Source organism: Cryptomeria japonica, chromosome 7 (genome assembly GCF_030272615.1).
Source record: "Cryptomeria japonica chromosome 7, Sugi_1.0, whole genome shotgun sequence".
NCBI lineage: Eukaryota > Viridiplantae > Streptophyta > Pinopsida > Cupressales > Cupressaceae > Cryptomeria > Cryptomeria japonica.
The window spans coordinates 162,421,017-162,493,105 of NC_081411.1; positions in this window are offsets into that span (position 1 = coordinate 162,421,017).

The following is a 72,089-nucleotide window of genomic DNA, read 5'->3' on the forward strand; positions in this document are numbered from 1 at the left end:
ATCCCTCTCTTCTTCTCTCCCTCCCTCCCTCCATCCCCCCTCTCTCTCTCTCTCCCCTCTCATCCTCTCCCTCTCTCTCTCTCTCTCTCTCTCTCTCTCTCCCTCTTTCCTCTTCTCCCTTCCTCCATACCCCTTCTCTCTCTCTCTCTAAACTTCTCTCCCTACCCCTCTCCTTATACTATTATATTCCTCTCTTCCTACCCCCCTACTCTCTCTCTCTCTATATATATATATATATCCTAAACTTCCCATCTCCACCCTGTCTCTCTCTTCCTCTCCTCCTCCCTCTCTCCTAATCTTATCTCTCTCTTCTTGTCCCCTATTCTCTCTCTTACCCCCTCTTCCCCTATATTTATCCTATTCTCTCCCTCTCTTCCTATCCCTTTCTCTCTCCCTCTCTCCCTCCACCACTATCCTTTTCCCAATCTCCCTCTCCCCCTCTCCTTTTCCCAATCTCCCTCTCTCTCCCTCTACCTCTATCCCCCTCTCCTTATCCTACTCTCTCTCTCTCTCTCTCTCTCTCTCTCTCTCTCTCTCTCTATATCCCTCTCTCTCTCTCTCTCTCTCTCTCGCTCCCTATCTCCCCTTCTCCCTTCCTCCATACCCCATCTCTCTCTCTCTCTCTCTCTCTCTCTCTCTCTCTCTCTCTCTCTCTCTCTCAGTATCTAACTCTCCCTCCCTCCCCCTCTCTTCCTACCCCCTAATCTCTCTCTCTCTCTCTCAATCCTATCCTCACCCTCTCTCCCCTCTCTCTCTCTCTCTCCCCACTTACTCTTTGGTTCCTAATTCTGCATAACTTGTATAGATTATGCAGATATAAGGCCAAAACTTCTAGTTTTCCATAACCAGTACGGGTTATGGGAATAGGTTGGTGTTACCAAGCCTAGCACGGGTTATGAAAAATTTCATTTCTTTTGCCAACTGCCTAAAGCACACTACTTAATTACAAAAAGGGAAGTCTCACTGACTTAGAAAATGGATTATGCAAATCCAAAATCATGTACTGCTTCGGTTCAACATCTTCTATGCGAGGTTTAGTACTGATTTAAGCTCATACAACTTCCATAAACCTTATTCCAAAATCTGCCCTAATATTCGCATGTTCACATATGTGTATTACATTCAATACATAAATGATTCTACAAGATCTTATACTTATATGAGTCCTATTATAATTTGCCTTGTCAGCTTACAAAATGATTTTAGAATTAAATACAAAATATAATAAGCAAAATCCTATTGGCTGGGGTGCTAGTAATCATCTTTGTCATTGTTGATGCCATAGGATTGTAAGGTTACCATCGATGACAATACCTTCAATCACCTACAATTTCTTATTGGAGTGTGCTTTTGCCAACAATATCCCCCTTTGGAATTGATGGCAACACTCATGAGAAAAAGTCAAAATTGTATCCAAAATGTGCTGTCAAAAAATTTGTCAAAACTATGTACTCCAAAACTGTGTGCTCAAAAACTGTGTACTCCAAAACTGTATGCTCCCCCTAAGCAAATGATCTCTTTTGCCAATCGTTTTCCTTTTTCTCGTTCTACTACTCCCCCTTTGGCATCAATGAAAAAGGTTGTCAATTAATGTCAATTGAGTGTAGTTCTTGTCAGGATCCCTATAACCGGTGGGTTACAATTTTATATATATCCGCTAATGCAAAATTCAAGTTGTTAGTGAACCTTTCACTATCCTTCAATGTTGCTTCTATCCTTTGGATGGTACTAGTGAGTATGTGCATTTTCTCTTCCAATGTCTTAAGTCCTGGAACAAGAGGCTCTAAAATCTCTTTTCTCGAGGAGATGAGGATGTCTAGTTTTGGACCTAGTCTACACTTGAGTTCCAAAATCAGAAGCATAGAGGTGGTAAGAAGTTCAAGGGTAGAGGAACCTTTGGCAGATGGCACAATGGTTCGAGAAGTGAAGAGAATCAAAACCAAGAAGGAAGTGGGGAATCTCAAAGAGGGACATACAAATGATCCTTTAAAGGGAGAAGCAATTTTAGAGGTAGGTTTGGAAACTCAGTGACATGAAATACAACCTTCACCGGTAGGTGTTACCAATGCAATGAAGTTGTATATACCATGAGTAGGTTCCCAAGAAAGGACTCAAGTTCATCAAGTTCATATATGGGTGAGAGAAGGACTCAGTTAGTGCAAGAGGAGCATACTCAAAGTTTGACCTCTCCAATCAGTAAGGCAGGGCCAGTGACAGATAGAGAAAATTTGATGATGTGAAGAACAATGTTAAAGATACCCCAAGCTCAAGAGCCACCACAGAGGAAAAGTATATTTAGGACCACTTGTAAGTCACATGGAAAAATTTGTAAGGTTATTGTGGATTTAGGTTCCACTAAGAATATTGTCTCAGTTGAAATGGTGGATAAGCTCAAACTAAAAAGATTGCCTCATCTCACTCCCTATAAGGTATCATGGCTCAACCAGGGTCAATATGTCTTAGTTGATAAACAAGCATGGGAGGAATTTGAAATTAGTGAATACAAAGACAAAATTCTATGTGACATATTTCTTATGGATACCTATCGTCTACTCTTGGGCCGTCCATGGCAATATGATGTGAAAGCCTGTCATGATGGAGAAAAGAATAGTTATCTCATCACCAAGAATGGTAGGAAGTATCAAATGGATCCATTATCTGATCCAAAGGAGGATAAAAAATTAGTGTCAACTGTTATGTTGATGAGTGGCAAACAGTTCATAAAAATGTTAAAAAATGAAGGTAATGAGGGCCATGCTATAGTGCTAGAGCCTAAAGAAGAAGCTAAGGCAAATCCAACAAGTGAAGTGCCTCATGAAGTGCACGATTTGTTAAAGCAAATATGGGAGGTTATAGGAGATGATATACCTAATTATTTGCCTCTAATGAGGGATGTAAATCACCAAATAAACTTGATACCAGGGGCAAGTATGCCTAACAAAGCTTCTTATAAAATGATACCATGACAAAGGGTTTATTAAAAAGAGTTTGACTCCTTGTGTTATTCCCACTATTCTAGTGCCTTAAAAAGGAGGAAAATGAAGGACGTGCATGGACTCAAGAGTAATTAATAAGATCACCATAAGATACTCATTTTCCATGCCAAGGATAGAGGATCTATTGGACAATCTAGGTGGAGCATGCTACTTCAGAAAGGTGGAATTGAAATCTGGTTATTATTAGATAAGAATCAAACCTAGTGATGAATGGAAGGCAACATTTAGAACTAATGTAGGCCTATATGAGTGGTTCGTGATTCCTTATTGCCTCACAAATGCACCTAGTACCTTTCAAAGGCTCATGAATGAAGTCTTAGTTGATTTTATTGGCAAGTTAATTATTTTGTATCTTAATGACATTTTGGTCTTCAATAGGTACAAGGAGGAACACCTTAAGCATGTGGAGATGATCTTGAAGAATTTGAAGAAGGATCAACTCAAAATAAACTTTGAAAAAAGTGAGTTCTTGAAAACAGAGTTAGTTTACCTTGGTTTTGTCATTTCACAAGGTTGTTTAAAGATGAATCCAAGTAAAGTAGAGGCAATACTTAATTGCCCTACACCAAGGGTCATAAGTGATGTTAAAAGCATTCATGGAATGGAATATTTTTATAGGAAGTGGTATGTTAGAAGATACTCCACATATGATTTGGATTTGTATGCCATGGTGCAAGAATTGAAGAAGTGGCATCATTACTTGCTACCCAAAGAGTTTGTAGTTTATATTGACAACCATGCCATTAGTTTCCTTAATGGGCAAGAGAAATGGAATCAAAGAAACCTAAAGTGGGTTCAATACTTACAATCCTATACCTTCACTATCAAAAACAAAAAGGGTACTACAAACAATGTAGTTGATGCATTAAGTAGAAGAGTCATGCCTATGCAGGAGAAACAAATGCAAAGTGTTGGATTGAATGTGTTAAAAGACCTCTACAAGGATTATAAAGACTTTTCTAAGATATATGCTATTTTCTCTAATTTTTCTAGCACCTCACATGTTTCTTATTCAGAGTATATGATACAAGAGGGTTTGTTGTTCAAAGGAAACCTTCTTTGCATTCCCCAATGTTCTATGAGACAAAACATTATTCAAGAAAAGCATCAAGGAGGTCTAGGAGGTCATTTTGCAATAGATAAAACTATAGAGAAGGTTAGTAGGTTTTACCATTGGCCCAAGTTGCAATCAAAAGTGAGAAGGTTTGTAGAACAATATGAAATTTTCCAAAGAGAAAAAGGTTCATCAAGTAATGTAGGTCTATACCAACCTATGGTCATACCTCAGAAGCCTTCACAATGTTTAAGCATGGATTTTTTGTTAGGCCTACCAAGAACTCCAAAGGGATTTCATAGTGTGTATGTAGTGGTTGATAGGTTTAGAAAGATGGAACATTTAATACCTTGCAAAAGCACCAATGATGCCACCTACATTGGAGGACTCTTCTTTCAAGATAAAGTTATAATTCATGGCCTTCCAATTAGCATAGTTAGTGATAGAGATGTAAAATTCTTAAGCCACATTTGGAAAACACTTTAGAGAAATTTGGGAACAAAATTATCTTGTTCATCTACCTACCATCCTCAATTAGATGGTCAGATAGAGGTAGTAAACAGATCCTTGGGTAATCTATTAAGACACACCTGAGTCAATTAACTAGGTATCATTACATGTCTGAGTCACCAAAGCCACAATGAATGCATCACCATTTTCCTTCTCAGACTAAGAATCAGAATCAATATTATTCTTTTCTTCTTTGCATTCCTTACCGATGTGACCTAGTTTACCACAATTCCACCAAATGACTTTGGAATTTCCAAGAGATTTCGATCTCCCTTTCGATTTGAAATTATCACACTTCTCATTCTTCTTCCCTTTCTCTTTAGGTCTTCCACAAATAGTTAGGGCTTCCTTCAAACTGTGGGATACCTTCCTTCACATCTCTTCACCAAGTAGTGCACCAACCACATCTTCAAATTTCAAAATAACACAAGTACTAATGATAGCCATAACAAGAGAATATTGGCATATGTGTAGAGTTTGATGACATGATAATAATGTATGTTGTCATTGATGTCAATATACTAAAGTGTGAACCGGTATGTTGAAGTATGTAAACTAGCAAGTGAACCGGTATGGTGAAGTGTGAACTAGTATGTTGAAGTAAGTAAACCGGCAAGTGAACCATTATATGCAAATTTTGTATTAGGGTTATACTTAATATGACTACCATTTCATAATCTTAGTTTCAGGGTTTCCGATTGATGCATTCCAAGTTTGTGTGATTCGACCGATGACATCTTGTGATGAGTTAGCATTGAAATGAAGATTAGACCACATTTCCATGTCAGCCTTGTGCGTATGAAGAATTTACTTGAGGATCTTGCATAAGAAGATTGATTCTATCTACCTCAAGAATGTGCAAAGTCTTAGTAAATGGTGGAGAGCGCGTGATGGGTTATCAGCTTCTAGAAGCAATGAAGAACAGACAATGTAGAATGTCTTGAGATTTGTTCAAGATTGTTTTACCCTATGTAATGTGTTTAAACTATCAGGATTGGAATGACTATATTGTTAACCTAGATTCTTAGGGTTTTAAATTTTTGCCACCGACCTAATTGTTGTCTATAAGGTCAATGATAACTTTCATTAGAAATTGTTGGAAAATGAATGCATGTGAGGTGATTCTTGCTAGACTAGAGAAGTGAGTAGAGATCTGTAGAGTGTGATTGTAGATGTAAAGGAACTGAAGTGGATCTGCCTTGGCATTGAGTGCTATTATTAGATCAATGTATTACCTATTGACTTCTAACCATTTCAGTAGTTGGAAAATCCATTTACCAAGTAGCTTTAACAGGCTCTTTGTAAATCCTTTAACAAGGTTACTCAAAATCATTGAGTTCTTCAAATCCTCTTGCGAGGTAACCTTTAATAGGGTTTCAACCTCTAACTAGGTATTTAGCCATCGCTTAACTGGGTGATCCCTAGGAGGATCGGTTCCTACTAGAACCTGTTGTAAAGTCTTTAACCAGACTAGGCTTCTAATAGAGCAGACTTCAGAAGAGTTCAAGAAAAACTTGTGGGTATTCATCCCCACCGTAGTTTTTCCCAGTAGGGTTTCCACGTGAAAAATCAGTATGTTATGTGATGCTTTTTCATGTGATGATTTAGTGTTTTTTGTTAAGCGGTAAAGCATGCTAATCTAATGGTCATTATATTTATGTTGTATTACTTGCTTAAGCATATAGTTGAAGTTGAGATGACATATTAGGTTTTGAGAAGTTCTAATTGTTACCGGTTTATGTCTTTTATAGTCTGATTGTGTGTTACGGGTATTGTCTATACTGATTCACCCCCCCTCTCAGTACCTATTAGGTATTTACTATTCATCATTATTCATCAATTGGTATTAGAGAATACTTGAGGTCCTCGATGCTATAAGCTTAAGGAAAAGATCCTAACTTGATGATGAACAGGGAAGGTCCTAAGTTCAATAGAGATAACTTTGAGATATGGAAGGATAGAATGAAGATCTACATTAAAAGCATGGCTGCTCAACACTGGAACTATGTTGAGAATACTTATGTTGTCCCTACTGGTACTCTCATAGATGATCAAAGAAGAGAAATTTAGGAGAATGGGAAAGTCATGGAAGGTCTTATCAATAGTCTATCTAATATTGAGTTTATAGATGTTTAGCATAAAAAAATTCCTAAAGATGTATGGGATACTCTGGAAGCTATCTATGGTGGTGATGAGCATGTGAAGCAAGCTAATGAGAGCCTTAGAGGAAAATTTGAAGACATGTGGATGGTTGAAGGAGGGAGCATTCAACAATATAGGATAAGAATTAAAACTATTGTTGGAGACATCAAGAGTGCAGGAGGTACAATGGATGATCCCATTGTTGTTAGCAAAGTTTTGAGACCCTTGATACCAGTCTATGCAATAAGGGTTGCCACTATTTAGAAGTTGAGATCTATTGACAAGACAAAGGTATCCCTAGACTCCATCATCACTAAGTTGACCACATATGAGCTAAATAGTTACGATGGCGGTATTCAAAAGATTGAAACAACCTTTAGAGCATCTTCTACACCATCTAGAACTAGGAAAGAAGTCGGTACCAGCTATGAACCTAGACAAAGAAGAGATATCGATGATGAGGAGATCCTAATGGAGTTTGAAGCTCTTCTTGCCAAGAGACTTCCTAAGGGAACTAGAAAATACAAAGGTAAGCTCCCTTTGAAATGTTTTTCTTCTAATAGGATAGGACACATTGCTGTCAACTATCCTAATAATAATAATAAGGACAAACCGGAGAATTTTAAAAAGTTCAAAGGAGGAAATAGGAGAAAATGTGTTGTTGTAGTCATTGAAGGTGTTACTGATGATGAATCAAAATATGAAGAAAGCAAAGACACAATGTTTGTAGCCGTTAAGGAAGATGTGTCAAACAAGAAGGCTCGTGTCTCTCGCTTTGGTAATTCTAATGAGTGGATTATTGATAGTGGATGTTCTCACAACATGATTGGTGACTGGAAAAAAATTTTGTCACTATAAGAGTGTGTTGGAGGTGTAGTCCAATTTGGTAAAGATGCACCATGTGTGGTAAAAGGCAAAGGGTCCATCTCTCTAAATGGAAAAAGTGGTGCTGATAATGTGTATTGGGTAGAAGGTCTCAAACATAACCTTTTGAGTGTTTCCCAGCTGAATGATAAAGGACTCACTCTGGAATTCAAAGGTGGAGTGTGCAAAATAAAAGGAAAGAGTGGTGAAGTGATGGCCATCGGTATGCAAACCAAAGGTAACTTATTTCAGTTAAATGAAAATATCAGTCAATGTCTAATGGCTAAGTTTGATGATAGTTGGATATGGCATAGAAGACTCTACCATGTAAATTTTGATAATATTGTGAAGGCTACTAAGATCAAGACAGTTAGAGGATTGCCTATGCTGAACAAACCCGAGAATCCTTTGTGCAGAGAATGTCAACTGGGGAAAATGTCTACCTCAACCTTCAAAGATAAATGTTTCACAACATATCATTTACTTGATATTGTGAATACCAATTTGTGTGGTCCTATGAAAACTAGGAGTGTTCAAGGAGATAGGTACTTTATGATTCTCAGTGATGATTGCTCAAGAATGATTTGGGTCACATTATTGAAAGACAAGTCTGAAGCTTTTGGAAAGTTTAAATCCTTTAGAGCACTAGATGAAAAGGAAAGCAATAAGAGTATCAAAAACCTTAGAACAAGCTAGAGCAAGCTATGGGAACCCTTCAGAAGAGTTGACCTAATTATTATCTCTACTAGTATCTGGCTAGCTAGAACCACCACTAGCAGAAAAGTCAACACCCCTCATACCCCACTCGAAGGAAAATCCACCATGTCTCAGAAAGGCTGAGTCATGTTGATTGAAGTTTCTACCACCATTAGACTAGTGACAAGGAAAATGGGCCCATCGTGGTTGTCAACGATGAGAAGAGGAGTTGTGGCTACACCACTGGCCTCGGGTAGAGAATTGTCACATGGAGAACATTGGTCATGGGAGGTAGAAGGGTTTGAAGGCACTCATGTCACCATACAAGGGGAATTTCCCCAATGATCAAGGAACACTTGCAAGTGAGCCACCTTGAGTATAATCTTGTTGGCTTGCACTTGAATATGAAACATCACACTATTATAAATACATGCTTTAGTAAAAAGTGACATGAATATCAATAGAGTTGTGAGAAAATAAATTAACATTTCTATACTTTAATAATGTGAAGAGGATTTCCACCTTGAAAGCATGCCAAATCTGTGTTAATTTGAAGAGAATTCAAGGGGATTCCTCCAAAAGAGTCATATGCCAAGTGAAAGGTTCAAGCCGAAAAGGCTTTAAAAAATCATGAATTTGATTCCATAAATGTTGAGCTTGGCAACAAAACTAAAAAAGGTGAGTGAAAGATTGTGGTTGATCATAAAATGGGTAGTGAAGGTTAGGAACTCCCAAGTGCTACACTCAAGATCTAAATGGAAAGCCTTGGAAAAGAATACACCAAGAAAAGTGAATTAGCTTAGGCTCAACAATGACAGACCAAATATTTTTAAATATGTGATGCTATATGTGCTACAGTGACTGCAAAAATGAAAGGTTCAAGAAGAAAAGGCTTTAAAAAATCATGAATCCAATTCCACAAATGTTGAGCTCGGCAACAAAAATAAAATATGTGAGTGAAAGATTGTGGCTAATCATAAAATGGGCAGTGAAGGTCAGGAACTCCCAAGTGCTGCAATCAAGCTCCCAATGGAAAGCCTTGGAAAAGAATACACCAAGAAAAGTGAATTAGCTTAGGCTCAACAATTATAAACCAAATATTTTCAAATATTTCATGCTATATGTGCTACGGTGACTACAAATGCTAGTAGAGATTCAAATCCAAAACCATAGGGAAATGAGACATGAGCTAGTGGTAACCCAAGCTAGGCTTATAATTGCAAAAGTGCATGTTGTAAAACCAATGCCAATCTTTCCACTAGGGTTTGATAGATTGAATGCCCAACTTGTGTAGCATTTATAGAGGCAAAGATGATAAGATAAGGTCAAATATTTGTTGATCTAGTGGAGAAAGTCAAACCAAAACTTGCATATCCTCCCAAGAATGAAGTTGCATGGTAGATCTAGATAAAAAGTCCCTAGGGTGTGAATGCCATGTTTGTGAAAACATAGAACACTAAACCTAGGAATGCGGGCTAAATGAAGCCCTTGAATTTGAAAGAGAAACAAACACCAAATATTATGATGATTGAAGGAAAGATCATCCTCAAATCCAACTCCATCCCAGTGAAGCTAGGGTTTGAGAACTTCCCAGGCACACCAAATTTTTTTGAGTCAAACTTTCCAGGCTTGATCTCTAGTGATGCTCCAAATAACCTATTTTGCACATACCACAAGACCCTGCTTCTGGGTAGAAATAAGGCTAACCCCCCAAACTCCCTGGGGAGACAACAATACTCCCAAGTGACTCTATGAAATCCAAGATGGTCCACTATTGAAGCCCACAACAAATATTGAAGAAGACTCTTAAACTTATTGTAAGAAGCTTTCAAGGGGGCCCAAAATGAAGAATAGTACACATAGGTAGCAACAAGAACTTTAGAAAAAATTTGGAATTTACGAGCCAACAAAAGTGTCTTAGTAATCCCGAAAGACATTTTTTTCTTGATTTTAGCAAGAACCACATTCCACAAGTCCACTAGAGAACCCTAGAACTGAAAGATTTCCCCATGCTGAATCTATTTCCGCCCATATTGGAGAATCTAATTAGAGGTTGGGAGAAAGGATTGCCTATAAAACTAGGATTTTTGCCATTGAATCATTGAACTAGAAGCCAAAAAAAAAGTATCAAGGCATTGCAAAGCTTCATGAACACTATCTTCATCATCAATAAAGGTGAGGAAGGAATCATCTGTAAAATGACCATTGATAAATTGAGAAGGTGACTCAAGTAGGGAAGTCCCCCTGGCATGCCTAGCAAAAATAATATCTACAAGAAGGTAACCTAAACCTTTAGTAGCCAACACATATAATGATAGAGCCAATGGATATAATTGGCTTTGAGTGGAGAAAAATAAACCAAAAGCCTAATATTGTCGGTCATTAATAGTGATACAAGATGAGGAGTCTCTAAAGAGCATTTTCACTATTTGAGTGAACCCAAGTCCAAATGGTTCTATCCTTTGGAGCTGAGTTGTATAGTTTTGGTATAGTAGTAGCATGCAAAGTTGTAGGTGTTTATTTGTGATGGATAGGAAGGTGTTGACATGGTTTGATACTTCACACATTTTATTTTTCCTATTGCTTTGCTTCGGAGATTGTTTTTGAGCCAACTATTTATATTGTATATGTTACATCTAATTAGGTTGGCCTATTTGATGTTTCTTTGGTTGTGAATGGTATATAAATATGAAATATATTTTGAGGATCAGATATGTTGTATGAGTAAGGTACATAGTTATGCATGGTGTATCTTGTAAGTGTAAAGGTTCTCAAATGCAACCAAGTAGTGATGAAGTAAGTTTCAGATGTGTAACAACTATGTACTATAATCAGTATTTCAAAGGATATGTTCCTCTATAGTTCAACAATATCGATTCATTGTATTTATATATATTGTATCTTTCTCTAGAGAAGTGATTTTTAGTGTTTGTAAGTCCATTTTATCTTTCCCTAAGTTTGTGCACCTTTGTCTTGCAAGTCAAAATCAAGAGCAATGAATTTACTTAGCCTTGAGCCTAAAACTTTTAAACTTGTTTCCATATAGTGGGATAGTTCACATTGTGGTTTTTACCTCATTGCCTCTCCATTTAAAATCTTAGTATTTATGTGTGTTTTATTTGTTTTTTTTCAATTCTTTACTTGTGCACATATGGTCACCAGAACTATTGATAATTTTATGGATAAATTGGTTAAGTTTTAATATATGTTGGTTCATGCCCACCCCAGCACCCCCGAACATCTAGAAGTGTTTGATTTTTGTAATAAGTTTGAGTTCTATATGTATTTATTAATCCCAACCAAAAAAATACTATTATTCCTTTTTAAAATGAGACTACCTCATCTAAAGCTCTTGATATCCCTAAATTGGTTACCCATAGCTCCACACCTAGTTTTTGTTCTTTATTATTTGTTAATACTTTTATCCTATCTTCTTGTCATATTGATCATACACATGTTTCCCTTAGAGATACATTGGAGAAGAGGAGACACTCCCCTTCATCTTGATTTATAGGTGGAAATAAAAGAGACATTTGGTAATGTTTAATCTAACATGAATAATATTATTAGCAACCAATAGAGTACTTTTAGTTCACTCTCATCTATTGTATCCTTCATAAATATGTTATGAGAAGCTTTCCCAACAACCTAATTAATTTTCCACTCAAATGTTGAAAGGTTCAAGAATTTTTTTTTAATCGTCCACACCTATGGAAACTATGAAAGAAAAACTATTAAAGATTAGTCAAAAATATAAATAGAAACAAATAGAACTCTCCCTATCTTAAAGAAGAGAAAACTAATGATGAATGAGATGATGACAATCACAAGTCTCAAAAATGTCAAAGTTATGTAGGGTGACTAATGTTTTATTTTTCTTCTCAACTTATTTATATTAACTCTAAAATTATGAAGCTTCTATTTCCTTGTATTAGGTGGGCCCTCATACAATATTACCTTATTACATCAATACAGTAGATATAAATGATTAAGATTTTTCATCTATAGTGTTTCATGACTACTACCTTATCAATAATACAAATAATTTCCCTTCAATTGTTTCAAGGGATTTGATACAACATTGGAAAACACAAACCAAGCAAATGTTTATCGTGAAATCACAACTAAGGATTATATCATTGAGAAAAAATTAAGTGTATTATATTATGGCTTTGATAAAGACTTTCAAACACAACTTCTTGAACTATCAAACTATAGGAATGTAACTAATTATTTGAACAATAATGAGTATTGCAATATGCAAACCTAAATATTTAATTATAATTTATTTTTAATTATGATATATACATGTGAATGATAATGAGGAATAACATCATTTGAGAAATTAGAGGCTCTAACATGTATGCTATAATAATAATAAGTAATACTTAATGTGACTTATTCTCAAATTAATGAAGATATTGGGAATGACAATGGTATTACAAGAATTCATAATTTATGCTATTGAATATTAAAGTAATAGGAATTAAGAAAAAGGGTGAGAATAACTAGATGACAATGAATAACAAGAAAATATGATAAAATATTAGACATGCTAAAAATTATTCTTCTTGTGAGGAACAATCATGTAATAAAATATTCTAGTAAAAATGATTAACATGTCTAATAAAAATCTGACAACTTGAAGATAAATTTGAAAACATAAAAAAATGGAATACATGATCTAATATTCTAACAAAATCAAGAGAAAAATACTATCACAAGAATGATTTATAGTATTTATAATAATCTCTTAGAGTGTTCGCAAAAGAGTATTCATTCAAGATACAAGAAGAAGTACAAAAAATTGATCTGATATTGATAATTTGGTGCTTGCCACATGTGGCAATGCCCAAATGGTTTGAATTGAGAAAGACTAAAGTTTTATCACTCCAAGCCAATTTGGTGAGTACCAATTTCTTTGATAGAAACCAAAAAAAAGTCATATTCTGGTGGATTTACCCTCTAATAATACTTAATTACATTCTCTGTATTTTATGAAAGTGAAATTAGAAAAGTCTTTTCATTGCTATGGTGCTTATTAAATTCATCTTGAAGCCTTAACACCAAAAAAATATTGTTATTCCTATATAAAATTGGGCTGCATAATGTAAAATTGTGGGTATCCCCAAATTAATTACTCATCACTTGATTTTTCTATTTATTGATATTAATTCTAAAAATATAGAGCTTCCATTTTCTTGTATTAAGTTTCCCCTAATATAATGCCTTATTACATTAATACAGTGGATACAAATGATTAGATTTGTACTCTATACTCTTTCATGACTACTACCTTAGCAATAATGCAAATAATTTCCCTCTTCAAAGTTCCTCGGGATATGATACAAGATTGGAAAGCACAAAGCATACACATTTATGGTGAAAAAATCACTAGGGATTATGTTATTGAGCACAAATTAAATGTACTATAATATACCTTTGGTAAAGGCTTTTAAATCAATAGTTTTCTATTATCATATCTTACCATAAAAATGAAAGGAATAACTTTCACATTCATTGTTGTCATGGAAATCTAGGGTGTGGATCAAGAGATAACATTCCTTTTTTTTTAAAACTTTATTTTCTCTTACACCTGGCCTCCGGATGAAGCATAGGTGGTCAGTATGTTGCATACCTAGGTGCTGCTGACCTTTTTAAAGGATATCAGAATATATATTTAACATCTGTTGTGATAGTTTTTTGAATCAACGTTGTCCATCTACATATAGTATTATGTGACATTCAATTTGAGGTTATCTATAGAGTTATCACATAATTTTAATATTACATCATCTGATGAGGTGTATGAGTTTGAGTGTAATGGACACAAATGAATCCTCCTTGTCATCATCCTAAGTCCTCTTTTTGTTAAGTCTTATCCCTTCATCTTTTGGAAAATCCACCTATGCTTATGTGAATCTAATTTCTCTTAGGTGAATTTATTTCACATAAATCATTTATCTTATCCATCTTTCTTACGCAAATGGTGAATTTTTCCTATCCTTAGATGACTACACTCACAGACAAGAATAAGCTATATTTTATCAATGAATGCAAATAAAAATGAGATTACAAAGGAAACCCCTTGGTTATATAGGCCAAGATGAGGAGTAAGATATCATAAGATTATGACAAGTGTACTAATCTTATTATATGAGAAATAAAGTGATAAGATAAGATCGCATGTAAAGTGATAAGGCATAAATAGGACCTAATCATCAAACTAGTTAGGTAATGCCCCCTTTTAACTTGAATAGGAAGCCTAAATTTAGTATGATCACATTTGATAATTCTATAAAGTTGTTATAATTTCAAAAGACTATCTAGATTTTGTAATATGAGGAAGCTTGCAATATTAATCATTCATGATTGGCCTAGGATCAACCTTGAGAAGCTATGAAGGTTTAATTAAAAAATTAACTTCAATATATATTATTTAGAGAAAACAACATGTTGTCTACACCTTTTAGTTTTACTGTTTGGCCATATTAGTCAGCCTTGTCTCCATTCATTCTATTGTATTTTCTTCTTTCTTTGTACAAGTGAAGTCTATTATAGCATCAAAAGAATGCAAGGGTAGATATCGTACTAAAAATTTTAAAATTTAATTTATAATATTTTTACCATTATAAGGGCCATTTGAATTATATCCATGTGGAGGCATGAAATTTGTAGTTGAAGTAATTATATATGTGAAATAGATAATATTAATCAAAGAGATCATTGATGAATATAAAAAGTTGTAGCATTGACTGTAAAGAATGTTGCTAAATCCAAAAAAATTGTACCTTGATCGCATAGATTGGTGGTAAATCTAAAAAAATATTGTGTTGGATGTAGGGATCATTGTTAAATCTAAAAACTTGTAGCATTGATCATAAAGATTACTGTTAAATCTATGATTTTTTATTACACTAATCATTCCAAATGGTGAATAGTATATTGATTGTTATCACTACAAAGTTGATTGGTGGTGAAAACTTTGAAGAAAGCCATCATTGGATGAAAAGAACTTTTCTCTTGTCAAATATCATGTCCTTTATTGATGAAACTATGAAAGGCATATTTTTATGAATAATTGACGAGCAAAGAAAAAGAAAGGCTTTATAGTATTATAATTATTTTGGTCATTTTGAAAGACAATGTTCTGAAAGGAAAGATATGAAAACACATAATCAAGGGTGTTAAAACAAGATTACGTTTGTATACTTTGGAGAAGGTTTTTTTTCTTAAATGTTCTCCATTTATACATGGGAATCTAATAAAACTATTTTTCATAGATGGCATCCATCATCTAGTTAAGTTGTGTAATAAAATAGAGTTTATGGGAGAGCGTTAACAAATGTAAACTACTTTTAATCACACACCCTAAATAATTTGTCATATACAATCATGTCTCATATAAGAGACATGTTTGTCCATGCATACATTATTCATTTAAATATCTTTGGATCCATAAACTTGAAATAGAGAAAATCTATTCAAGCTCTCCAATTTCAACAAATCTAAGCATGATCAATGTAAAATCTATTCAAGATCTCCAATTTCAATAAATCTCTACCCTAAACCTCATAATAATAATCTCCCTCATTCCCCTTGCATACACATCCTCTCCTCCCTCCTCGACCCTCACCCTAACTTTGAGGTGTAGACCCAACTCAAACACCACACACAGTCCCCACAATAAGCAATTCCAATCCCAAATCCACTCCACCATCAAATGAGCCCGATATCTGGCCTCAACATCCACAGCCCAAACAACCATACACCCAGAATTCAATGACCTATTCTTCATAGAAGTCCAAGCATCAAAGCATAATTGAAGGGGGTTTTTTATGAGAGTTATCACAAGGAAAAGACAACTCTTGGCTATTGCTTATCCTACTCTATCAGGAAGGCAAGGACCATTCATTATACTACTGTTACCATCCTCCTCTTCCCATGTGAAATGAAGGTAGGCTTCGGCCTCATTAATTAAGGGAGGGGATTTTATTGGACTTGAACTGGGGGTGCTCCATCGGGGTTAACTACATTCTTTCTCATTGAAACCCCATGAATGAGAACAAAAGCCCCTTTGGATGCAGTTGGAAACCCCATGAGCGAGAATAGAAGCCCTCCCTACTATCAACTATACTAGTTGGTGTGGGTCAATCCATATCCCAACCACATTACTCCTCAATTGGCCATCTGGGGGTGAGGACAGGTAATGCCGGGTGGGAGCAGACATAGTAATACACTGGGAAAAAAAGAAAATGAAATTGCGAAAAAATTAGTTAAGAAAGAAATTGAAAAACAAAGAGTTCTTACCTTGCTTATGCAGAGATTGCTCCGACAAGGGGGGCAGGGAGGAAATATTTGCTTTCAAAATGAAAATGCGTTGTGTTTTTTTTTTTTAATAAAATGCTCGAGGTCATCGGAATTCCGACGAACACGGGCATTTTTGAAAAAAAAAATCAAATTTTCACACAATGCTCCTTGTCAGTCGGAAACCTCCATTGGAATTTGACCCCAAATATATTAGTGAGAAGTTTTTCCCACTTGGTTTCCTCCCTTTCTTCATTTGTGAGAGATTGCATTTCTTTTCTTTCATTTGCATTTGTACATCTCTACCTACCATGGCTAGTATTTGGGACCCATCTTGTGTTATTATCTTTAGTCTACATTCCCCTGAGTTGCACTTAATGGGGATGTTGGTGTAAATCATGCCTCATAATTACAGTTTACTTAAGTTGGCTTAGGATAATTCATCTCATAGTAGTTTGGATATGAGACACCTAGGGAAGTGTGCACATAGGGATGATACATGTAGGAGAAATTACACCTTTTGTGGTCTTATCTTGTTGTTACATTCCACCTTCGGTGCATGGTCAAGCTCTTGTAGAATATTTTATTATTTCTCCTACCAACTCCTACCTACCTTTGTATCTCATTGAGCTACATGTCATGATTGTGTGCTCACATATCCATATGGCCTTTCCTTTATAAGAAGGCTCATCTTCTTTGTATTGGTTAATCCAGTTGATCATATTTTCATATTGATGAGAATACAATTCATTCCTATCAAACTATTGTTTCTCTTATATTTATGCTCTTCTATGTGCACTAGATGTTGGCTATATTCAACAAATTCTTATAATGAGAAAAAGCACCTGATAGACTTGCGAGGCTATGACATACTGACTTAGGGTAAGATAAAAGGACTTGCACAAGTGAGGCTTACTGCTTCAGGACAAGATATAATGTACTACCAAAAGACACTATCAATCAACAACAAAGGAAATTGTAGAAATGAAAATGAGAAAGATCTCCTAAAGATAGAATTTTCCTTGAACTATTGGATCAAATGACCAACATCATGGAAAACATCTCTAATTAATCACCACTATCACAAAACATTGTCTCCTAGAATATATCACCTTTAAATATCTGACTTTTTCACTTCTATAATCTCAAATCAGTATGCATATCATTCACATAAACTTCTCATCAATTCATACAATCCACACACCACACAATTTACGACTCTCAACTCATACATTTGTACTCCTTAAATATGATATTGATCATTGAAAAACTTAATGTATGGTTGACCAACATAGAATAAGCATTATTACATGAAATTGGCCACCTAGACCCAAAATACTTAGAGTGTTCCACTCAAGGAGAAAGAGGGAACTAAAACACATCACCATCCTAAGCGAACTTAAGTAAACTATAATTATGAGACATGATTTACACCAACACCCCCCTTAAGTGCAACTTAGGGGAATGTAGACTCAAGATAACAATACAAGATGGGTCGCAACTACTAGCCATGTTAGTGAGTAATGTACAAACGCAAATGAAAGAAAAGAAATGCAATCTCTCACAAATGGAGAAAGGGAGGAGACCAAGTGGGAAAAAATTCTTCCCACAAAGAGAGATGAATTTGTAAATTATTTGATTTCTTTGAACGGTTCCTCTGGAGGTGAGGTGTTCCACTGGTTTGTTTGCCAACTTTTCCTATTCATAACAATGTGCAAAAGTTATGTCTATGCTTAGCATTGATATTGTTCTAATATTATATAACCTCCTGCTGGTCACTCCCTTCTTTTGCATTCCTTTGATCACAAGGAGTGAGCATTCTTCTACCTCTAGTCCCCCAATGCCAAAGTGGAGGGCTAAAGCTTAATAATGCGAAGGGCTTTACATTCACTATCCATAATGAGTCCTCCACTTCCTGCAATACCTAGGTTGTCCTTTGGACCAATGTCAAAATTGAATTTGAATCTGCCTTTTTGTTCTGGAACACATTTTCTATAGGCTTCTACCATGGATCCATTTATTAGGGGAATTAATGATGTCAGGATTTGAATGTCTATCCTATGATTTGGACAGGATTTAAGACTTTTAACTATCGAATGCTTGGCAAGATGTCAAGGCATTTTAGTTACAGTGTTTCTTAGGCTTCTCTGGAGAGAGTTTTACCTTACATGTTTGTGTGCTTTTGTTAAGATATCAGTGGTAGTAAGTAGTGTAGTATAAGAATTTGTAGGTCAATGAGGTTTCTTGAGATAAGAAAGAATTGACCTCGTAAGAACACACTAACATAGAAGGACAAGCAAATGTCTACATCTAATCTTTGTTATTAAAAAGGCATAATAGAAACTATCATTAAACTTGACTAAAAGATTGAATCAAACTAAAATGAATTAAAATGGAAAAGGTAGGGTAAGATAATAATTTGAAGAGAACAGTATGCATAGTTAAGGCTTTGACCATGTCATTGATAAAAAAAAATTCATAAAATTCATAATAATGGTTTCAAATAAAAAAACAACCATGAACCATAATGTCTTCAGTATGTCTATATTTTGTTGACAATCAGACATAACAAACAAAGTCATAAAAGCAAAACTGAGCTTCTTCTATTTGCAAGGAACTTTGTTGTCTGCAACCATTCTTTATTTAGAGAACATTAAAAGGTAAGTATAATAACACATAGTACTAAAAATAAGTTTTTGAGTCTATTTTGAAGATGTCAACCAAATTGAGAAACACGTAAATTATAGATCACAAATTCAACGTTTTTTTCTGAATGCTTATAGAGAACAAAAGCTGCAGCAAGGATTTTGCCATGTTTGGATTTATCCACAGGTTTATTTCTTCAGTCTACATATTCCTCTAGCTGGTGTGTTTCACCTCATTTAGATTTTTATCAATAAAACATTTTCATCAAGATAAAACCTGCAATCATGTTAAACAAGTATTGAAAGTATAATTCATAGAGCAACCATTTCAACTAGGTTTAGATAGCATATATTCATAACTATTTCAATTTTATGTGAACTACACAATATCTATAATGCATAATTAGAGTTAAACCATAATAGGGCTTGGATGAGAAACATGATAGGGCACCCGAAGCTATCCAGATGCTAAGCCCAAGAGTGGATATACCATCCCTCTTGGCCCCATGTGGCAGTCTGCCATCCATATGAGGTGGTGTGCTTTGTGGGTAAACTTGTACCTGCCCTCCCTATCCATGCTACCTTATCCACCCTTCTATGATTGAGACCCCTTTAATCACAATGGTAGAGGTTGATGGGGAAACCACTGTAGACACCTAAAAATGGTCAACGCTTGCAAGGTCATACTTTAACATTTACGCATTGCCTCATTTTAGGTTTTTGCGTCGCATTAACATTTCTCCTATGATTCGCACTTGGTCTTTATCATTTGCGAACATCGAGTCATTCTTCTACATTCTTCATTCATCTGATCTTCGAATTTGGTCTTGTCGACAACAACCTTCAGTCATGATTTTGGTCAATCTTTGTCCTTGTCAATCTTGTTATATTGCGATCGATTCGTCATCGATCCTTGTCCTTTCCAATCATGTCAATTTGGTCAATTTGTCATTGATTTTTGTCAACCAATCTCAATCAAATCATTTATCAACACTGGTCATTTATCAATTCAAAATCATGATCTAGTCAATTATCTTTCATCAAGACCTAATTCATCTTCTAGGGTTTCATGATTTAGTCATTTAATCTTGTTTGGCATTTCTTCCTTTAGGATTAATAAATTTTTTATTTATCCTAAGTCTTCTCATTACAATTAAATGTTCATTTAATTGGCTAATTATTCCTCTTTGTGAATTAATTAATAAATGACAAATTATTAATTAATTCACTAAATTTTCCTATTTCATCAATTTCAATTTTCCAATTTCTTAATTTATCCAATTTCATTTTCCTCCTATTGCTCTCCTAAATTCATGGAAATGACATGTCCATTTTTCATAATTTGTCATAATTGACAATCAATCAATTTTGACATAGAATGTGTCATATTTGTCATCAATTATCAATCAATCAAATTTTGCATAGAAAGTGCATAATTTGTCATAATTTGACATAATTGATTTGCAATTTCCATTTGAATTGGATCATGCTAATCTTGTCATCTCTCCAATTCTTCTATAAATTGGATGATTTTCTTCAATCAAATCCCTAGCCGCTAATTGGTAATCAGACTATCGAATTTCTAGTACTCTTGATCAGTAATCTTGTCTACTTGCTTTCAATTGTGTGTGTGCAATTGTAGGTGAGATCCACAATCCAACCATTTGAAGAGGAAAGAAGAACAATGGAGCCGCATGAAGGAGCGTTCAAGTCATGTCTATGGTTTGCATAATCTTTCATTTTTGAATGCTTTTATCTCGTGTCTCTATTGAGTGTTGTTTAGGATTAGATCATTGCAATGAATGCATTTGTGATTGAGCTAATGTCTAGTGTTTTGATTTATCTATTTGTGATGATTTCCTATTTCCTATGCTAAATTAATTGGTGAACCCGACGTGAACACTAACCATCTAACCCTTTAACTGTGTTTTGGAGTGCTTTCAATTTGATTTTGCAGGCCAAAAACCCAAAAACAGGATCGTGCAGGGTATTCTGCAGACTTCTGCACCTGTGTAAGACAACTTGCGCTTGTGTCAGACATTCTGCGCTTATGTAGGGGACATTCTACACTTGTGTCAGACATTCTACGCTTGTGTCATGACTTCTGCGCCTATGTAAAGTCCAGAACAGAGGTTTAAGAATGCAGTGTTTACTTGAAATTTGTTGTGTTTTTGCATTCTATTTTCTGTGCTTTGGATTTTGGTACTAATTATTTGTGCAGAATCTTGGCATATGCATGGCAAAGACTACAAATCAAACTACTAACATGTTTTATGCAGATTCGATAGTCAAAGACAACAAATAAAACGTCTAACTTGGGTTTCGCAGGTTGCCTTGGAGAAACAATCAAACTTTGTGTTTGTGTTTTTTTAATTAGGCACTTAGTGATTTCTAAATAGGTTGGAATAAACGTTTTTGTGCTTTGATTGTTAAGTGTGACATTGGAGTAGGAGAGTATGCTCTCATCCTTCTTAGGGTGATCAGAAATCCAGATCTTCAATACCACGCTCATGTCTTTGATTGTTTGTCACCCTTAGAGGGCCTGCCTTCCCGACCACTTTACTTTTGCAAACAAGTGATAATCATGAGAAGGGAATGACCCAAAGTGAGTACAGCTAGAATTCCTTGGCATTCTAACTCACTATAATCAAATACCTGATGAGCAAAAGCTTTGAAGGAAGTGTTACGTGGGAATTGCAGTTACTTGGGAAGTGATGACCCTTGAAACTCTTTCTCATATCAACATCTAAGTAGGGCCTCTTGGTCTAAATCGTGCTTACGCGACTACATTTGTTTGGTATCTTGATGGGCTTAATGTCTCAATCACGCTTGCGTGACATCAAGGAGTAATGCTTAACAGAAATCCTTACTACATACCTTGTTTTAGAGGCCAAAAACCCTTCTAGTTGCTTGAGAAGGACAAATTCGGATACTTGGAAGAGATACTAAGTTCGCCATGGGGAGATTTCCATGGGGACTAATGCTTGGCTGCCCTGAGAAGTGAGTGCCATGGAGGGGAGCCCGTGGGGTCAAGCATCTATGTATTCTCCTTGAATCTCATAATGAGTCTACCTCTCAAGTACCTAATGTCTTTTCCTACCATAAGAAATGTGGAAATGAGCATGATTGTCTTGAGTCTAAGTTGTAATATCTTGTATTCTTTGCTTGTCAAAAGTTGAATTGTACCTCATTTCAAAAGAAAAACAAATTGATCCAATATAAGATTTAAACACAAGAGACATTCATCCAACAAACGTTCAACAAAGTTCAAAACACATCTTCAAGCATGGTTGTCAAACATTGTTCAAAATCTTGTCTCAACATTCATGTCACTTACATTTAGGTTCATCCTAGGTTGCATTTTGTAAAGTCATTGTCAAGTACCAAGGTTAAGTTTCATCTAATTCATACTCCTTTGCATATCAATAAGGGTCATCCATTTGCATATGTCCTCTTGCATTAGAGTAATATCATTGTCATACATTCATATTTGCATACCCTAAGTCTCTTCATTAAGCTTAAGTCATTATCATATCATAGTAATTCTCCTTTTACATATAGTGTCAAAACTAGGTTTTGTCATACTTAAGTAATCCAAATCTTTGATAAACCCTAAGTCATTGTTAGGAAGTCTAGACCTTATCAAACCTTTTGTCCTTTTGTCATCAAAATCATTTTGTCAAACCTAGCTTAGTATCCAAGCATATAGGGGAGACATTGTCATCTTGTCCTTTGTCATTTGGTCCTTTTGTCCTTTGAGGTCTAGACATCATTCCAATTTCCTAAGGGTCTCTTTTTTAGATTTGCATTCAAAAGTTTGTCAAAATCTTCAAAAACAACAAAAACATAGATTGCATTCTTGCCATAGATTGCATTTCCACCTATTTAGTTTGCATTTAGTTGCATATCATACATCATCCTTTTAAAATCAAAAAAATTCCAAAAATATTGCATTTGCATAGTGATATGTCTATTGAAACAAGATTCCAAGCACCAATGATGCAACAAAGTTTGACGTATCAACCGACGATGCAATCAAATTTTAATCCAAGGCAATCACAATTCTATCCAACCCAACAACAAAGCAATATTGGTCAAACTTTTCATGATGATGTAAATGTCCAAATACAAAAACTAGAGGAGAAACTAGCTCAAGAAAATGAGATGTTGGAACAAAGAGTGAAAAACATTGTGAAGAATAGATCACAAATGTCCAAAATGTTTCGAAAACTTCCAGGTTGAAATCCAAATATTGAGCCAATTGATGTAAGATCTCTTCTTGAACGATCAGACATACCAGCTCTCCTCTCACAAATAGAGATGATGAAACAATTTCAAGAAAAGAGACAACAACATTATGTGCCTTCACGACAAGAACAAGAAGGTGTTTACTATCAATCAGATTTTCAACCAACACAATCAATGGTCCAATTTCAACAATATGTCCAACCAACTATACAATGTCAACAAATAGTTCAACCAATGGTGGAATATCAAAAAGTTCAAGTTCAACCAACATATCAATGTCAACAACTGCCACCAAACATTCAAAAACAAAGCTTGCAACATGCACCAAGCCGAATTTTGAACATTTTAAACCAAAATGATCAACATCTAGTTCAATATCAAAACATGACATCAAACCAAAAACAAGTTCAAATTCCAGATACAACCATGTCAAAACCTCAAAACAAAGGTGGCTTTATTGCAAGGCTCTTAAGGAAATTACCAAGTGAGTTTATTGAGGAAGATCAAGATAATACAATTATGTCTAGCAATGCCTCATCCCCTCGCAAGTAAATTGACTCTCTAGTGGCATCTATCCCTACACCTTTAGAAGTTTCACAAGAACTTTCCATATTGTCCTCATTAAACAATACACCTAAGGATGCAATTATCCAAGAGCTATCCATAATTTATTACCAAGATAATCCAACTCATGATGCACATCCTTGTCATGTTTTAGAAATACAAGACCCAATGCCATCATGCACTTTATTGCTATTACCTATTTTAGAGGACCCCCTTCAAAGTCCCTCTTCCTTGTGTTCCAGCATTGATTCCTTGCCAGAATCCATCACAAATGTTCAAAGTGCATTTCCTTCATGCCAAAGCATTGATTCCTTGTCAGAATCCTTCATGTATATCCAAAGTCCAACCTCATGTCAAGAGGATAATTTAGAGCATGAAGAAATGTGTCCTAAAGAAAATCAAGATCAAGATCCGGAAACCTTATCATCCCATCCAATTGTTGACCAGGACCCCATGTTTCCAGACACTCATGACGATTCCCCTATTCTTGTCCATCCTATCCAAAGTCCTATTGACACTCCATTCCCTCAGCAAGATCAAGATATCCTAGTCCATCCAATCCCAAATGATCCCCTTCCATTTCATGAACACAATGTCCTTTCAAATCCCATTGACATTCCACTTCCTAAGAAAGATCAAGATATCCCTTCCATCCTTTCCGATGATCCCATTGAAAGTCCAGAGCAAAGCACCTTTAAAGAGAATTCCAATGATATTCCTCCTTGTCAAGATCAAAGTATCCTTCCAAATTCACTTCCAACACAAGACCCTATCATTCCTTCAGATCCTCCACAAGCTCCACTTGTTCCTCCATCTCCTTGTCCTAATCCTACATATCCACTCCAAGGTCTCATTTCTTTTGATGATCCCATTATTTCTCCCATTCCATCTCTTGAAGAGCTTGTCATTGAACCATGTCCACTACACAATCCTAGTTTCCCTCATGATCCTAATCCCCTTCATGATTCTAATGTGTCAGTGCAAGATGTTCATGAACCCTCGACATGCATAATGGGTTCTTCCACTTTGGTGCAATCTGATCCACTTCATGATCTCATCATTTCCATCATATCACCTCTGCCTCAAAATGGGCTCGCATCTTCTTGCCAAAGCAAAGAGTGTCCTATTAGTCAAAATATTGATAAAGGCAAAGGGGTAGACCTTCACAAGCAAGAACCCTTCCATATCAAAGAATATACTAATGGTCATGGCTACAGAGCTCACACTCAAGGCGTTGGTATCCCTTCAAAGTCAAAATTCAAATGTCCACCTTCCCCATCATCGCTTCCATCCATTCTAGGTCCCTATATCCCTCCATCTCCTATGCGACATCAACAAAGGCACACATCTTGGAGAACTTTCCATCAATCCCACAAGCCTCCATATCATTCCCATCCACACCGACATTCATTCCCTCTTCCAAGCAATTTGGATGCCAAGCATAAAAGTCGTAAGTCTAGAAATCCACATGTATTCAAGGATCAACATGTCCAATATAATCGACATGTCAAAACAAAGAACAATATGATCTATAAAGAAAAAGAAATTTCCAAAAGGCCACAAAGGCCCACTGAGCAAAATAAAGAAAAGTCAAAATATATATGGGTTCCTAAATCCCTTGTGCAAGTAATGCACTCCAAGGAACCACAAAAGCATGAAACATCAAAAACCATGTGGATTCCCAAGAAGCTCCTTGAAGCACAAAGAGAAACATCAAATTTGGCATCCAAAATTGCTATTCCTCCATCCAAACCTTCTAAGCCTATTTCTCCACCACCTTCTTCATCCATTTTGGGCCCTTATGTCCCGAAATCCCAAGCTATTCCTCCATCCAAATCTCAATATCCAAAATACATTTGTCCTCCATCGGTCCATCATCCCTCAAGGTGTGTGCCAATGTCGATCTTGCCAACATTTCCGTCCACTGAAGCCCAATTCTTCCAATACCCTATCCATTATCTAGTGCACATTTTCCATCCTTCCATCCCTTTAATCCAATCCTTTTCATAAATCCTTGCCTTAGTTTCATCTTATTTTCCATGTCCTTCTCCTACCAACATTTTTTAGCATACTTTTAAAGGTCATGGTCCATTTTTTTCAAGGCTACTATCCAAACAAAAAAAAGACGCTTGAGTCCTTCCTCCATCCCTATCATGTGTCCGTCTTCTATTGAAAAAGTCAAAAAGAAGAAAAAAAAAAGTGAAAAAAAAGAAAGACAAAAGAAAAAAAAAGTAAAGCAAAAATAATTCGTCCACTGGTGAAAACCTGGCAAACAGGCGCCTTGGGCAAGTACCATGGTGAAAACCTGGCAAATAGGCGTCATGCGTAATCTATGAACTTCTTGCACACCACACTTGGGGGCAAGTTTCCTCCTTCATATCCTCTTCATTATCCTATCATACCATGTCATTACCCTTCATATCCTATTGTCCCTCATGTCCAGTTTCCCTTTCCACCTTTGATCTTGACAAGGCTGAGGATCATCATGAGCATCATGCATCTTGTTGCAGCTTTTAGTCCATCATAGCTTTTGGTCTTTATCCATTTGCTTATTACAACCTTTCATCCATATTCCCGGTCTTATTGCAACTTTCTGCCACTATCCCTTAGCCAATCCCGACCTTCAGTCCATGTCCCTCATCCATTCTTGGTCTTGCTTATCTTATCCATATCTTATCACTATCCATACACTTTTTTTCTGTCCCTTGATCTTGATCTGACATAAGGATGCAAAATTTAAACATGGTTTCAAAAACCTCTTGACACGTCCCATATGCCATGTCACTGCTTTACAATGTCATATCCAGTCTCTTGTCCCATCACGCCATCGCCCTTGAAAATTGCATCTGTATTGTCTCCATAATAAAAGGCCTTTGTCTTCCCTCTATCCACTATCATTTCAGCAAGCCTATTTATTCACCTGTCATATTCCTTGCCTTGCTAGACACTGGGGGCATAATCCAAAAAAATTAAAAATGTCCTGAAATAATTCAAAAAAAAATTAAAATGTCCCGAAATAATCCAAAAAAATTAAAAATGTCCCGAAATAATTCAAAAAAAATTGAAAAATGTCATGAAAAAATTCATAAAAAATTCGAAAATGTCCTGAAATAATCCAAAAAAAATTGAAAAATGTCCTGAAAAAAATTCATAAAAATCAAGTAACGTCCTGAAAAAATCTCTAAAATTCAAATAAAGTCCTGAAAAATGAACACAAATTTTTTTTGTAAAACTCGAATTTCAAAACATTAAAATCCAAAAACACGCATTCTACAATAAATTATTCCTTTTGTGCATAAGACAGCTCACTGAGCATACATCCAATGACAATCAGTCCAACATTGTGCTTTAATGAAATCATGCGTTAATAAATGAACTTTTCAATCAAATCAAACATTCAAACTGATCCAAACTGTCATATCAATCGCACATCAGCATCAAAAATCATTTGTCCTTGTTCCTATCATCATGGGTCTTATACAGGGTGTGGTATACTCGAAACCAAACTGTGTCCTGTCTTAGATGGGGTACAACATTTCCTGAAACTAGACAGCATGATAGTCCTATCAGTACTTTCAACTTTTGACAATGAAGGTCAAGATGTTTGTCTGATTTGCTTGACTTTGTGTGTCTTATCTTTTTATTGGTTTATCTTTGGCTTCGATCATGTTCCTATGTTGCTCGATGATGTCACTGAGTGATTTAGAGTGACCAGGATGGCTCATGGTCTCTTTCTTTGATTGTGATTGTCATTTGTCTGTGATGTGTCTGTCTTTTGCAAAAAGGGTTGCATTTCAGCTCTGGCTTTCAATGTCATGATGCTACATATCCATTTTGCTACATAAAAATAAAGGTTCTCACCTACAAAGTGCATTACTGAAAGCAAGTTTTTCTTCAGTTATCCTCTGTCTCATGTTCTTCTTACTAACATTTCTTCCGTCAGTCCGGATAGTTAGTTCAGTCTAGTGCTCTGATATCCAAACACATATGCTATATCCTGCATTCATTGGTTAGTACATTTGCATTCCATTACATATTACATCAAGTATTTTATCCATTTCATATCATAAATGCATAAAAAATACAATAAAAAATGCATCCATACATGTTCATAAACAAGTGCATAAATCGTCCATCCATGGAAAATAACATCAGTCATAACATATCGCATCCCATCATATTGATGCATATCATATCATATGTCAAAATAATATCGGAGTACAAAATTGGACTATCTGTCCTAAGTATGGCCCGCAGGCTGACTACATAATGTCAAACTACATAATGTCCACTCTCTGTCATAAGGAGCACGTGCCTCTATCACTGGGTTCTCCCTCTATCCTCCTCATCCCTACCATGTCTCAAGTCCTACTAATGTATCTCTATCCGTGCTTCTGAGTCTATGTCGTAACATGAAGCAGTCAGGTCGGTTCTCCCGTGTGATCAACGGATACTGTTGACTCTGCATCACAATTGGGGCACATTTTGTCATTTTTAGGGTTTGCTCCTATGGGTTGCATTTCCTCATTTTCATGTCCAAATCAGGGTGTTTTTCATCTAATCTGACCTATCCTACCCTTATCCCCCCTTTTCCGACTGTTTGCATGTCATTTTGACCAAAACTAAGGTTTTCAGTGCACAATTGCGCTTGTGTCTTAACTCTTGCGCCTGTGTCTTGACTCTTGCGCTTGTGTCTTGACTCTTGCGCTTGTGTACCCTTACACAAGTGTAGAAGACCTCACACAAGTGCAAAAGACATTACACAAGCGTAGAAGACCCTACACAAGCGCAAAAGTTAGTTTCTGCATCCCTTGTGGGCCCCACAATGTCCCGCAAACGAGTCAAATTCATCAAATTGAAAACATGGGTTTTTGAGATACATACCACTGCTCTTGCATCCTCTGGTTGTTTGAATGTGTGTACATGTTCCCCAAGGTGATCTGCCATTAGAATGTTCACCATCTTTCTGCACGTGTCCTTGTCGAGAGCAACAAATCCTCCTTTTTAGCTATTGCAAATGAGCAATTTTCACCCTCTTGGTCTCATTTATAGCTCTTTTTCATTGCATAGATGGACGTGCATCCTCTCCATCTTATGTTGGTCATGGTCTTGTGCACCTTACATTGATTGTCCTTCATGCATCCGATCTCCGATTGTCAGTCCGTTCGATCCTATCATTTTTATTGATCAATTGGCCTCTTTTCTGCATGTTTCCGGCCAATTCCTCGAGGGGGCATGCATATGTCATTATTATTTTCTGGGGCATTTTCATTATTGTTCTTTGAAACAACACTTAAAATTGCATTGTCTCAAAGAGGGGCAAAATGTAGACACCTAAAAATGGTCAACGCTTGCGAGGTCATACTTTAACATTTATGCATTGCCTCATTTTAGGTTTTTGTGTCGCATTAACATTTCTCCTATGATTCACACTTGGTCTTTATCATTTGTGAACATCGAGTCATTCTTCTACATTCTTCATTCATCTCATCTTCAAATTTGGTCTTGTCGACAACAGCCTTCAGTCATGATTTTGGTCGATCTTTGTCCTTGTCAATCTTGTCATATTGCGATCGATTCGTCATCGATCCTTGTCCTTTCCAATCATGTCGATTTGGTCAATTTGTCATTGATTTTTGTCAACCAATCTCAATCAAATCATTTATCAACACTGGTCATTTATCAATTCAAAATCATGATCTAGTCAATTATCTTTCATGAAGACCTAATTCATCTTCTAGGGTTTCATGATTTAGTCATTTAATCTTGTTTGGCATTTCTTCCTTTAGGATTAATAAATTTTTTATTTATCCTAAGTCTTCTCATTACAATTAAATGTTCATTTAATTGGCTAATTATTCCTCTTTGTGAATTAATTAATAAATGACAAATTATTAATTAATTCACTAAATTTTCCTATTTCATCAATTTCAATTTTCCAATTTCTTAATTTATCCAATTTCATTTTCCTCCTATTGCTCTCCTAAATTCATGGAAATGACATGTCAATTTTTCATAATTTGTCATAATTGACAATCAATCAATTTTGACATAGAATGTGTCATATTTGTCATCAATTATCAATCAATCAAATTTTGCATAGAAAGTGCATAATTTGTCATAATTTGACATAATTGATTTGCAATTTCCATTTGAATTGGATCATGCTAATCTTGTCATCTCTCCAATTCTTCTATAAATTGGATGATTTTCTTCAATCAAATCCCTAGCCGCTAATTGGTAATCAGACTATCGAATTTCTAGTACTCTTGATCAGTAATCTTGTCTACTTGCTTTCAATTGTGTGTGTGCACTTGTAGGTGAGATCCACAATCCAACCATTTGAAGAGGAAAGAAGAACAATGGAGCCGCATGAAGGAGCGTTCAAGTCATGTCTATGGTTTGCATAATCTTTCATTTTTGAATGCTTTTATCTCGTGTCTCTATTGAGTGTTGTTTAGGATTAGATCATTGCAATGAATGCATTTGTGATTGAGCTAATGTCTAGTGTTTTGATTTATCTATTTGTGATGATTTCCTATTTCCTATGCTACAACCACAATAGGGTGTCCTGAGCATCCCTCCCTTCTAAGCCCAAGGGCAGGATACACCTTTGCCCCCCTTGGCCCACATGTGGCAGACACATCAATCATCCACCATGGGGTAGTGTACTTAGAAGAGGACCTCGTCATAGTACTATAGGTTCCTTTCCCTTATCCCGAACATCCGTCTATGACAAGAATATAATTAACACTATCAAAATTACTTCAAAACACTCAAGAAAAGATCATAATGTAACAATTTGCTTCTATCTAATTTGTACAATTACAATTAGGTTTACCTACTCCGTAGAAGTGTTAGGACTTACACCCCTATCTGTGCTATGTGGTGGATCCATGTGGCCCTGTGACAAAGAAAAAATATAAAAACGTTAGCGAAATGAAACCAATAGACTTAACAAAAAAACTTAATAATACAATGGTTTATTGGATTCATTAATTGGAAGTTGGCTTAAATGGTATATATATAGTACGTACCACCACCATGATAGTAACTTTGTTTGTATCTATATGATTCAAATTGTAATCGATTAGCAGCTCTTCCCCTGCACTTATTGATTTTATTGCACATACAAACACACAATTTCCCTCACGTGCCTCAAATATGCAATTGGGTTGCTTATTAGTTGACCCAGGTCGTGTACTATTTATAAAACCTACAATATTCCCTATTTCTTTTGGCCTTCCATTAATGTATATAGCCACTCGTTTACTTTGATCATTATCTTTTTTTTGTATATAATTGGTTGACAGTGCATACCTACGCATACTTTTTTTATATCGAACAATCTGCATCCAATCATTATAATTGTAACAAGGTCCAACAAACTCCATCAATTCAGCAACTTTGTTGTAAGAGACCTTTATGTTGTCCATGGAAAATAGGCCCAAACCATGTAATGACGAAGGTGCTATGCGATATATCCTCTCATTAACACAAAAATCAATGTTTATTGGAGGAAGTTCCTTGGGTACACATTGTTTCAGTAGATGTTTGTACCTCAAGGGCACCTCAATTTTGCCTTTGGTCTCATCATCATACGAACATGACCCCCCTTGAGCAAGAAAAAATTCCATGCGTTTATTGAATTTTCTTCTAATCTTTTGACCTCTAGTTGATCTCCCTATTTGAGATCTACTACATGTCTCACTTTCCTCTTCTATTCCTACATTTATGTCACTTGAGGAAGACACGTCTGACAAATACCTATTTGGTGATACCTGTACACCATCAAGTGAGAGAGTTAGTTGGTAATGACAGAGATATTTTGCAAACGAGGGTAATATTGATGAAGAAGTCGGCCATAAAGTTGATGTTGAGATTAAAATTTGAGTAAGTCCAACTGGGACCTCAAGTGTTGATAACTGTATTAGATTTGCTGCTAATGTTGAGGTTTGAAAAAATAAGGAAGTTTGTTTTTCTTGTAATTTTTAAAAAATATATTATTTCTATAAGCTGTATTGACTTATACCTGTCGATCCATGAGACTATGCAGGATCCTTGTCAAAGGGGTTTGGGTTCTTGCACCAACAATTGAGCATCATAAGCATTATATTTGTAATTTGATAAACAATAAATACTGCAGTATCATAAGCATCATAAGCACCACATATGTATCATCATAAACATGTAATCCATCACCTACGTATCATAAATCACCATCCATCACATAGCTAATAAGTAGTCCACATTCCATAAATAAACACAAAGTTAAAAAAATGTCACATGTATCATCATAAGCATGTAATCCATCACATATGTATTTTAAATTACTATCTATCACATAGCTAGAGGTGCATCATGAATTAATTAAGTAATGGCATTAGAATTAAAAACATATGAATTATTTATGTAACCATATAAGTCAAATCAATTTCTATCAAGATATCAATATTAAATAGATAATATAATAATTGCATCTCATACATTTCATTCATGTCATTGATCTTCTTCTTCATCCAACTCATCATTATGGCCATGATGATGATGATGATGAGGATGATGATGATGATGATGATGATGATGATGATGAGTGAACTCACAATACTGGTTCCCACTTTTTGACCAACTTTGACACTTATATGAATATTTTGAAAAAAACCTTCACTTTCCGACACCTATAACTTTTAAACCGTTAAGAATTTGAAGATGATATAAACTAGTGATTTTTAACATCTTGTTTGTAGATTCTCAATATATTTTTTTCAAATTTGTTTGAATAAAATTTAATTGATTTTTCCATCTCCCTCAAAAAGTAGTTTTTTATAGCAAACAACATTTTTTAAGAGTGATGTGTATCCCGAAATGCATAATTTTTTTGCTATAAATGATAAAAGCTTAATTCTTTTGAATTTTGGTTTGTAACATCAATACCCAGGGCATGCAGTTGGTTTGATAGTGATATGTTGAATATTTTTCATTTTATTAAGTTTTGAAGTTTGACTAATTATAATTTAGATATAGGTGTACATTTGAACACATAACTTGTTCTATATATATCAAAATTCAATTTTATTTTTTTTGTTAGAAAGAAAACATCAATACCTAGTGCATAGATATTTTTCAGAATTTTTTTAACTTAGTTTACTATTTTTCCCAATGCGTTGAACAAAGAAGTTCATTTTCAGTGAAAAACCTACATTCATAAGAAATAAAATAAAAATATATTAATGAAATTAAATATATTAATTGTTATACTATTTGGAAATCTTATAGTAAGGACTAAATACTTTTAAAAAAAAAACTTTTAAATGAATTAATTTGACCCCCCAAAAGCTAATGTAAAATTGTTTTTTTATCAGCATTTGATAGATGCAAAGGAGACTCCATTGCAAGTATGATTTAGAAGTAGAAAGGTACTATCCAAGAAATTTTGATCTAAGAGACTTTGATTTAACTCTCTTCAATTAATTACTTAAAATGGGACCTCTTAAAGCTTAAATCATTATATTTTTTTAAAAATGTATGATTTCAGCAAAAATCAGGTCGTACCAAAAAGTGGGAACCAGCTTTGTGAGTTCACCCTGATGATGATGATGATGATGATGATGATGATGATGATCATCATCATCATCATCATCATCATCGTCATCATCATCATCATCATCGACGTCATCATTGACGTCATCGTCGTCGTCGTCATCATCATCACCATCACTGTCACCATCACCATCATCATCAGCAGTAGCAACATCATCATCATCAGCTTCTTCTTCATGTACATTTCCATCAGGAACATCATCCACTAACTGTTGAACGTGATCATGATCTATATCATCTTCTACTCCTTCGGTATCTTCTTCTTCCATCACATTATACATTATCGGCCTTCCTCTTGGATCATGTCTAACAACAAATGACCAACCCGGTTTATGTGGAACCTCCGAGTAAAATGCCTGCTCACATTGACTTGGAAGAACATAGGGCTCATCCCCAACTCATTCAAATGACCTTCTATTAACCATTGTAAATTCATTATCATGTTCGATGATAGTTCTATCAGGATCAGTTTTATTCAGTCATAGCCTATACCATTTGACAACGAACAAAACTAATTTGAAGGAATTAAAGTCACACTCAAGTATATCATCCAAAATGCCATACTATCAATTTTGATACTCTTGAGGATGTATGTCATTTCTAGATGAAATATTGGTCACCTCAAAGATTGCAGTTATCCCAGAATCACAAGTTTTCTTCATGTCATCCAACTGTTTGATGTGATATTTATGACCATTGCAGCACATAGCCTTGTGGTGTTTGACCTGCAATATGTCTAACATATTAAAATTATTTCATCATGAGTTGATAAACATACGGGTGATTAATACAATTATACGTACCTGTTGATCTCTTAAACCATATGCTAAATCAATTTCCCTTTGTGTAACATTGTAATCTCCATTACGACGAGCTTCTTTAACCAATGAAGTGACACCATCCCATGTTAATGTGCGACTAGAATGTTGAGATTGTTCAATCCACACCGTCATCCAATCAAGATTGTTTGCAATATACAAATGTAGCACATCCCACTCCTGACCAACTATACAAATAATTAATTGACCACTTACAACTGATTTATTTAGAAGATGAAGAATTAATTTACTACAGTAACATCTTATAATTAATTCTCACTTTCTTCAATCTACCTTTCCCCATCAAGTGCTCCCCTTCAAATTTATTAATGGGGTTGGGATCCCAAATGTGATCTACATGGACTTTTGCTGCAAACTTAGGAAGATATTCAGTAATGTACAACATAGTTTGGTATACCATATATCCCTCCACCATAGAATCCTTAGGATGTGCTCTTTGTTGAACCAAAGCCTTCAAAAATTTTCAGTGCCTCTCAACCATCCACATTGACCTAGTGTATACAGTTCCACACAATTCAATCTCCTCAACTTGGTGTATGAGGTAGTGTTCTTGTACATTGAAAAAAGTTGAAGGTAGACACTTTTGCATTTCACACATTAGATGAGGGATTTTTCTCTTCCAATATTTTATATCTTCCTTGTGGATTTCTTTAGATGACAACCACCTAAAAGAGATTGAAGACGCAAAAATATATAAACGAGACGTTACAAAATAATATACAATATATTGCATAACAAGTAAAACAAATGGCAAATATAATATCTATACAACAAATTGAACAAACATCACTACTTACCTCATGTATTTTCCAAGATCATATATGACTTGCTTGATATTATTATTGAAGTGGTCTGGGAGAGATAGAGGTAGAACATACTGCAACAATTATAAAATGATCTTTTCATTGTTTTCTAACATAATACAATGAAAAGTACATGCCTAGTATACAGATATATAGTAAATACACAAGAACGTGAATTACCTTAATGAAGGTATGCCAATCATGCATTTTCATTCTTGGCCCAAATTCACTCTTCTTTGATATGAGATTGTTTATGTTCGCAGCAAATCTTGTGGGAAATTGAATTTTTTGTATGAGTTCTTTTATAGAATTGCTTTGCTGCTCCGTTAGTAACCAAGGAAAGGCACTTATATTATTCTGATCTCCATTACTATTTGATTGAATGACATTTTTCATTGCATGATTGGATTCCACAATGTCACTACAAATTTTGACAATTTTTTCTTTGTCATGCCTTCCATCCAATATTTTCCATAATGACTCTGTTATATTCTTTCTAATATGCATTATATCAAACAAATGCACAATTTGTAGCTGCTCGTAGTAAAGCAACCTACTAAATTATCTAGGATAACTTTTTAGTCCCTTTGGAAGGTGGCCATCCATGCCTTGACGACCTTTAGTATCATCAATTACATCATTAGTAAACAAAACACGATAGAAAAATTCAAATTCCAAACATAAACCATTACATGGAATGACACTACCTTGACGATTAATTCTATTATATTCCAACTTCCATAAGTGAGCAGTCATTCTTCGTGGCTTTGATGTAGTCTCTTCTTTCCCATTGAAAAGATGTTTTTTTAGTATTCCGGTACTTATGATTTTTGTGAAGGAAGTTCCTATACTCATCAAACACCTGCTTTCCTAAACTTTTTGAATGACGGGATTTCATCTTTGGAGCACAAACTGTACATGCAAATTTTCCCTTTGTTTGAAGACCTCCAAGATAATGTATAATTCTATTAAATCTATTAATTTTTATAATTATAATTATCATGCACAACTTGAACACTATAACATACGACAAAAATGTGTTAGCCCTAGGGCATCATGTATTGTCCATACAAGCATTGCATGGAATTGAAATTGTCTTTATCCTATTGGTCTAGAGATGTCATACATGGTCACACCATTCCATAACTCCAGCAACTCATCAATAAGAGGCTCAATAAATACATTCATAACTTTAACTTGGTACTTGCCTAGTGGAATGAACAAAAACATTACATAGTTATTATGACCATTTTACTACAATATTTATAATTAAATATAGATGACTATTAAATGATAAAATACCTAGAACAATCATTGCCAACATTATGTGCTCCCTCTTTATTGACATCCATGGAGGAATATTATTGTTGATAACAAAAATAGGCCACACTGAGTAAACAGATCTCAACTTTCCAAATCGATTGACACCGTCTGCTGCCAATGAAAGCATGAGATTACGAGGTTCTTCTTTAAAGTGTGGCCACTTTTCCTCTATGTCCATAAATGCTAAACCACCCACAGGCATTCGAATAATGTCATCTCGACTTCTATTGCGTGCATGGTAATCCATAAATTGTGCCAAGCTAGTGCACCTGAATAATCATTGCATACGTGGAATAATGGGAATATAACGAAAAACCTTGCAAGGCACCTTTTTTGTTATTTGATCTATTTGATATCTACTAATATGACATTCAAGGCATTTTGTACCAAATTCATGTTGTTTATGATATATAATATGATCATTGGGACAAGCATCTATTGTTTGATACTCCATTCCAATATCTTTCATAATGGTAGATAATTCTCGGTATGAGCGAGGTAGAATATTTGATGGTGGTAAGAAAAACTCACCTATCAATCTACAACAAAAAAAAATGTTTGAGGTGTTAATATAAAGAATATTAATGGTACATGATTCACCATTTATTAACTGCAATGACATGTATGACACACCTTAACATATGTGAGATTGTTATGTTGGATAAACCATTCATAACCTTCAAGTTCACCAACAATAATATAGCATGCAAAAAAGAGAATGGAACATGTCAAGGCCAACAAGACAGCAAGGAAGAGGATATTAAATACCGTTCAGAATGAAACTAGGTACTATTTGAAAACATGCTCAAAATTACAAGTAACAAAATGTCAATAGTTCATCATTAGGTTATAGAAGGTTCACATGACAATTAAAGTATGAAAAAAAAAATTATTTATATAATCTTTAGTATGTTTGGTTTTAATTTTTATAAATTTGAGTGAGAATAATATGAATAAAACATCTAGTATTTTTTAGTTATAGAAGTAAACTTTTATAAAAAGTTAGATTCTTTTTAAAATAATTAGTACATAGGAGAGAATTTTAAATCTTAGTATAATGATCTTTGGAAGCATTTCATAATGTCAATGTTAATAAGTCTGTGTAAATTGTTGAAAATGGATATGTGTGCATCCTATCAAATAGTGTAATAATATAATGAATATTTAAGATAGAACACATTTAATTTCAATACGTACCATAAAGTTTCTCTTAAGATGACATGTTTTGAGGAAAAAATTACATTTATATTACATGTGGCCTGTTCTATGTTTTAACAATAAATAAATGAGATTTTTTTTGCATAATCTATGTCTAGTATAACAAATAAAAAATTTGATTCATTTTTTAAATTTGAATGGAAATGCAAGTGTAGACCATAGAAAATATAGATGGCTAATCCTTTAGTTAAACAATTCAAAACATCATACAACAATTTTGGATGGTGTCACATTTTTTATAAATCAATAATATTATATAGAGTCACAAGAATAGAAAGTCTAAGACAATATGTTATTGTAATTAAGAGAGATTTTAGAGTGATAGGAATTAGGCTCTTAGTAGATGTGACCACCAAATAGTTGAAAGAGGCTAGATATTGAGTGGCATAGGATGTCAATGTATTTTTTCTAGTTTGATATATTTTAAGAAGGGTTTATTGTAAAATAATTTTCATTTAATCTAAAGTAATCACACAATATATTTATTATTTGTGTTGAAATAAAATTGAGATCCATTTAGATCTTGTGGAACAAAATTAGCAACATAATACCAAAGATTCAACAAGGGGCACACACTAAAAGGTATGGCACTACATTAATAAGGAAAATGATAAATAAATATTGAATGATTGCAATGATAAACAAATTAACATAACACCTAGTTTGGGTGTGCCTTTGGGCATTCTCTACCCTATGGCTTTAGGGGAGCTTTTTGGTGTCCTGTGTTGTGAGCCTCCTTTGTGTTGGATATGATTTTCACCTCTTCTTTGTTGGCCTCTATGGCCCTACTCCAAGAGGGGTCTGTTGGAGATTTCCATGACTTTTTGGATTCTTCCTCTATTGATGTGGTATTTGTCTCATTTGCTCCTTGGCCTTTGGATTTTGTTGTCCCAAGTTAAGGGAACTTGGAAAAAATATTTTCTCATGTTTGTCTATTAAATTGAGTCTAATGGCTTTAACCTTATAATTTTATAGCCAACTATTTGAAGCTTAGGTTTTGTTGTATGGATGTGGGGTGCTAGATGGTTGAGTAATATTCTGTTGCAATATCCTTCTCTGAGTTGCTTTTAGACCCCCCCCAAAAAAAAAAATTTGAGGGTCTTAGGTCCCTTAAAAACCTATTGTTTGAGGTTTTAGATTTGTGCTAAAACCTATTTTTCCCTTAATTAAAAACATAATATTAATCCAACGTAAATATTAAAAAATCACACAACATATGATTACTTGTGTTGAAACAAAAGTGAGATCCATTTGGATCTTGTGCAAAAAATTTAACAGTATGACACAAGACTTTTAACAAGGGGCACAAACTTATATGTATGGGACTACACTAATAAAACAACTTATAACTCAAAAATAAAAAATTGAAATGATAAATAATTAGCATAATATTAATCAAGTGTAAAGATTAATTATACAATAAATTTAGAACATAATCACATTATTAATAATGACATGAATATGGTCCTGTCTACTTTTAAGTGAAGATTGAAGTTGGATCAGTTAATGGCATTGAAGCTCTTTTGAATATTTATATTAATGCATAATATTATATTCTATGTGAAAAAAGAGTTTCTCTTTTTGGGTGGGTTATACTTTACAATTTAGTGTATGGTGGATTTTTCTAGAATATGGATAGATAGGATTTCTTTATAAAATATACTAAAAATAGTAGTATGAAATAACTAATTTTTATTTTCTATGGGCTAGATAAGGAGAATTCTAGTTGGGTTGGCTATGAAGAAGTAATAAGAAATGAGTTTTGTAGCTTTCTTCAACTAGTGACACTCTTTGGGAATCCAGACTAATCACCTTGCGAAAGTTGTTGCTACTTTCCATGACATAAAATTAGCACACTCTTTTGTCTATAGGAAGTTATGGATTGATGGTGGTTCTCTTGAAATTTTCAATTTCTTGAAGGGGTCTCAAAGTACCAACAAGTCAATTGATACATCGGTTAAGCACTCCATCAAACATATTCAAAGAGCTTGATAATTTTTTTATGTCTCATGTTTTTAGCGAAGGAAATGTGCTAGCAAATTCCTTTGCTAATATAGTTGTATTAAGGGGGTAAGAACTTAATCGGAATTGGAATTGCCCTCTCCCTCCCAATGTCAAAATTATTTTAAAACTTCATTTGCTCCACAGATGATAATTTGGTAATGGTATTTTGAAGGGTCATTTCGTTAGGCCTCTACATTCTTGGGAGGGAAAAAATTTTAATGGTGACATTTGGTAGTAATATTCCTTTGTGATGCCATTTATATATTACCACATCAATTGTGGGTATTTTTCACTCTTAGTTTTATTTTCCTAGCTCTTAGCCATATGACATCCCATGTTTAAACCTTTCCCGCTAGCATGCAAATATGTAAACTAATCTCTAAGGACTAGGAAAATAAACAACTATAAGTAATCTGTTCTGTACAATAGAAAACTAGGATCATATAGAACCTATGTTTTTGTTGTAATTAATTAGCCCTGAAAAAATAAATGAATGTGATAACATAGAACCTATTGTTTTATGCTTAGAAATGGCAATGGAATTCAACTTGCAATACCATTATTTCTAGAGTTTACAAAAATTCTTCCTGACTTGTTTAGATTTTGATGTTCATAAAATATGTAGGGTTGGGTGTTATTAATAGTACAAGCACATTTTCCTTCACTAAAGCCTCTCGCATGTGACATGGGAAGTGCATACAAAGATGGGATTTGCAAGTAGGTGGAAGGTGGACAAACTATAATACTCTACACTGGTCTGTATGTCATGGCTCTTGGTGTTGGAGGCATTAAGGGCTCTTTGCCTGTTCATGGGGTAGAACAATTTGATGAGAATGATGGAAAAGAGAGAAAGCTGATATCAAATTTCTTCAACTCATTTTTGTACAACATTGCACTTGTATTAGCTTTCGTTCTATCATATACACTATATGCAAAATTAACTCGTTGTCTCAGATCAAATAACAGTTTGTTTGCATGATGACATTTCATAATGTACAATAATGGATTTATGCTTTGACCAGGCTTTAATTATTAGCCACTTTTCTACAAAACCTTATTTCTGCAATCATTGACATATTTTTAATGTTTATTGTAAAATTTACATAGTCTGGCAAAGTTTTATTTACAGTTGTTATACTTATTCTATACACATCCTTTTATAATTAATTTTTTAAGTTTTATATATATTTGCATCCCACCCTGCCCCCTTTGTCATCCCCCTGTCGTCCCCAAACTTAAGCCCTTGGTATGTTAAGATATGAAAGCTCACAATAGTTTCATTTAATATGTTAATCGAGGAAAAACCTACAATATATAGCTTCCAAGATTCCAAATCCATGAGGATCATGAAGAGGTAGAAAACCAAAAAAAGAAATTGCTTATCCAAGTTTCCAAATTTGTGAAAAGGAAAATGTAGAATCTCAGTCAAAGAAGGAGAATGTGCAACTCATTATCTTATTCTACCTAAGTAAAAATATTACCTAATTAATCTTTTTAATAGTGGAATATCACACTTAGGATAAAACATATCCAAGGTAAATAAAATATTACATTGATAGGCTTCTTTGGTTGCTCTAAAAGTGGTGCCTTATGAATTATGTTCTTGGATGCTAAAGTTTCCAAATTCTGGGCACTCTTGATAGCTTCTCATAGAGATTGTGATTCGAAGGCTTTAACCAAACCTTTCAATGGTTTCTATTGATGTGTTTTTTATGCACTATGTAACACAAAATAAAATACTAAGTATTCTATCCTCTCTTGAACAAAATCCTCCCAAGTGCTAAAGTACATGATCAAATGGGATGACTCCAAGATTCCAATAGTCGGGTCTTGACTTTATATTACAAATAGACTCAATGATTGTGATGTGATATCTTCTAGGATCACAAGGGGGACTTACGTTGCTTGGGTCAAGACCTATCCATTCTCATGTTTCATGATTGATTTACACTCCATGATTTAGGTCATCCTTGAGCAACATCTCGACTTAGCCAAATTTTGTTTTTTGTACCCTAATTTTTTAATTTTGACCCCTTACTAGCATTGCCTTAGGTTTTATTGGAATTCTTGCTTCTCTAGCATGGAAACATTTCTAGGGTTCATTCGCACAAATTTCTCTTGATGAGCAAGCTAGTATCATGACCATGACTTAAACAAAATTTTAACTTAGTCAAATTATCTCCTCCAAACTTCTATGAGTTCATCGCCTTTGTTCTTCATCATTTGGAAGTCTTTTGTCATTGGAAGGTAATTCCTGACCACCATACCTCAATCTTGACCTATGCTACCATAAAACCCTAGAACCTAGTCATGTTTACAATTGAGATCTTGGTGACTTGATCACTTAATACAGCTTAATCATGCAAGTCTCATCTAACTCTGACTCCAACACTTAAGCAAATCAACCCTAGCAACCAAGTACTTTGGGAAATATCTTGCAACTTGACAACATGGGTAATGATGGAGGAATGGAAGGTGAAACCTATAGAGGTGAGAGAGAGAGAGAGGGTGAGAGGAAGAGATAATGACCTAGAGAGGGTAGAGAAAGAGAAGTAGAGAGGGAGAGAAGAAGAGAGGGATGGAGAAAGAGACCTAGAGAGGGGAGATAGAAGAGAGATAGTAGAGAGGGATAGAGAAGAGAGATAGAAGAGAGATACCAATGTCAATCTTTTTCTATAAATTTTTTTTTCTAAAAAATCAGCCTATCGTCAAAATTCAAACAGAGGAGTGCAGTCGGATGCACAATGTCCTCGTTGGAATTCTCCTGGAGGCTGTTGAGGATGTTGTGCATCTGATGGCACTCCTCTATCAACGGCCTCCAAGAGAGTTCCGACAAGGATGTTGTACATCTGACGGCACTCCTTTGTCCAAATTTTACCCTTTGGTGTCGGAATTCTGATGGTAGGCCAAGATCACGATGGTATTCTTTTAGGGTATGAGCATCCATGGCAGTCGTCAGAAAGGTTGGAGGTGATTTCAGAATTGCGACGACTACAAGGAAAGTCAGAACTTCCGACACAAAGTTTTCGATGACTTTTTTTGTCGGTAGTGCGATGAAATTTTGTCGGAATTCTGACTATTTGCCGCGAAATTTTGACCCGAATGTACTAATGTCTCCCCACAAAGAGAGATGAATTTAGAAAAGAAAATATCAAAGAAGAAGGAAAAAACCTCAAAGATGAAAAAGTCCACCCCATAAGAGAGGAAGGAGAATTCAACTGATCCCCCTAATGAAATGTGTTGCATCCCTAAGAGAGCTCGCAATTGTTGATACTTACTCTCCATGAAGGGTTTGGTGAATATGTCTACAACCTACCTCATTGTATGACAATACTACAAATTAATGACTTACTCCTGAATAAGCTCCCTAATGTATTGCATACAGGAAAAAGCATGGAATTGTGTCGCACCTTTGGCCAACTGAAGGTAGTCTGGTCGAATTACCCTCTGGTTGTGTGGCACTGAAATGGAACCGAAAGTCTGACTAGACTGAGTCTAGCATGGACTCAGTTTGCCCAGACTCCCTACGCTCAAACGTTCTCATTCAATATATATATATTTTTTATATTTATAGCTAAGTTTAGTTTGGTTGGACTAGCCTATGTGTCAAGTGATGTGGCACAAAAAAGGTGAAAAATCAGTATTTCTGAAAATTTTCACTTTTGCTCAATTTTTCTTCAAGTAGCATTTTTTTTTACAAAAAATTAAAAAAAACCCTTTTGTAGTGCTCAAAGTCATGAATCTAGACATATAATTTTTTTAGTATTTTGATTAAATTTAATATTTTTTATTAATTAAACATTGCGAGTAGCTTTTTAAAGTTAAATAAGAAGTTGATTAGAAGTTTTAAAAAATATTAAATGATATTAAAAAAAATAGGTTTCACTAGATGAGAGAATCTTCCCGAAAAGGTTTTTTTCTACTTAATAGTAAATTTAGTTGTCAAAAGGTGACGCCAAATGAAAACTGTCAAATTTAGCTAAGTTGGACTTCAAAATATTATAACGAGAAAAATATACATCAAAATTATTATTATTAGTTTTTTAAATATTGCACATATATGTTTTCTGTATGGAAAAACAAATTAGAAAAAAATAAGTCTATTTTCATTTTTTTTTGGTGGCACTGACTAGAACCCTTGATTTTTCAGGATTTTTTAGCATTAAAAAATCTGTCTTTGAATTTATAAAAAAACTATCAATTTTTTTCATAAAAAATTAAAAAATAACAGACATAAATCTCAGTAATATTTGTACATTTGATCAGTTTTTATCATTTTAAAATTCAATTTAGAAATGTCACTTTTATGTGGTTGAAGTTAAACAATTTTAGTTCTATTGGTCGATGTCTTTATAAAAGTGTGATACAACATTGTGTTTTTACCCATATGTATCTCCATGTTTTCGTTTCATTGATGTTGGACAAAGTTCTTTGAGATTGCAATAGAACTTTGATTATCAGATGTAGAATTGTAGGTTGTGTTGTGGTGAACCCAAACTCTATGACAATATGTTGAAGTCAAATAGCCTTAGTCATTGTGTTAACAATCCCCCAATACTCAACCTCAGTTCAAGGGAGAGAAATAGCATGCTACTTCTTTCTTTATCAACAAATGGGGCCCAAACCAAGATGGAAGTTGTATCCTAAAGTAGACTTACGATCATCAAGATCACCAGCCTAATCTGAGTCCGTGTACTCAACCAAGCGAAGTCTTGAGCCTACTGCATAGTGAATCCCATAATGATGTGCACCCTAGATGTAGTGCAAGATGCATTTGATGACTTATCAATGAAGCTTATGGGGTTCTGACATAAAGCATCAAACCATGCCAACTACAAATTAAATATCAAGGTGTGTATGATTCAAGTAGATGAGACTACCCACAAGCTGACGATAAAATGTAGCATCAACAAGTGGAGTGAAGCATTTGGCCTCAAGATTGACTCCTGAAAGAAAGCAGTGCAAGGCACCTATCACTCCATACAAATTTTGGTTTTCTCTTAAGTCTTTTACGTTGTCTTTCATGTTGTAATAAGTGGACAAACCATTTGAGACTTAATGAAGTCATGGTTGAGTTGTCGAAGCTTTTGTTGTGTTCAGGATGTTGATATCCTAGAAAGATGTAATGTTGATGGTGTTCATAGGTGCACTACTCTAAAAATAGAGTCATCATGTAATAAGGGTGTAATGTATTGTTTTAGGTCTCCTAGGATGCATAGAGGATCTTTTTGAGCCTTGCAGTAGACTTAAGTGCAAGGTTGCATTCTAAGGACTAAAAAATGTAAAATGCTAAGCAACATTTGCAACATTGCAAAAGTTACACTTTTGTTGTTGGCAGTGAAGAAGTTGGTTGTAACCAACTAAAACATGATGTTAAAAGCCAAAGACAATGCCATTATACAGGTTGGAGGAGTTGGAATGCAAAGCAAGTTTTTGTTGTAAGGACTTGTTAGAGGAACCTAGCTATAGGGAATGGAAGATAGGTGAATATACTTTCCATCAAGGTATATTGAAAGGTTTTATTGTGTCTGGTTGTAGAGATTCAAACCATTCTTTGTGAACTAGGTACAAAACCCTTGTAGACTAGGGTTTTAAGAAATAAATGGCTCTAACCTGAGCATCCACTAATGGCACAAGTTGAAATCTAGTGCAATGATAGGTTAGGGTCTGCAAAAAAAATTAGTGTAGGTTTCTTGGCTTTGCAGACCTCTGTGGTGATTTTACAATGATACCCTAGGTTCACAGCTAGGTGTTGGTGAGACTAGGACAACAAAAGATGTGCATTTTCAGAGCACACATGGATTGTTGGAGCCCAAGTTGACACATGGCTAGAGACTCATTTGAAAGCCCTTAAAGAATCTATGATTATTTTGTGCAGAGGTTTTGACTGGTGAATCTTTCTAAGACCAAGTTTGCAAGTCACCTGGGTAGGCCTAAAACCCTTAAAAAAAGGACACTTCTAGAAACCGCATGTGTACAGAGAACCCACATGCAATTTCTCAATATTGTATATATAGGAAAAGTATGATCATAAATGTAATTTTTGGGGGGCCTTGTATGGGTAGATGTGAAACTAATCCATGAAAACCATAAGAGGATCACTAATTGAACTAGACATGTTTGGAGCCCGTTATAGCCAAGGTGACCTTGGGAAGGCTTGAAAATGGGTTTAAAGGTGATAAAAACTTAGAAGACACAAAATACATTATGTAACTTCATGTTACCCTCATGGAACAAGTTTGTGAAGAAAGATCCTTTGCAAAGGTTGTTGGAGTATTGGTAAGGTGAGATAGGGATTGAGATGGAATCATCAATAGGAAACCTCAACAGGGAGAAATCTCCAAGAATCTCTGCATCATAGTGGTATCAGAGCCACCCTTTGAAATATTGGTGTATGTCAGACTGTGAGGAATAAGAAGCAAGTTCAATGCCTCTAAAGGCAATAACACCAGACTCCATCTGACAGATGGTGACAGAGATGTTACAAGGATTGAATGATCAGGAAGGAACTAAAGAGACCAGAGATTTTAAGAAGGAGAAGGGGAAGCAGATAAAAACTATTCTTGGATGCAAATAAATTCATCTCCAAGGATAATTTTGATGGATTACCCACCTATGGAGGAAATATCAATGGAGAGGAGTTATTAGACTGGATAGAAGCATTGAATACTCATTTTGATTATAAGGAGGTAGTAGAGGAGAAAAGGGTAAATGTAGCCAAGTCAAGGTTGAGGGGATCAACCCTGGTTTGGTGGAACATGATACAAGAAGAAAGGGTACAGGTAGGTAAGAAAAAAGATAACTTCATGGGAGTGTATGAAGATAATGATGAAAGCTCAATTCCTATCATAGGATTATGAAGTTCAAATCCACAAGAGATTGCAAAATTTGAAACAAAGGGAACTAGATGTCAATGCATACACTGAATAATTCCACAAACTAAGTTTGAGGGCTAGGAAACATGAGAATGAATTGGAGAAATTGGAAAGATACATGAAATCTCTTAGGAAAAACATACAAGATGAAATAAGAATTCTCACATTAGACACTATTCACAAGTGTTTTTAGTTGGTATTAAGGTTAGAGGAAAAGATCAAAATGAGAAGTGAGAAAAATCAAAAGTGTAGAGGTGGTAAGAACTTTAGGGGTAGAGGAACCTTTCGCAGAGGGTACAATGCTTTGAGAAGTGAAGAGCATCAAAACCAAGAAGAAAGTGGGGACTCTCAAAGAGGGACATATAGAGGATCCTTTATAGGGAGAAGCAATTTTAGAGGTAGGTTTGGAAACTCAGGGATAGGAAATACAGTCTTCATCGGTAGGTGTTACCAATGCAATGAAGTTGTATATACCATGAGTAGGTACTCGAGAAAGGCCTCAAGTTCATCAAGTTCATACATGGGTTAGAGAAGGACTTAGTTAGTGCAAGAGGAGGATACTCAAAGTGTGACCTCTCCAATCCGTAAGGTAGGACCAATGACAGATGGAGAAAATTTGATGATGTGAAGAACAATGTTAAAGATACCCCAATCTCAAGAGACACCACAACAAAAAAGTCTATTTATGACCACTTGTAAGTCACATGGAAAAAATTGTAAGATTATTGTGGATTCAGGTTCCACTACGAATGTTGTCTCAGTTGAAATGGTGGATAAGCTCAAACTAAAAAGATTGCCTCAGCTCACTCCCTATAAGGTATCATGGGTCAACCGGGGTCAACATATCTTAGTTTATGAACAACCATGGGTGGAATTTGAAATTGGTGAATACAAAGACAAACTTATCTGTGACATATTGCCTATGGATGCCTGTCATCTGCTCTTGGGCCATCCATGGCAATATGATGTGAAAGTCTGTCATGATGGAGAAAAGAATAGTTATCTCATCACCAAGAATGGTAAGAAGTATCAAATGGATCCATTATTTGATCCAAAGGAGGAAAAAAAAGTGGGGTCAAGTGTTATGTTGATGAGTGGCAAATAGTTCGTTAAAGTGTTAAAACAAGAAGGTAATTAGGGCCATGCTATACTGCTAAAGCGTAAAGATGAAGCTAAGGCAAATCCAATGAGTGAAGTGGTATGTTAGAAGATACTCCACATATTATTTGGAGTTGTATTCCATGGTGTAAGAATTGAAGAAGTGGCATCATTACTTGCTACCAACCATGCCATTAGTTTCCATGCCATTAGTTTCCTTAATGGGCAAGAGAAATTGAATCAAAGACACCTAAAGTGGGTTGAATACTTACAATCCTACACCTTCACTATCAATAACACAAAGGTAACTGCAAACAAGGTAGATGATGCATTAAGTATAAGAGTCATGACTATGTAGGAGATACAATTGCAAAGTGTGGGATTGAATGAGTTAAAAGACCTCTACAAGGATGATAAAGAATTTCATGAGATATATGTTATTTTCTCTAATTTTTCTAACACCTCACATGTTTCTTATTCAGAGTATATCATACAATAGGATTTTCTATTCAAAGGACACCTTCTTTTCATTCCCCAATGTTCTATGAGACAAAAAATTGTTGAAGAAAGGCATCAAGGAGGCCTAGGAGGTCATTTTGGCATAGATAAAACTATGGAGTAGGTTAGTAGATTTTACCATTGGCCCAAGTTGCAATCAAAAGTGAGAAGGTTTGTAGAACAATATGAAATTTGCCAAAGAGAAAAAGGTTCATCAAGTAATGTAGGTCTATACCAACTTATGGTCATACCTTAGAAGCCTTCAAAATGTTTAAGCATTGATTTTGTGTTAGGATTACCAAGAAATCCAAAGGAATTTGATAGTGTGTTTGTAGTGGTTGATAGGTTTAGCAAGATGGAACATTTAATACCTTGCAAAAGCACCAATGGCACCACCTACATTGCAGGACTCTTCTCTAAAGAGAAAGTTAGAATTCATGGCCTTGTAATCAGCATAGTCAGTGATACAGATGTAAAGTTCTTAAGCCACTTTTAGAGACCACTTCAGAGAAAGTTGGGAACAAAATTATCTTGTTCATCTACCTACCATACTAAATCAGATGGTCAGACAGAGGTAGTAAACAAATCCTTGGGTAATCTATTAAGATGCACCTGAGTCAATTAACTAGGTATCATTACCTGTATGAGTCACCAAAGATGCAATGATTGCATCACCATCTTCCTTCTCAGAGTAAGAATCAGAATCAATCTTATTCTTTTCTTCTTTGCAGTCTTTACCAATGTGACTTGGTTTACCGCAATTCCAACAAATGACTTTGGAATTTCCAAGAGATTTCAATATCCCTTTCGATTTGGACTTATAAGGCTTCTCATTCTTCTTCTTTTTCTCCTTAGGTCTTCCATGAACAGTTAGGGCTTCCTTCAAACTATAAGATACCTTCCTTCACATCTCTTCACCAATTAGCACACCCAACACATCTTCAGATTTCAAAACAACACAAGTACTACCAATAGCCATAACAAGAGAATGTTGGCATATGTGCAGAGTTTGATGACATGATAATAATGTATGTTGTCATTGATGTCAATATAGTGAAGTGTGAACTAGTATGTTGAAGTAAGTAAACTGGCAAGTGAACCGGTATGTTGAAGTAAGTAAACTGGCAAGTGAATTGGTATATGCAAAGTTTGTATTGGGGTTTCACTTGATATGGCTTCCAGTTGGTAATCTTAGTTTTAGGGTTTCCGACTGATGCATTCCAAGTCTGTGTGATTCGATGGACAACATCCTATGATGAGTTAGAATTGAAATGAAGATTAGATCATGTTTCCATGTCAACCTTGTGCATATGAAGAATTTACTTGAGGATCTTTCATAAGAAGATTGATTCTATCTACCTCAAGAATGTGCAAAGTCTTAGTAAATGGTGGAGAGCGCGTGATGGGTTATCAGCTTCTAGAAGTAGTGAAGAATGGATGATGTAGAACATCTTGAGATTTGTTCAAGATTGTTTTACCCTATGTAATTACAGATGTAAAGGAACTAAAGTGGATTTTCTTTGGGATTGAGTGTTGTTATTAGATCAATGCATTACCTGTTGACTTCTACCCATTTCAATAATTGTAAAATCCCTTTACCGAGTAACTTTAATAGGATTGTTGTAAATCCTTTAACAGGGTGACTCAAAATTATTGAGTTCTTCAAATCCTCTTGCGAGGTAACCTTTAACAGGGTTTCAACCTCTAATTAGGTATTTAACCATCCCTTAACCAGGTGATCCCTAGCAGGATCGGTTCCTAGCAGAACCTGTTGTAAAGTCTTTAACCAGACTAGGCTCCTAACAGAGTGGACTTCAGAAGAGTTCAAGAACAGCATGTGGGTATTCATCCCCACCATGGTGTTTCCTAGTTGGGTTTCCATGTGAAAAATTAATGTGTTATGTGTGATGCTTTTTCATGTGATGATTTAGTGTTTTTTGTTAAGCGGTAAAGCATGCTGATCTAATGGTCATTGTATTTCTGATGTATTGCCTGCTTAAGCATATGGGTGAAGTTGAGATTAGATATTAGGTTTTGAAAAGTTATAAGTGTTACCAATTTATGTCTTTTACAATCTTACTATTTGTTACTGGTATTGTCCTAATTTAGGTTGATGATGTTGTTTGCCAGGTAGTGCACTCTTTGCAGTTTAAGTTGTCGAAGAAATTTTTGTCTGTACTGATTCACCCCCCCTCTCAGTACCTGTTGGGTATTTACTGTTCATCATTATTCATCAATTGGTATCAGAGAATCCTCCAGGTCCTCGATGCTATAAGCTTAATCTCTTGAGGAAAAGATCCTATTCTGATGATGAAGGGAAGGTCCTAAGTTCAACGGAGATAAGTTTAAGATATGGAAGGATAGAATGAAGATCTACATTAAAATCATGGGTGCTCAACACTAGAAATATGTTGAGGATACTTATGTTGTCCCTATTGATACCCTCACTGATGATCAAAGAAGAGAAATTCAGTAGAACGGGGAAGTCATGGAAGTTCTTATCAGCAGTCTATCTAATATTGAGTTTATAGATGTTCAGGATAAAGACAATCCCAAAGATGTATGGGATACTCTGGAGGCTATCTATAGTGGTGATGAGCATGTGAAGCAAGCTAAGGACGAGAGCCTTAGAGGAAAATTTGAAGACATGAGGATGGTTGAAGGAGAGACCATTCAACAATATGGGATAAGAATTAAAAATGTTGTTGGAGACATCAATAGTGTAGGAGATACAATGGATGATCCCACCTTTGTTAGAAAATTTTTGAGATCCTTGTTACGAAGTATTATTACACTTCAAATTGTACCATCATGAATGACAAGGAGCCCCCAATATGTAGGATAACTATGTCAGATAGTGAGGAGAACCATAATAGGAGCTTGAATGTTATTTTAAATGATCATGATGAATATGCCATTTATTGTCAGATATTATTTTTAACATGCCTGAATCAATGTAATGTTGTATTTGTTTTTTTAAAGCTTGACACTCATTAGTAGAATGACCATGCGTTTGATGATATTTACAAAAAGAAGTTTGAGAATTTTGTTTATTTTTTCTTCTTCATTTAGGACAAAGAGGAGATATTAATTTGGAATTGAGAAGATTGGTCAACACATTTTCTTGTTGTAACTCAAAATTAGAATGAGAAGGTTTGGATTTACAAGACAATGGAGAAGAAGATGTTGACAAAGGAAAGTGTGATTTCTCATGACTTTGTTTCTCACATTAAAGCATTTTTCCATTGCATCCATGTGTATGTTGAAAAGAGGGTTCACTCTTAGGGGGAATTGGATTGAAGTTTAAAGAGGCCCAATCAATTTCAAGATTTGTGTTAAGAGAAAAATTTGGAATATGAAATTCAGGCATCTTAGACTTTCTAGAAAAGGTAGGAGTGAAATATAAAGACCCCAAATCATCCTCTAAGAGTTCTTCCTTAGGAAATTCTTTGGTAGGAGATGGTGTATTTGAGTGAATTGAAGAGAGGATTGTAGGAATGAAGAAAGCATATGATGCTTCACTTATGTTATCATCAATTACCTCATTAGTATATGTTTAAGGCACAACATCATAATCAAGAAGAATTTTGGGTTTCCTAGGAACATGAATGGAATTGATTTAATTTTTGTTATGCTCTTGATTTTTGGGAGAGAGAGAATTATGATGAGAAATAATATCATCCTCTTGTTCTAAGGTATCTTTATGTTCAAGACACTCATTAGGAAAAGGACTATCAGATGTAATTAATGCTTCATCTTAAGAGGGAAGATCGTGAAAAGAAGGTATGGTATCCCTAGGATAAGTAGCCATAATATCATCCTCTTGTACCAAATAATCCTTATGAGGGAGGTACTTTTTAGGAGAAGAAGGAACACAATTCTCCAAAGATTCATCTTTAGGAGGGATATTTTTGAAAGAAGTGTCCATATTCCCTTTTTGCACCAATGTGCCCTCATTAATGAGATCAATTTTGGGAGAGGGTAAATCATAGGTAGGAATGAAAGGGAGAAATAAATTAACATCATATGCATGAAAGGGAAAATCATGAACATCTTTAATGTAAATTGAAAATGAATTAAGAAAATAAGATAAGAACTCCATATACAGTTATGATCAAGCAAGAAACTCATATGTCATTTTACCATAATAATGTTCACCCCATACCTACATAGAAAATTGAATAAATAAGGGAAAATGGAATTTAAATTGCAAATTTGAAATTTGAAATTGTGAAATTTGAAACTTGCAAAATAATTGATTAATTCAAAATTCTAGGAAAAATGAATATTCAATTAAATGAACAAATTGATTCAAAGAATAATAATGAAACCTCCCAAGAAATTGAAATTTAAAATTAGGATTATGTACAAAAAAATAACCTCTTAATTTAAAATTATCCAAAAGGGATTGAATTTTTAAAATTACGGCCTATGGGATACCACTTAATTTAAAATTTAAAATGGACACAATTAAGATCTTAAAATTAGGGTAGATTACAATTAACCACTTAATTTTAAATATTTCCTTGAAAGTTACAATGTTGAAATTGGGATATGTTCTAGATTTTAGAGGGATCAAAATTTGAAACAATCAGCCAATTTTTTAGATTCAAGCAATTAAATACTGTCATAATAGTCTCCCAAAATTTCATAAAAAAAGCCAGGGACTAGGTTGAAAGTGCACTCGGTCCTCCCAATTTTTTCAGAAATCTTTAGGGATGAAAGGTACAATGATTTCAGAGCTAAGCCCCCAAAAATTGTTGATTTCACAATCTCTAGATAAGCAAAATTAAGGTTTCAATGTCGAAATAGGACCCTACTAGGGTTTTGAAAAAGGTATGAAATTGAATTGCAAATTTGAAAAAGGTCAAACCTAATGGATAGGGCAACCTTGAATAATATTTAGAAAACTGAAATTGGTTAAGACTGATTGAAATTTGCATAAAATCTAATTAAATTTGACAATTAGGGTTTTAAGACCTAACCACTGAATTTTGAAATTTTGAATTTTTGCAGAAGGAGGAAAATTGAAAGTTTGAATTTTAGGCAAGACGAATCTGAAAATTGAAGTAAGATTCAAGTTTTGCCCAAATTCAATTTCAAATGTAGATTTTTTGTAAATTGCAAGGAAATCAAACATACAATTTTGAATTTGCTTTCGACCTTAGGATGTTTAAAATTGATAAAATCAGCCAATTTCCTAGATTTAAGCAGAAAAATACAATCAATTCTGACTCCCAAAATTTTGGGAAAAAGATAGGGACCAGGTGCAAAGTGTACCTAGTCCGATCAACTTTTTCTAAAATTTTTTAGGGATTATAGAAATTATGATTTTATTGCTGAATTAAAAAAACCAACTGATTTAGAGATGTCCAGATAGGTCAAATTAGCAGTCAAAGGTCAAAATAAGAGATTCTTAAAAATTAGGGTTTTATTGTTTAACCACTTAATTTTTAGAATGAAAAGACATATTTGAATTGCAATTTTTAAATGGAAATCAGATCTGAAACAAGCAACCAAAATGCTATACTTCACAAGCTTAATTTCCTCAAAATGAAAAATTAGGGATTTTATGCAATTAACCTCTAAATTTTGGAAAAAGATCAAATTTGGAAATGAAAATTTAATGTTCAAATTGCAATTATTCAGATCTAACAAATAATAAATTAGAATTAAGATGTAGGACATTGGGTTCAACAAAATGTAACTATATCTCATTTAAATTGTCATCACGGACTTATAAATATGTATGAGGGAATAATCCTATATTTCTTGAGCACAAGAAAGATATTGATCAAAGATAGGCTCATCCTTTTCTATTAGTCCTAGGACAATACGTAAAGGTGTTTTATTGGACGTGTTTTTGAATTGAGATAAACTGGATAGTAATGGTTTAGTGGATGATAGATTGGAATAGGACGTAAAGACTATGATGATTTCTTGGATTGATGATGGATATGATGATTTTCATATGCATGGTGTTAGGAAATTAGTATCTCAACCTTGAATAATAAAAGGGTACTATTGATAAAAGGCTATTATTGATATGTCAGTGTAGGTGTTCCAAGGGGTGTGCCTCTCGAGTGGGCTTTGGTCCGTTAACTAGTTGAGGGTCTAGGATATAGTGCATCTCGGTGGGGGTTTTAGGAGACATCACCCCCAAAACAAAATTTTATTTATAATTTATCATTGTGAATCTTTATCATTTAACATTAGGTCATAGATAGATAATGTAATGGATATTTTGTATGCCTTTTTTCCCCTAGAAGGCAACCAGGCAATTTTACGAGCGTATCGTATTGCAACTATACATTGTGATTTAGTTTGAGATCTTGATAGCTATTGAATTACCTTTGGATCTCATTGGTGATACTCCTATGAGAAGCTTTCTCTACAAGTATATTGTAATTTTTTGTTGATTTTTGAATAATATATTGGACAACTTTTAGAGTGTGGGGGTTTTCTCTTGAAAGTGTTTTCCCTATGTAAATCACGGTGTTGTAGTATGCATGCTATTTATATTTGTTTCCATTAATTTAATGTAATTGTAGTAAAGATCTATAAAATTTCTGCATTTCCCTCCTCTCAAGTTTCATGTGGGAATTTGTTTCACTACCATAACTTCATTACACGTGAGATAAGGATTTGGGATATAGTTTGGTTTTTCAATAAGTGTTGAATGAAATATTGGTTACCATTGTCAAGGATAGAAAAAAGATAACTAATGGATGTTTGTTGGGTATTAATGGTATAACTAATTCTAGTTGACTCTTAATATTTAGGAGTAATGGATGGGTGAGTAAAGATTATAGGTTGTTGGTAAGTAGGTTGGAATTTTGGGGGTTATTGGAATGAATTATAGATGGATAACTAATCACATTTTCTTGAAAAAATATTCTCCAAGGTTTGATCATCATGAATGTCTTACTATACTTGATAAACAAGACCTTCATTCTTCTCGTAGGGGTCATACTTTGGTTAATCAATAAGAAAAACATCATCCTCATCATCAAAGAAAGAATTATTAGTTTGGTTAAGGATATTATCAAGGTAAGATGAAGGCATGGTTACAAAATTGGATTAGGATGGACAATAAGATAATTTGGTTGGATAGTTTGGTTGATTTTGGTTTGGATGAAAAATATGGTTAAGTTGGTGCATAATAGTTTAGATTCTAAATGCTAGTGCAAGGTAAAGAGAGGAAATCAAAGAATATTTTAGTTTTTGGTTTTAATTATTTTGGGTTCCCATCTTTTTTGGGGGATTTTTTGGTTTTGAAAGCCTATACAAAGAAAAACAAAAAAGATTAAAAAATATAACTTGGCTAAAAAGGTTAATTTTATCATTGGGATTCAAATAGGGAGGTTATAATCAAATGATAATATACATAGAGAACAAACCAATAATTCTAAAATTAATCATGTGGGAATGACTCTTAGCATGGAACCATGAGTGAAATTCTAACAAATTTAGTTATGAATGGATAGCTAGGAATCAAATCGACTTATAAAAAAGTGCATGGTCCCTTACTAAAGGTTGCTAAAATATTTACCTTGGTTCATTCTCTCTTATCAAACAAAAGTGCATTGTGAGTTTATTGGAGTATGATCTAAATCTCTTGCACCGCACCAAATGATTACCAAAGGAATCAAGATAGACTATATAGACTATTTATAAAAATTCTCTATATGTCAGAAGGGTATGCGACCTACTTAAGTTTTAAAAATATAGGAAAGTGAGTAAGCCGTCCTTCTCCTTCACTTCCCCAAGGTACAAAGTTCTTGGGGGCTTAGCCTAAATGAAAAATCTACAAATTTTGAGAGGCATGAGATTTTGATTCACCCTCCACTATTTATTGTCTATTGAAACACTAGAGTTGAGGTCACTCTCTAGGGTGATACAATCCCTATATTGGGCCCCTAAAAAAGGAAAAAGTGGTGTTTATTATTCTCAAAATTATGCAAGTGTGTCAGAGAAAATTGCATGCACAAACGCCTTTAAAATTGAAAGATAAATATTTTTTGGTTAGCCAAATAAAATTTTGATGTTCATTTTAATCCCCTCATAACAATTATCTCAGAAAGACACAAAAAGACAAAGAAAACAAAAAAATGGTCTATAATCTTTTCTTCCTAAAATTGTCTTTTATTCATTGTTGTTAGGAAGTTAAGTAACGGAAACAACTTCCTACACTAACCTTGAGAGGAGGATAATGCAAAAAAATTTCAGATCATTACAACAGTTACAGAAAATAGAAATAGACATAATAACATTCATACCACAACATAGTGATTTACGTGGGGAAAACCCTTTCGGGAGAAAAACCCCACACTCCAAAAGCAGCTCAATATTTTATTCAGCAATCAAAATAGATTACAATATACTTGCAGAGAAAGCTCTTCACAGGAGTACCACTAACCAGAGATTCAGAGGCAACTTAATAGCCATAAGACTCTTACATACAACCTCTATCTCACACACCTCAAACATAGGAGATACAATACAAGAAACCATCAAATGGTATTACAAAACCATGGCCTAAAACCACCCAATGAGGTGTAGCACACCTTATCTCCCTTCTAGATGCCCTATGACAAGCGCTCCTCACTTTTATAGCTCATTTATGTGTCTGATACAAAATTATTTTTCCTATTTCAGGAGTACAAACTTCTGGAGGCCATAACTTGAGAACCGGGTGTCCAATTGATGTACCGTTTGAAGCGTCCAAAAGCTCACAAAGTGCTCTATCACCTCGTAACTTGCTATGCCTACTTTTTAGGATTTTTTGGAGCCTCTAAATCCCTCAAAATTAAGTTTAAACATTTTATCACACCCCTCCAAAATGGAAATTTTAATATCTTCAAAACTGGCTATGATCTTGTGATGAAACTTTACTGGAATGCTTATCTAACCAACCAGAAGCTTTAGGGAGAATTTTTCACCATTTCATACCCAAATGAAAACTTACTATAAATAGTAACCTCACATAAATGCAAGGTTGAGACACCATTTTTCCCAACAATTGTAAGTTTGATGTCTTTGCACTTTAACCTAAAAAAATGATTGTTTATATATTTAATTCTTCAAGAGTGAAAAGAAGGTGCATTCAATGATAAATTATAAACATGTAAAAGATTAGTTTCAATTTTGAAGCCTCTTGAAAAGACATGCAACCAATGAGAGAAGAAACACACTCATAGTTCGAACAAAATTTAAAGGTTATTATCCTCATGTAGGGCTCACAAAAAATGTAAGCATATAAATTTTAATTAAGAAATATAAAAATCTCAAAAATAAAAGAAAAACTCAAATCTAATTCCTCTAAGAGAAATTATGTTACTACAAATGTCAAAAGAGAAAGATGTTACTTCTCCTTGTTTAGAATGTGGATGTTAATTGATGATTGATTTGTCTTTGATAGAGTAGAATTACATAAGATTTGAGATCTTAAAATGATAAAAGAATGATCCTATTTTTAGATTTTATAAGTGAAAAATCAACAACGAAATGAGGATAAGATCAATGACAACAATTTAATAATTTTCTATTTCAATTCATAGAGAGGATGATATTGAATTAATTATTTAATAAATAGATAAATATAGACATTGAGTTTCCATTTGAATATGATGTTAACTTGTGAGAAGATAATTATAAATTATTTAATTTATTTTTTGATGAGGAGGTTAATAATTTGAAGAATGAGTTAATTGATTAGATGGAAATAAAAATTAAATATAATTTAAAAATGAATAATTAACTCCCATTTAATTAAAAAATAAAATATTAATTAATTTAATTGATAAATAAAAACTAATAATAATGATGTGATAAATGGTTAATAGTATTTAATGGATAATAAATGATAATGATTAATGTGATGAATATTTAATTAATGGTAATGATAAGAGGAATATTTTAGTATCTACAACCATCTAATGCTCTATCACCTTGAGGAGGTCTCAATTCATGATGTATAATTCCTCATGCATCAAATATATGACAATTATAATTAGATTTAATTAATACTTTATCATTTAAATTATAAATAGGTAAATAAAAAATATTTTCAATTCATGTCTTGGTACTTTTAGCCTTTAAAACATGAAACATTTCATTTTTTTCTCAAATAACCATGTGATTGATATGAAAAAACTATCACATATCTTCTCAAGTAGGTCAACAAAAGTAGTTGTAGATTTATTGTACAAAGCACATGCTTTAGCATTATCATTATTCAACACATTGTCATGCTCAAATTTAGGAATTTTTTTTTATCATAGCCTTACCTACTAAAGTGATTGAGTGTATGATTGGGAGGGCCATTGGGTGTATCTAATGAAGGTGTTGAATTTGACTCCTTGTGACTATTTTTAATGATATTAGTCTTAAACCAAGGATATATGTTCTTGTTCATAATTTTTTTTTGTTTATCTTGATTATCCATTTTATAGCTAAACCTATTGGGTACTTTACCTCTCGATTTCTTTAACTTTTTGTGTTATTTTTGTCCTCATTCTTAACTAAAATGAGTATATTTATAACTTGATTTGAATGCTTATTATCTTCTTCATTTGAATAATCATCATCAATTGAACAACAATACTTTATTATGTCTAAAACTTGATTGTATAGTTTCGTGAGAGTTAGTATGGGAAATAACTTCTATACATGATTAAATATTGACCATATTGACCATATTGACCCAAAATTGTCTATTAAAAGTGATTAATGTAGTTTAATATAGATGTTGATTATAAATTTTTATTATTATTATCGACATAGTTTATTGAGTGAGGTATTTGTAGCTGATTACAACCATGTGATAAGTGATTAGAATGTCAAATTCTTTGAAAGATTTCAAGAAATAATAATAATTTTATGAAAAGATGATGTAGTAATACACACAAGTGGAGTATGGTAGACAATCGAAACAAAAGAGAAATTTAGAGGAAAACTACTAGCAAGAACATTTTGTGAGGAAACATTTACAATATTAGAATTACTAGCAACATAAGAACTTTGCATCTAGCCTATAATCTCTTCATCCTTAATTTTTAAGTCTTCTAGTCTATCTACCCAAGTTTTGACATTATTGAACTCTTTTAACAATTCCTCATCAATCTAGGCTTGAAATCCTAATAAGAAATATTATTAAAAAATATATATATATTTACATTTGTAAATTGTGGGCATATAGACTAACATATGGAGAGGTATTAGGGACTATAGGTACATTTTGATGACTAATATGTTGACTAGCATGCATATTGATACTCGGGAAATTAAATTGATCACATATCTTTTAGATATTGGAGTCTATTGTTGGCAATGCTACAAACATCATTTTCTACCTCATGCCAAATCTACTCACTATTAAAATATGTAATTTATCCCACTTTTCATGGGGAGAAATGCATGCACAATTTATGCATGAAGTTAAGAATAGGATGTATAAATATATTTTTCTCGTGTTAATTTTTAAATTTATGTATGGAGCTGTATGATAAGTTTCTAAAATTTCTAGAAATTAATCATTGTGTCAAAGACATCTATTTAATAAGGAATTTTAATTATTTATTTGTCTCTATTTTGTTCTTAGATTATCAATTCATATTATAGAATGGATCAACAAAAGATTAGTTTGTGTAATTATTACTATACACCATTTATGTGTTTTATTATTTCTTTATTTCGTATCAAAGTAGGTTTGAGAAGGTTATTTAGGCTTAATAATTTACAAAAGAATGAGATCATGGGAGGTTGAAGAGACAACAAAAACATTGAATAAATTGTTAGATTCAATCATAACTGAAGATAAAAAGATTGTTGTATTTTTAGAGTCGAAGAAAGATCGTCAGTGTGAAGTTGAATTAATCTCTTTCAACTAGCTAAAGTTAATGGTGAACAAAGAAAGAGCATCTTCCATATTTATAACATATCTATCAAGTAAAGTGCAAGTTGCTTGGTGATAGCTAGCATGGAGATTCAATGACAAAGGTGGAATTGCAAGTCTTGAAAAAGCCATTAACAAATTTAAATTTTTTTTACCACTGTTTGGTTCTAGGAGATCAAAACTGATTTCAAATTCATAAATGTTGTAGTTTTAAAGTAATCACCAAGTCAAGACCACCACCAGTGAAGGAAATATTGCATGCTAAATTTCTTGAAAGAAGGTATCTTTAGTTTAAAATCTATATAAATATCTTTAGTTATTGCTTATAAAAACTATTGACAAACTAAACCATAGATCAATTTTTTTTTGACAACGAGGTGTAGAAATTAGAATATCCAAAATCACCTAGTCAAAGTGTGGAGATACCACCACAAATCAATATTATTCCCAAATCCTATATTTGGAGAGACCGTAGTAGAAGAAAAAAGTGAGAATAAATTACAAAGTTAAGTAATTTTTGTTTGATTGATATTTCCAAGTTCTTGCCAAAGAAGTTATAGAAAGGAAGCCATAGGCCAAGGAAATCACTCAATTGGCACTGTCCAAAGGTGAAATTGATCATAAAGAAGAGATCAAGGTTAAAGTGAAGTTTTTATATCAATTTAAAGAGGAATAAACATTTTTTCATAACCTCATGTTTAAAGAGAAGTTTCAACCCTTGAAGTTTGTTTAAAAAGTTATCTAGTCAAAAAGAAGATTAGGCATAATCTACCAAGTTTAAATCCATCTCAAAGAAAGGTGAAGGCCTCAATTTATAAGGAAGTGAAATCAAATCCTTTAAAATTTCCATAGTGTTTTTGTCAAAATAAATTGAATTCAGGCTCTACAGGAGAGAAAGTGTGGACCCTTGAAGGAGTAATAGTAAATAAAATATAAAAGGAGATCACCACACCATAATAGGCATTGTGGTAGGAGAGAATCCCACATAGCTCAAAAGAAGAAATGAAGTCAACCATATATGTTATTGAGAAGAATAGTTGATTTTGTGTTGAATCAATTAGTGGTTGAAATTAAGGGAGAGATTGTTGGAATATTGATTTGCTCCCAATTCACATGAGGAAATCTCCATACACATTTTTTGTAGGAAGTCAAAAATAGGATGTCTAAACATAGATTTTGTATGTTAAGTTTATAATCTGCATTGAGTTACATAATAAGTTTTAGAATTTCTAAAATTAGTGTGTTGTATTAAATACCTCTATTTATTGAGCAATTGTATTGTATTCTTTGTCTCTGATCATTTGTTCACTTGATCCTTGAACACTTAATCAAGAACTTTTTTAAATGTTTGAGATTGAATAAAAAAACCTTGTATGTTCAAACCAATTTTCTTTTCACTATAGAAATTTCTATGTTTTCTAATTTCTTCACTTGTCCCTTTTTTCTCTTTTTCCTTTCTCCATCATGAAATTGTAATAACAATATCTACTTGTCCCTTTATGTTTATCCTTTTATGATTTTATGGTAATCCATAATCCATTCCAATGACCTCACTTTTTCACAAGTACACATGATATCACCACATTTTACAGAGTCTAGCTTCCATGCACCCAAAGACTTTTCTTGTCTCTCTTTTCATCACATATCTCTTGTCTCTCAATTTTACCACAAATTTAACTCCTTTCTTACACCATTCTTTTTTCCTTCCTTCTCTTCCAACTCCCCCAAAACTAGTCAAAATCACATTTTTTGATGAGACTGAGGGTGAAGGACTAGATCTTCTACACCAATTAACCATCAACGTAGCATTTTCTTCTCAAAAAAAGGTTGTCCCCTCTTTTTAGTATGAATCTCCTCTCAATCAACTATGCCCGTGCTTTTGTATTCCTACACCATGCTCTTCTACTTGCACAACCATTCCTACCATACCCATGCCATTCCTATTTATATCGGGTTATCTCCTTTATCTCCTTTCTCATTTTCAAAGTCTTTTAAATTTTCCTCATTTTACTTTTATTTTGTTCGTATTCTTTGAATGTTAGAAAAAAATATGACAAAATAAACATATATTTTGTGAGATACTATTTTATTTAATATAACAATTTCTATTTATACATTTAAATAGTACATGATATAAATAATTAGTGTCATATTATGAAATGTAAATTTTAATCAAATTTATTTATTGTATGTCACTCTAATATTTATTATCTATTGAATAACTAAAAAGTATTAACAAATATTAATATTATAATTTGTCAACCTTCACATAGAAACAATGATAGAAACACTTCAAAATAAATTTTATATTCATGAAGCTTTTACTATAGGGTAAGAGCACTAGTAGCCATCATAGCTAACTTTGTGCACCCATAGATCCTAAACAATACATCAAGTTTTGATTTTTTTTTGGTTGTCTTCGTATGTGACTTAACTTCTTAAACCTATTGATCTGGATTTTGGGTAGTAACTATCCAATCTCTAGGGGTCGTTATGTGTCGAAAGGCTAAAAAGTAGTCATTTAAAAATGTTGCTCGATACTTGACCTCTTTTGCGCCAATACCTGCACACCAAAAGGCCAATATCCATTTATAAAATACCTAAAAAGTAATATATTTTTCACCTTTATATAGAAAATCATTAACTTAAAAATAATATCATATGCATATAGTTAAAAAGGAGATGAATATAAAAATGTTTCAAATGGGTGGTCAAAACATACTTTGACCACCCATAACCCCCTTCCCGCGTACGTATGGTGGCCCCACGTGGAACGAACTCCTGCTATCTTTTTTGACCTAAAAACTTAGGGAAATGAATGTTTTTGGTTGCATTTCCTCACTTGCAACCTATTCTCTCCATCGATAGCCTCCTCTATGAGCTCTTCTTCACTCACAACCTTGTCTCTCTAGCGGCGGCCTCCTCTACGAGCTCTTCTTTAGTTGCAACCTCGGCCTCCTCTACAACCTCCTTGTCGGCTTGTTCCTAGCTAACGTTCAATCTTCCTCCTTGCATATTGGATGTCCAATGATGGTTTCTCTCCTTTGCAGCTGCATTATGCTTTGTCTATTGATGATTTCTTTATATGCAGTTTAGGGTTTAATTTCAATGCTCTGTTACAGTTTACTAATGCCAAAATCTAGACACAAAATGACAAAACAATTGAATATCTCTTTGTTTACTTAGAAACCCCTTCATTATTTTTCATTTCATTTTTTGGTTGTGCTGTTAAATGGAATTTCTCTGTTTATAATGCCGAAATCCTCATAGAGAATGGAAAAACAATTGATTATTGTTCATAATTGTTCGAGACCACTTTTTATTTATCATTTCTTTTTGTGGGTGTGTTGTTAAATGGTGTCTCTCTATTTATAATGTTGAAATCATTACAGTGAATGTGAAAAAAATTGATTATTATTCATAATTGTTCAAAACCCCTTAATTATTTATCATTTCATTTTATGGGTGCGTTGTTAAATAGAGTCTCTTTGTTTATAATGCCGAAACCATTATAGTGAATGCAAAAATAATTAATTATTGTTAATAATTGTTTGAAAACCCTTCATTATTTATCATTTCTTTTTATGGGTGCACTGTTAAATGATGTATCTCTGTTTGTAATGCCGAAATCATTACAGTGAATGCGAAAAAAATTGATTATTGTTCACAATTGTTTGAAACCCCTTCATTATTTATGATTTCATTTTATGAGTGCACTATTAAATAGAGACTCTCTATTTATAATGCTGAAATCATTACAGTGAATGCGGAAAAATTTGATTATTGTTCATAATTGTTCGAAACCCCTTCATTATTTTTCATTTCTTTTTATGGGTGTGCTGTTAAATGGTGTCTCTCTATTTGTAATGCCGAAATCACTATAATGAATACAAAAATAATTGATTATTGTTCATAATTATTAAAAACCCCTTCATTATTTATCATTTCTTTTTATGGGTGCGTTATTAAATGATGTCTCTCTATTTATAATGCATAAATCATTACAACAAATACGAAAATAATTGATTATTGTTCATAATTGTTTGAAACCCCTTCATTATTTATCATTTCTTTTTATTGGTGTGATGTTAAATGGTGTCTATCTATTTATAATACCCAAATCATTACAGTGAATGTGAAAATAATTGATTATTGTTCATAATTGTTCAAAACCCCTTCATTGTTTATCATTTTCTTTTATGTGTGTTTTGTTAAATGGCGTCTCTCTATTTATAATGCTTAAATCATTACAGTGAATGTGAAAACAACTGATTATTATTCATGTTTGTTCGAAGCCCCTTCATTATTTATCATTACATATATACATATACACACACACACACACACACACACACACACACACACACACACACACACACACACACACACACACACACACACACACACACACACACACACACACACACACACACACACACACACACACACACACACACACACACACACACACACACACAGGTGTGTGTGTGTGTGTTAAATGGTTAATGCGTGCACTATTAAATGGTGTCTCTCTATTTATAATGTCAAAATCATTATAATGAATGCAAAAAAAATTGATTATTGTTCATAATTATTCGAAACCGCTTCATTATTTATCATTTCATTTTATGGGCGTGCTGTTAAATACTGTCTCTCTATTTATAATGCCAAAATCATTATAGAGAATGCAAAAAATATTGACTATTGTTCATAATTATTTGAAACCCCTTCATTATTTATAATTACATATATACATATATACATATATTCACATATATATGTATGTGTTTGTGTGTGTGTTATTGTCGACATATAACAACCTTCTCACATACATGTGGCACGAACTCCCTCTATTCTTTTGGCCCTAAAAACTTAGGGAAATGAAGATTTTTTGTGGCATTTTCATCGTTTGCTCTGCCTTCAATTTTTTAATATACTCACTATAAATAATATTATCAAGCATACCATATATTACTTCCAATAAATTTCATATGAGAAGTACAACAAAATCATTTAGCTATTTACTCATTTGAGAAATGAATCCACATCTTAATACTATATCAATAATATCCACTTTTTAATCACATCATAGTTACATCTTCCACTCATGCATCTCGTGCTTCTAGTTTCTCTCCTTGTTATATAATGTTTCAAGTTATTTACCTATGTCTATGTATATATATATATACACACACAACACCCATTTTTTTTTTGTTGAAAGATTTTCAATGATGTAATTGTTCACTATCTAATAGAATATCAACAATATCCATTTTTTAATCACATCACAGTTCACTATATCATGCTTCTAGTTTCTCTCCTTGTTATATAATGTTTCAAGTTTTGTACCTATGTGTGTGTGTGTATATGTATTGTTACTACTTATCAAGTTGCCATTAGTTTTATATCCAAAGTCATTCTATATACTCTAGTCGGTTACCTCTATTGAAACATTTAGTCGGTATGCACAGAACAATCGGTTAAAGAAAAAAGTAGTCATAGAGCCTAGTATGCACCCAGTTGTCTACCGAGTAACATTCCATGTATACTGAATAGAAATAATGATACACCAAGTTGATATACACCGAGTGAAATGTGTTACCAGATTCATTGAATCTAGACACACATGGGAAATCGTGTTGCAAGATCTAGGAACATAGAACCATTATCACATTGGAAATTGCACTTAAAGATTGTGTATGATTTTGAGGTCATCTAACCAATGAAATATTTTATATGGTTATTCATTTGAAAAATCATGTTTGTAAGATCGAAGCATAAACCACATCACCGGCATAAGAGATCTATTTATACAACATGAGTTAAGGATTAAAATATATGTGCATGTGTGTATGAAGTAAGACATATACAAAAAGGAAAATCATGATATATCACAGAGTGTTATGACTGTTACAATTGACAGAGAAACACAGAGGTCACCGAGAGGGATTTCAGAGAACAGTCAAAGAACAGAGTAAACAAAATGGTTTACCGAGCTACTTTATGGTTTACTGAGGTATGCTTTAAGTAAGGTAATCTCATTTTGTGCACATAGAATCTACTATAACATTCCAAATGTAAAGTTGCAGATATTTGTAAATATTTTATTGAAATATTTTGAAGTTGTAAGACAAACCTTTAATAGGGTAAAAGACTCTAACTAAGTCTATAAATTGTAAAGCCTCTGACCAAGTGCAACATTTAGAATAAGTGTTTTAAAATCCTTTAGCAAGGTAGATCTAATAGAAATAGCTAAAAAAGTAGCTCTAACCGAGCAACCTTTATTATTGCAGTAGTGAAGTTGTGGGTGCCATCCCCACCACAATTTTTCTCGCTAACCAAGAGTTTTTGCATAACCAAAATATATGAGTTATGGAGTGAATCATGTATGATTGTTATTTATTTGTTTTAGCATTATAATATGTTACACAAATATTCAATTTATGCTTAATAGTAAAGTTATTGTTGAAGAAAAGTTTTGAAGTACTTATTCACCCCTCCCCTCTCAGTACATTAGCTTTCCATATTGGGCCTAACAATTGGTATCAGAGCTTGAATTTTGGAAAAGGGTTTTACTGCCTAAAGAGAAAGATCTTAATGGAAGGCTATAAACAATCTCAGAGGATTGTGTATATGCAAGAAGAGTTGGATCATGCTAATCAAGTGACTGCAGACATCCAAAGACAAATGCAAAAATCATTGAATGTTAGAAGAAGATTATCTGATGAGTTGCAGGACTCTCAAGAGTTAGTGGGACAAATTGAAACATCATCTGAGAACAGTATATCTGAAGAGACTGAAGAAATGATTGGAGTATTGAAAGAAAAGAACAAAGCATTGGTTGAACAACTAAAAGCAATGAAAAGAGGACAAGAACATTGCAGCACACAGATGACTAGAAATCTTGATACATTAAGGATAGCCGAGGATAAAGTAAGAGATCTAGAAAAAGAGAAACAACAACTTGAAGCTTTAGTATTTGATAAGAATGATGAAATCACAAGGTTGACTAGGATTCAACAAAACCTATCAGATCAACTAGGTTATGCACATCATGAAGAAAATCTAAAAGATGATGAGAATCAAGCATTGAAGCTTGAAGTATCAAGGTTGATCAATGAACTTGAAATAGAAAAGAAATCCAGAGAAACACTGAAGAAGAGTTATGAAGCATCAAAGATGTTGGATGAACAACTAAATACAAGAAGACCCAACAAAGATGCAGGACTTGGTTACAAAGGTAAAGACTCTACCGAGAAGGGAATCCATACTACTGAGAGAGGAGAATCATCAAAGTAAGTTAGAATAAAGAAGAACATAAAAAGAAAGAAGCCCATTTGCAACTACTATGGAAATCAAGGTCATACTGCTAACATGTGCCAGATCATAAAAGGTAAGGAACCGAATGTCACCAAGTCCAATGGTTATTGTTAAAATTGCAATAAATATGGTCACACCTCTACCCAATGTAGGACAGAGTCTGGTAGCAATTATAAGAAGACAAAATTCAAAGGGTTTTGTAAAAACTACAATAGATATGGACATAGTACCGAGAAGTGTTGGTTTAAGAAAAAGAACTACATGAGGTCTACACACCAAGCAAATACTGGAAGCTACCGAACTCACAGAGATCTTAACTGACAATATGCTGCAGTACCATGGGATTACAATAAAAGGATATGGTGTGAATGTTGTGGAAGATATGGACACATAAGTGTCAACTGCTTTATAAGGTTTAGAATGAATAACCAAAGATCATGGAGAAATCCTGGTATGGCATGTTTTCATTGTCACAAGGTTGGACACTTGGCTGGAGATTGCAGAGATCAACCTAGAAGAGACACTGAAGAAATAAAAGACAAATTACAAATGATTTGGAAAAAGAAGGAAATTGTCTCAAATGAAGAAAGCACCTTACCTACCGAGTTAGGTGCACCTATTCCAAACTAATCAGTAAAGGTATGAAGGGACTGCATTCTCTCAAGGTTAAATCTTAACAATTCTTATTTTATTATGAGCTTAATTCAAAATATGCATAGATAAGATGTATTAGTAATTTTGAAATTCTATCAAAGTCTTTTGAAGCACTATACAGGAAACCTGTCAAGTCGGTAAATGAAGGAAGTCTAGCTACTCGGTTAAAGCACAAAAAGGAAAGTAGGTTTAGTGGAACCAAGTGCATTTAATGTTTTTGACCTAACCTGCACAGAGCTCGATAAGGAATTTTGTGTACTTAAAGCATTTACGTGGTTATTTTACAATTACCAAGTTTTCAAGAGAGCAAAGCAAAGCGATTCAAAGGCAATCAAACCTCCTCCGAAGCAAATTCAAGGTATTTACATCAATCTCAACACATTGTTAAGATGGTTTATTAGTCATATCTGTTGAAGATTTTCTATTTCATATTTTCTTAGAGGAAAAGCATCTGCCATTTGAAAGTTTTCAAACCCTAAGGATCTTTGTTAGTATTTTCCAAACTCTGCAATGGAACCTAAGGTCCAAGAGCCCATTGTTGTTAAGAATGTTGAAAAGCCCTCACTGAAATATTTCCTAACTCCCAAAGTAGAATCAGAACCAAATGACAAAATTGCATTTTCACTCATCTCGGATAGAGTTTTAATAGTTGAGGATGTCAGATTCTTCACCAAATGTCAAGTTGAAGAACTAGTTCATATTGAAATCAAAGACACCTATGATGAACTGTGTACTGATGGAAAGTTGGATAGAAAGTATGAGCACATTAAGATGAAGGGATTGACTGAAGCCCTAACCTATCCCTGTGTCTTCAAACCCCAATGGGTCAAGTTCGTTCTGAGTAGAGTTCATGATGATTTCATGTGGTTAGAAGAGAAACCATTCAAAATCACCAAGGTAATCATTCATCTAATCACTGGTTACTCTATTTTTGAGCATGCTCGAGCTCAAAAGATGATATCACAAAAGGAATTGATCACCTTAACCAGAGTGGAATCAGACTGCAGAGGATTGAAACTAAACAATGTAATAGATGCAGAGTTGAAGTTTTCTATTAGAGTAATAGGTTATTGTTTCTTCCAATCGGCAAGGGAAAATAGTGTACCATGTGTAGCAAATGACTTAGCATACAAAATCATGAAAAAGGGAATGAAAATTGATTTATGTGAAGTATTGCTGAAAAGCCTATTTGAGAATCTGAACACCATAAGGAAGCCGAAGAAGAACAACTCGGCCTATACACCAAAGTTTAGATCACTATTAGTATGCATGTTTTTCTATTTTGAAAAATTCTTTCCATCAATCGATAAAGTAGTTTGGGAGTTACACCGACCAATCACCCATCAAATCAATGACTTTATCAAATGTCTAGGTGAAAACTTTAAGGATATTATGGATGACTATTTTAGTAAGTTTCAAGAGAAGATGCATAATAGGCATAGGATCCCACCCCAGCTAGTGGAAAAATACAAGGATGAGATATGCTTTGAAGTAGACACCGACTACTATTATGTGAATTTTGTGGATCTGAGAACTTAATCTTTGCCACCTATGGGTTATGAGATTGACTTTGACATCACACAACAATAGATAGATGCTTTTCTTACATTACCAAGGCATGCTACCAAGCTGAGGTATGAAACATATGAAGAAGTGAAGGAGAAAGTAAATATGAGCATTGTAGTACCAAAAGCTACAAGAAAAGCAACAAAAATGATCAAGGCATTATCAGAGAAATTTGGGGAAGGTTCTTCCTCCACACCTGTCAAAGGCACTCTGGTCATCACCGAAGAGGAATCTGAAGCCCAAGAGGCTACTATTACATTAAGCACCAAGTTGCCTAAAGGGAAAATTTTGAAGAGGAAGAAACAGGACACATCAAAGGCATCATTGACTCCCTCAGTTTAAATCACTGTTAGTATGCATGTTTTTCTATTTTGAAAAATTCTTTCCATCAGTCGATAAAGTAGTTTGGGAGCTACACTAACCAATCACCCATCAAATCAATGACTTTATCAAACATCTAGGTGAAAACTTTAAGGATATTATGGATGACTATTTTAGTAAGTTTCAAGAGAAGATGCATAATAGGCATAGGATTCCACCCCAACTAGTGGGAAAATACAAGGATGAGATATGCTTTGAAGTAGACAATGACTACTATTATGTGAATGTTGTGGAACTGAGAACTTAATCTTTGCCACCTATGGGTTATGAGATTGACTTTGACATCACACAACAATAGATAGATGCTTTTGTTACATTACCAAGGCATGCTACCAAGCTGAGGTATGAAACATATGAAGAAGTGAAGGAGAAAGTAAAGATGAGCATTGTAGTACCAAAAGCTACAAGAAAAGAAACAAAAATGATCAAGGCATTATCAGAGAAATTTGGAGAAGGTTCTTCCTCCACACCTGTCAAAGGCACTCTGGTCATCACCGAAGAGGAATCTAAAGCCCAAGAGGCTACTATTACATTAAGCACCAAGTTGCCTAAATGGAAATTTATAAAGAGGAAGAAATAGGACACATCAAAGGCATCATCGACTCCCTCAGTAAAGTGCCCGAACACAAGATCATCTGCAGTGTCACCGAGTAAGAAACCAAAGAATGTTATTGTTCCAAAGGTAACAAAAACCTATAAGAAATCCACTCGGAGACTCATTTTGACTAAAGAGTCCACTGACATAGAGTTTGAAGATGCTAACAAATTTCAGATTGTTAAGAGTACAAAGGATAATGTACATAGTGTTGAAAATTTATATGCTAATCTAAAGCAATATGGTGGATTTGGATCATTTAGATATGTAAAATATGAATCCAGATCTATTGATGAAAAGAGACAAACAGAAGAAGTTGTCATCTGCACACTTCCAAAATTTTGATTGGTCCCAATGGAAGTTTCTAACTCCCAAAAGAATTATATTTGCATATTGATAACAGGTGGAAATATGCCATCGACTTGGAAAAATAGATTAGAGAAAGAAGTCTAGTACATCTCTTTCCAATCATGTTGGTAGTTGAGATAAATAAAAATCTGAAAAACTACCACAAAAACTTCCTAGTCAAGAAGAGAGCCCTAAAATTGATGAATGGCCTCTATATTGATGCAGAGAAGGAAACAAAAGAATAGTGGCAACAAATCCTTCAAACCTCAAGTGCTGATGAACAAAGAGAAGTTGAAATAGTGGACATCACCAAGCAAGACCCAGCTGACACTATACAACTTGATGAAGATATCATGGATACAGAGGCACCAGAATAGGAAATGATAGAAGGGAATGCTTATGCCCAACTTGTATCCAGTGAATTAGTTTTGGATCTAGTTCAGCCCTATCCTCTGATCAATCAGCCTATTTCAACCAAGGTCCGTAAGGATATGGAGCAAGGCACAGAAGGTCACAAGTCAACTGCAGGAGAAGCTACTTCTCAAGAACAGACCTCTCAAGCTCCTTCCAGCATTAAAAATGTTGCAACTGAGACACCAAGATCAGAGACACCAAACCACACTATAGAGGCTAAAGAAACCGACCAAAGTGTTGCCTCTACCGAGCAGCCTACCGAGGGTCAATAAGCGTCACAAGCCATTGTTTTAGTCCAACCAATGAAAGGTAAAGAAAAGAAGATGAAAAAGCATAGTTTCAAATTAGATTTGTGAAAACCAATAGTGTTTCCCAATGTTGATATATCCAAATTAAGGGGGCAAGCACCAATTGACTTCGGTGAACTATGCAAAGCCAAAGCTGAACAGGAGAAGCAAATGGCTATTCAAAAGAAAAATAAAGTACTTCAGAAGGTGAAAGCACTCTTAACTGATATGCTACCTGAAGCTACAGTAACCAAAGATGTAGCTATCCATATTCAATTAGATGAACTCCTAACCAAGATAGAGACATCTGGAGTAGATGCATCTGAATATTTGAGCAAGTTAAA